The sequence below is a fragment of the Schistocerca gregaria genome, chromosome 5 (genome assembly GCF_023897955.1).
Source record: "Schistocerca gregaria isolate iqSchGreg1 chromosome 5, iqSchGreg1.2, whole genome shotgun sequence".
NCBI classification, from domain to species: Eukaryota; Metazoa; Arthropoda; class Insecta; order Orthoptera; family Acrididae; genus Schistocerca; species Schistocerca gregaria.
In genome coordinates, this window is record NC_064924.1 from 173998387 (window position 1) to 174068254 (window position 69868).

A 69868-nucleotide genomic window follows, 5' to 3' on the forward strand; every position below is an offset into this window, starting at 1 on the left:
CTACGCCATTTGCACTTCTTGATTACGTTTCGGCTCAATGTGGAGATATATTATGGGCAGCCCCTTCTTTCTGCAAAAATGGCGCTCTTTATGTGCCTCAGACGCCGACTGTGGCACATAGTATGAGTCGGATCTGATTCTCCACCGTCTGCGCCATGTAACAACTTTAAAAAATTTTATATGCACCCTGGAGTGGGATCTGCTGTGCAACATATTAATAGCTCTACCGGATATTGTGAGTGACGTTTTCTATTACTGTGATTATCGTTGTAAGGCATTTGCTTTTCGTTTTAACGAGAATACTATGCATTAACCAGTACTAGGAACTAGTGAAAAGGCGCTGATGATCACATTGTTTAGCGTCCAACAAATTCATCCACCGATTTTGGCTGCGGTTGCATCAAAAATATAGAGAATTTTATGTCTTTGGTTGGCTACCCTTGTTTCCAAACTGTCTCTGTGTATATTCTTTCGGTGTGGAATCACTTTCAGTATTGTTTTGTTTATGTTATTGTTTTGCTGTTGTTTATAGTTCAGCTTCTTTAGCTGAGTCGTAATGAGCTTATGTGAGGTATGTAGATTTTAAAACAAAATCTATGTGTATGTGCTTGTGTGCTGTAGTTTTGTGTCTATGCTTGGAGTACATTAATTAATGAAATGGCCGGCAGAAATGTTTTTCAAGGGCAGACGGACAGCGTATTGCACAAATACCCAAGAGTAGAATGTCGAGTCAGGTTTAAATCAGTCCAGCCCCCCAATTTCTCTGTCTTGTTTGTAGTGACGGATTCATTTGTAGCACAGCTAGAGGTATCAGTTTCCTCGTGAGTTGAGGAAACGACCAGAAGTATGAATTTCACTCTTCCGTAACATATTGACGACAGCCCAGGCAAAAATCTAAAATCGTTGATTGCAACATGCGCTCTATGACCACATGCGTTGAGGAAAATTGTTACTATAATGTACCATCTCTCTCTCACACACTCTGTCTCTGATTTCATAGGACTATTCACTTGTTTTGGGACCGTCTGTTTACATGTTTGTTGTTGAGTATAACGCTTTTGTTTGAACCGGTAAATAGTTCTTTATTTAATTTGTCATGTCTGAGCACAACAGCTCGTGAACGTAAATACGTTATGTATAAGACGAACATGACCACAGTGGTCATAACGTCTGCATCTATACTCCGCAAGCCACATTATGCAGTGTTTGTCACTGGCAACCCCTCCATCTTTTTTAAGTTAATCCACGATATATGTAAATACATAATATGCATCAAAGAACTCTTCTGAGACATGTTCATTATCTATTTTGCAATTTCTCAATTTGCGTTCTAGTTGTGATGATAAGTGCTCTAAATTCAGTAAAGTATGTTTAAATACAGCCCAGACATAAACAATAGGCAATGCAACAGGTCTGTCTGACACTCACATTCATTGGTTTCTTCAACTTTAAACCAAATTATCACCTTTCATCCTAATGTAGACCTCAAGCAATGCTACAGTTCAATTTGTCGCCATGGTCATGATTTTAGATGGGGGGGGGGGGGGGTGTCTAATATCATACCCTAGCCCCCTTTTTGCCTCACATTTGAGTGTGTGCGTCAGTCATTGGTGTGTCCTACACAAGCTTAGAGGCTCGTGGAGGTCACTTCAAAAACCCCATCAAGCAGTTGTGTCATCACAGCATGTCATAAACTGCATTGCACTGTATAGACATGATGAATTAATAAATACTCTGTGGTATAGACATCATGCATTTCCGTCCATGTGACCTGTTTGATCCTTATCTTCTGTGGGATCATTTCCTGCTGCTTGTCCCCACTTAACGAAACTACCATGTATAAACAAGAAACATGAAACCTAGCACTAAAAATCTGCTCCAGAAAGTTCTCTCTCTACAATAAAAACCACAAAATCCACAGCCTCGTAAAAGAGAAATAAAGAATCCTGTTGTAGACATGTATAAGCTGTTAATTTTCACTAGAAAGTCAAGTCACACAAATGCTATTGCATGAAAAAATATGCAGTCACTTATAAAATGTAATTAATGCTAGTTAACTCAGATTAACACACAGATATTATTCATTTCTTTGACAGAAGCTTGTGATAAAAACACTGAAATAAACCCTGTGTAGAAACAGAAACTGCTGCTATCGGCCACTCTTGGCTTAGATACTGGAGCACTGAAGGCTTTGTGTGGAAATGTCATGTGTATAATTTAAATTCAAGAAACCACATGTCCCATGTTAGCACTTTGTCTCCAACCACCTTTCAAATCGTGGAAAAGTTTTACCTACTGTACCCTAATACACTGTCTAGTCACATTTATCTTACCACCTGACAAGAAGTCTGAATAACCACCTTCTACAGCACAGACCACTGCGAGGTGGAAGAGAGTTAATGGAATTCTGAAGGGTACTGACAGGGGTGTGAAGCCGCGCTGACTCCAGTGCTGGCCAGCTTTGCTAGGTTTCTCGGTTGAGGATCCATGGTGTGTACAGCCATATCAAGTTGGTTCCACAGATTCTGGATTGGGCTTAAACTTGTGAAATTTGATGGCCAGGGGAGTGCAATAAACTCAGTCTGATACTGTCCAGACCATGCATGTACACTGCAAGGTGTGTGACATGTTGCATTGTCCTGTTGCTAGACTCCATTGTGCCGAGGAAAAACCTGCTGCGTGTAGGGGTGGACATGGTCCCCAGGGATAGATGCCCACTTGTGTTGATCCACTGTACCTTCCAGAATGATGGTAGAACCCAGAGAATGACACAAAAACATCCGTCAGACCATAATACTCGCTCCTCCGGCATGGATCCTTCCAACGACTGTTACAGGTGTTTGCTTTCAGACATTTCACACTGTACATGCCAACTTTCGTACGTCCAATGGAGCATAAAACGTGGTTCATCTGAAAAGGTCACCTGTTGCCTCTCAGTAGGCCTCCAGTTGTGGTATTGGCATGTAAATGCCAGCGTTTGTCGCCGATGAACAGTAGTCAGCATGGATGCGGAAACCAGGTGCCTGTTTCGGAGGCTCATACTCCGCCGATTGTGTCCTTTTGGAAGTCAGATAAATCACTCTGTTTCTGCATTTGACAGTGACTGCACTGCTTTCTGCATCCCCTAACACATTTTATATCTCCTCTGCTGCTAGTGCAAGTGGTGTGAGTGATTATTGCACATTGACATCGAACAAAGTCTGTGGTCACATTAACATGCCTAGACCTTGTATATTTGACCTTTTCTTCCCTGAAGGCCTGTCTGCTTGGAAGCAGTTTGAGTTTTTTGTGATCATTTTACAACTTTGTGAAACACTTCATGCATACTGCTTTTAGGCCTGTATTGTCATCACTTAAAACTATGCTTCCTTTTATCATTTGCACCTTTGTATTACTCTCAACATCCATCCAATTCAAGTTACAGCTTCGTTATATAAATTACTTTGGAATGCACTTACTGAGAAATAAATGATGAATTCTGGAAATAGAGACCGTTCACTTTTCTCATAATGCATTGTTGAAAACTTTTAACTTCCATAAGGTGTGATGTATCTATTTCATATCCATCAGTTCAGAATTCTAGTAATGATGCAAAATATTTGAGAAGTATTGTTATCTATGACAATTCTTAAATGAAGAACTTGCATGCCATGTTAGCTACTTCTTCCATAAAGTATTTAGATTGTGAGATTTCAGACCATAAATACAAACACATCCAGAATTAGGTTTTTCATAAATCCCCTAATTTTCGTATTACAGATGCTGGTATAGTTTTGTTGAAAAGGCAGGGCTGAAGTCATTTTCCAATCCAGTCAATACTCCGTCCTTAATGACCATACTATTGATAGAAAGTTAAATCATATCTGTCAGCAACCATGTAAACGGAATGGCTTTTTTCAGTTATCCGCAAAGGCTGTGGACCTAGCCTTCATCAGAATTTTTAGTGTAATCAGAATAAAGTAAATGCCAATGATTGGTATCACATGAATGAGAACTGTCAACAGTGCAGATTAGTAATTGGTGTAGCGCACAGAAGGGATTTGTAGTAGATGCTTTATTTATTTATTTTTATTGTTTACTAACCGACAAACCTGACATTGCCCAGGAATCCATTCCGCCAATTTTCTATTAGAAATGAAAAAAAACATTTTACCGTGTTTGTGATGTACTACATAAAAAATTTCATTTCCATGTATTCATGAAAACATCTTTGAAATTATGCCATAGACGCAGTGTGAAATGATGCCGGACAGTTTTTGTATGCTGAGAGCAGCTGCTTCATGTGTCTCTATAGACAGCTGTTATTTTCGCCTACACACATTTGTGCTTCACAATTACAAGCTGTCAAAAGTGGTGCCAGGCGTCAAAGATTTCCTTAAGTTGTTTCAACTGTAGGAATGTCTTCGAAGTAAAGAATAAATGTATTAAAAGTTTAAACATAATGCTACAGTTTTTCATACATTTCAGTGTTTATGACATAATATGTCTCGAACTATGTGTCATAGAATGATATGTTTGTGTAGATACATTCAGTGTCATATGTGGATACTATGTTTCAAATAGAATAAGTAGCAAAGAAGTAATAACTTTAAATTTCATGGCAGTTTTCACGCATCTCATTCTTTGTGATGTCATATCTCAAGAACTGTGATAGGTTGGCGGTTCTTACCCCCACTTTGATAGTTGCTTGGATACATGCCCCAAGTTTGGTTGAAATTGGTCCATTGGTTTAGGAGGAGATGCGGAACATACAGGGTGTTTCAAAAATGACGGGTTTATTTGAAACGGCAATAAAAACTAAACGACCAGCGATAGAAATGCACCGTTTGTTGCAATATGCTTGGGACAACAGTACATTTTCAGGTGGACAAACTTTTGAAATTACAGTAGTTACAATTTTCAACAACTGATGGCGCTGCAAGTGATGTGAAAGATATAGAAGACAACGCAGTCTGTGGGTGCGCCATTCTGTACGTCGTCATTCTGCTGTAAGCATGTGCTGTTCACAACGTGCAAGTGTGCTGTGGACAACATGGTTTATTCCTTAGAACAGAGGATTTTTCTGGTGTTAGAATTCCACCGCCTAGAACACAGTGTTGTTGCAACAAGATGAAGTTTTGAACGGAGGTTTAATGTAACCAAAGGACTGAAAAGCGATACAATAAAGGATCTGTTTGAAAAATTTCAACGGACTGGGAACGTGACGGATGAACGTGCTGGAAAGGCAGGGCGACTGCGTACGGCAACCACAGAGGGCAACGCGCAGCTAGTGCAGCAGGTGATCCAACAGCGGCCTCGGGTTTCCGTTCGCCATGTTGCAGCTGCTGTCCAAATGGCGCCAATGTCCACGTATCGTCTCATGCGCCAGAGTTTACACCTCTATCCATACAAAATTCAAACGCGGCAACCCCTCAGCGCCACTACCATTGCTGCACGAGAGACATTCGCTAACGATATAGTGCACAGGATTGATGACGGCGGTATGCATGTGGGCAGCATTTGGTTTACTGACGAAGCTTATTTTTACCTGGACGGCTTCGTCAATAAACAGAACTGGCGCATATGGGGAACCGAAAAGCCCCATGTTGCAGTCCCATCGTCCCTGCATCCTCAAAAAGTACTGGTCTGGCCATTTCTTCCAAAGGAATCATTGGCCCATTTTTCAGATCCGAAATGATTACTGCATCACGCTATCTGGACATTCTTTGTGAATTTGTGGCGGTACAAACTGCCTTAGACGACACTGCGAACACCTCGTGGTTTATGCAAGATGGTGCCCGGCCACATCGCACGGCCGAAGTCTTTAATTTTCTGAATGAATATTTCGATGATTGTGTGATTGCTTTGGGCTATCCGCAACATACAGGAGGCGGTGTGGATTGGCCTCCCTATTCGCCAGACATGAACCCCTTGACTTCTTTCTGTAGGGACACTTGAAAGACCAGGTGTACCGCCAGAATCCAGAAACAATTGAACAGCTGAAGCGGTACATCTCATCTGCATGTGAAGCCATTCCGCCAGACACGTTGTCAAAGGTTTCGGGTAATTTCATTCAGAGACTACGCCATATTATTGCTACACATGGTGGATATGTGGAAAATATCGTACTGTAGAGTTTCCCAGAACGCAGCGCCATCTGTTGTTGATAATTGTAACTACTGTAATTTCGAAAGTTTGTCTGCCTGAAAATGTACTGTTGTCCCAAGCATCTTGCAACAAACGGTGTATTTCTATCGCTGCTCGTTTAGTTTTTATTCCCGTTTCGAATATACCGTTCATTTTTGAAACACCCTGTACCTACGCATGTACATACATCCATTTTTGTAATATGTATGGATTTGGCCAGGGGTCATCTGATAATAATATATAATGTGTTCTGACATGTTCTTTAAGGTATTTCATCTCCTTTCATTTCAGAATCTATGCACATATAATGTATTGAATTTGTGTATGTCACGTTCAAATGGTAACCAAAAGCAGAACAAAGATATTTTGGCTGCTTTTATCAGTAAAAAGCTATGATTTCTTATTGACAGTCAAAATGGCAATGATCACTGCATATCACTCTTTTTTTTACAAAAAAAAGCATTGTATCTAGTTTAGAACTGACATACTCACATTCAGTTTTTCGTTTACATAATTCTGACCACATAATGTTGGTCATTTGCAACCATGATGGAAGTTTCTTCATGTAGTGGTGCCTTATACCAAGGACTGATATCAGCAAAAGAGGGTTCTCTTATTTTTAGTATTTAATGGATCTAATTTTTGCTGTTCGTGCTTTCAGGAAGGGTCCACCAGTATTTTCACATGTCCCCATTGCGTCAATTTTTGAAAAAATAACAGAACAAGACTATTTCTTCCTGTAATCCGTTTTATTATATTTCTTGAGGTTCTAAAGTTTGTTGCAGATAAGGAATAGGCATGCAACATATTCTACATAATTGTGAAATAATGGTATAATTGCTCATATTATAAGGGCCACTGATCATTTGTAGCACACATTTATTTTGTGCTGTGCTTTTCTGATATTTCATATGCTCTGATAAAGTATAAACTAGTGAATGTAGTTATAACTGTTGCATCTACACTACTGGCCATTAAAATTGCTACACCACAAAAATGACGTGCTACAGACGCGAAATTTAACCAACAGGAAGAAGATGCTGTGTTATGCAAATGATTAGCTTTTCAGAGCATTCACACAAGGTTGGGGCTGGTGGCGACACCTACAACATGCTGACATGTGGAAAGTTTCCAACCGATTTCTCATACACAATAAGCAGTTGACCAGCGTTGCCTGGTGAAACGTTGTTGTGCGCCTCGTGTAAGAAGGAGAAATGCGTACCATCACATTTTTAACTTTGATAAAGGTCGGATTGTAGCCTATCACGATTGCGGTTTATCGTGTCGCAACATTGCTGCTCGTGTTGGTTGAGATCCAATGACTCTTAGCAGAATACGGAATTGGTGGGTTCAGGAGGGTAATACGGAACGCCGTGGTGGATCCCAACAGCCTCGTATCACTAGCAGTCGAGATGACAGGCATCTTATCCGCATGGCTGTAACGGATCGTGCAGCCACATCTCGATCCCTGAGTCAACAGATGGGGATGTTTGCAAGACAACAACCATCTGCATGAACAGTTTGACGACGATTGCAGCAGCATGGACTATCAGCTTGGAGACCATGGCTGTAGTTACTCTTGACACTGCATCACAGGCAGGAGTGCCTGCAATGGTGTACTCAACGACAAACCTGGGTACACGAATGGCAAAACATCATTTTTTCGGATGAATCCAGGTTCTGTTTGCAGCTTCATGATGGTCGCATCCATGTTTGCAACATCACGGAGAACGCACATTGGAAGTGTGTATTCGTCATCGCCATACTGGCATATCACCTGACGTGATGGTATGGAGTGCCATTGGTTACACGTCTCAGTCACCTCTTGTTCACATTGACGGCACTTTGAACAGTGGATGTTACATTTCAGATGTGTTACGACCCATGGCTCTACCCTTCATTCGATCCCTGCGAAACCGTACATTTCAGCAGGATAACGCACGACCACATGTTGCAGGTCCTGTACGGGCCTTTCTGGTTACAGAAAATGTTCAACTGCTGCCCTGGCCAGCACATTCTCCAGATCTCTCACCAATTGAAAATGTCTGGTCAATGGTGGCCAAACAACTGGCTCGTCACAATACGCCAGTCACTACTCTTGATGAACTGTGGTATCGTGTTGAAGCTTCATGGGCAGCTGAATCTGTACACGCTATTCAAGCTCTGTTTGACTCAATGCCCAGGTGTATCAAGGCCGTTATTATGGCCAGAGGTGGTTGTTCTGGGTACTGATTTCTCAGGATCTATGCACCCAAATTGTGTGAAAGTGGAAAATCATGTAAGTTCTAGTATAATATATTTGTCCAATGAATACTCATTTATCATCTGCATTTCTTCTTGGAGTAGCAATTTTAATAGCCAGTAGTGTAGCTTTTTGATTAGTTCCTTAGTCATTTTATAACTATCGGATGTTTGCATTTTTTTCCAGACTATAACAAATCCACTACCACTAGACCCACTACCAGAAAATAAGTTAGAAGACAGAAGATTATGGATAGGAAATCTTGATCCAAGGATCACTGAGTGAGTCTCAAAATGAAATAACTTTATTTGATACATGTTCTTGATTCTGAAAGTATGAAGTTCCCACTGTGCTGCAGAGAAGATTGACAAAAGTGTTCCATTGCTTTACCTGGTCCTACTCAACCCAACAAGCCATCTTCGTTGATGTTAACCTCCACCTCACAGATGGCTACATCAGTACCTCCATCCATATCAAACCTAGTAACCACCAGCAATACCTCCACTTTGACAGCTGCCAGGCGTTCCATACCAGTAAGTCCCTTCCATACAGCCTAACCACCCGTGGTCATTGCATCTACAGTAACGAGCAGTCCCTCTTGAAACGTACTGAGGGTCTCACTGAAGCCTTCACAGATTGTAATTATCCGTCCGACCTTGTACAAAAACAAATCTCTCGTGCCTTATCTTTCTAGGCTCCCATCACTTCCCAATTTCTCACCATCCAGCCACAAAGGAGCATTCCTCTCGTAACTCAGTAACACCCAGGACTGGAATATCTAAATTACTTTCTCCGCCATAATTTTGACTACCTCTCATTGTGCCCTGCAATAAGAAATGTACTGCCCACTATCCTTCCCACCCCTCCCACAGTGGTATTCACCTGTCCACTGAACCTACACAAAATACTCGTCCATCCCTACACAACCCCTGCTCCCAACCTCTTACCTCATGGCTCATACCCCTGTAATAGACCTAGATGCGAGATCTGTTCCATGCATCTATTCCAGTTTGGTCACAAACACCATCTATCCCATCAAAGGCAGGGCTACCTGTGAAACCAGCCATGTGATCTACGAGCTAAGCTGCATTCATTGTGCTACATTCTATGTGGGCAGGAAAACCAACAAGCTGTCTGTCCGCATCAATGGCCATTGACAAATTGTGGCCAAAAAACAAGTGGACCACCTTGCTACTGAGCATGCTGCCAAACATGACATCCTTCATTTCAATGACTGCTTCACAGCCTGTGCCATATGGATCCTTCCTACCAACCCAGCTTTTCTGAATTATGCAGGTGGGAACTTTCCTTGCAATATATCCTACATTTCCGTATCATTCCTGGCCTCAACCTTTGTTAGCCTTTGTCCGCTCCCATCCAGCCCCGTCTCTGTTCGCATTCCAGCACTAAACAGCCCTCATTCCACCATTGCACCCAGTCTTTTCACTTCTCCTTTTCCATTACTCCCTCCCCCCTCCCACTACCAACCCCTTTCTCCCCACCTCTCCGCTGCCTTCCACCCCAACCTTGCGAATGCACATAGCTGCCCTACCCTGTCTCCATCTCATCCCTGCCCACTCTCCAGCAGCATGGCACTGTCCACCACCCCTACTTTACCATACCTCTCCCTCCCCAACCCAGCCTCCTCCTTACCCCGACCCACTCACCATTTCTATCATGCACTGGTGTTGCTGTTTGCGGTGTGGCCTCGGCTGCCTGAAACTGCAGCCATGTGTGTGTGAGATGCATTTGGGTGAGTGTGTATTTGTGTGTCTGTCATCTACTTTTGATGAAGGCCTTACTGGCCGAAAGCTTTATTTGTGACAGTCTTTTTGTTGTGCCTATCTGCAACACAGCATCTCCGCTATATGCTGAGTAACAACTTTCCTTTTCATAATATTGTGTTCCATGTTAATAAATTTAATAAAAAAACATTTTTGTAAATGTAATTATCAGCTGTCCTGTTTTCAGGCAATTACATTGTCTGAAGGTGTAATAAAATTCCCTCATACAGTGTTCTACAGTACTTACAACTCTGCTGTAGAAATCTTAATTAGAGTGTCTGTGGAAGAATAGGAACCAATTCCTCATGGAAAGCAAAGTCAATGTACTTTGTAATGAGGGCAAAATTCGTATTCCTGCATAAGTAGTTGACTAGTACCAATATCAAGGTGATCTGATTTTGTAGGAATTGAAATCCAGGTACTCCTATTTGACTGGTTAGCAAGCACAGAAAAAATACCTGATACATTCAAGTATCTGTCCCATTAAGCATTCCACATCCTGTGAAGTACTTTCTTCAATGGCCCTTTTTAATTTTATTGTCACTGTGTCTCAACATCTGTTTCACAGTCACACTACTTGTGAAGTGTTGTGTTTCTGGTATCATAACAACCTACAAATAGTAATTTCCAAACTAAAACAATAACCATAAGGTATAAAACAGTAAGGTATAAAACAGTAAGGTATAAAACATCTTCTACCTGCAATGTGGGAGAAGGCATAAGTAAAACCAAAGGCGATAGAAAATCTTGGCATTCAAAGTAGAAGTAGAGGTTATTTTGTTTGACAGAAGAGAAAAAAAAAAAAAAAAAAAAAAAAAACATTGCAAGAGAGAAAAGCAACATTAAAAATTACACAACTACTAACTAGTCTGTGCTAGATTTGTGAGCACCCTTGATCTAATCACTATACTTGCACACTACCAACTGTGACTGGGAGAACAGTTTTTGCTTTTATACAAGTGAATGGGGTTGTAACACCAGACGCACATTTGGTGATCTATTCAGATAGTTTGGTCAGGTAGTGTAATACTTCTTTGGCTGCAAGTGCTTCATTTAAATCAGTGACTGTGTTGTATGCATAGCCAAACCGAATTTGATTACACATTTGTGTGGATATTATTATTCTGTCCATAGAGCTAACATTTTATTTGTCTCACTTTTTTCATTACTGGTACCACCTCCTCAAAATCCTGCAAAAATATGGAGACTTCGAGAGGTTTGATCTGCTATTCCATCGTTCGGGGCCGTTAGCAGGACAACCACGTGGATATGCCTTTGTTACCTACAAAGAGTGTGTCGATGCCAAAAAGGCCAAAGAAAGTCTTGATGGAAAGATGTTGGGCTGCAAAAGAGTTGCAGTGCGATGGGCAAATAGTGTTAGCAAGGTAAGCTATTTCACCAAGTTTGTAGTTAATTTCTTTTAGGTTGCTGGACTGAATTAATTGTAAGATCTCACGTAAGACAACATATTTCACCTATAATAATAATAAAAAAAACTGTAAAAATGTCATATCTGTCTGTCTGAAAATGCTTCTCCAAAATTACCAGACAATTTTCAATGGGCTTTTCACAGGTAACATGAGCATAGCGTGGGGCGCTGTATAGGATTTAGTTCATCTAAATTGGATTGTGGGAAAAAAGACATCATAAATTAGATTAGATTAGATTCCGTTTTTGTTCCATAGACCCAAAAATAAGATGATTCTCATGGATGTTGAATAAGTCAGAGAGTATAGCATAAAAAACATAAAACATTTGAATATAATACTTACTACCCTGATCATTTGCCAGGAGAGTGTCAAAATAGGTGAATACATTACAGTAAACTGGAACTATTATCATTTACAGAATTAATACACTGTCAGAATGAAACATAGTTATGTCCTTTTAATAAATTTATCGTATACAAAGTAGGCCTACCTAATCTTGACTATTGTGACCAAGTACTGTCAAAACTGAAGTCTGACAGACATTTTTTCTAAAGCTAGTCTAACAGTCCCTGTTAAGATATTCATTTAAGTGTAGAAGGAGTTGCCTATCAAAAAATCTTTCAGACTCTGTTTATTCTGTGCTTTATCTAAAACAAAGTTTTTAATGGTTGCTGGCTATTTATTGAAAATGTGTGTTCCTGAATTTTGAACCAAGGTAAGTGATTTTAGGTCTTTAAGTGTATTATTCTTATTCCTAGTATCGATACTACGTATTGAGCTGTTGGTAGATATACTGGCAACAGCTTATATTAAGGAATAAATATACTGAGAAGCAGTGGTCAGACTGCAAAGTTCCTTGAACAGGTTTTTACTTGATGTTCTTGAACTTTCATCACAAATGAGTCTTGTTACATGCTTTTGCTCGGTTTGACGAGTTACCCCAGAATATGGTCCTGTTAATAGAATGAAACTAAGCAAAATATGCAAGTTTTTTTAATATTTATTTCTTCTATGTCTAACACCTTTCTCATTGCAAATACAGACTTGTTTAGGCACTTCAGCAATTCTGTATGCTCTTCCCAATTGAATTTATTATCGAGTTGTAATCCCAGAAATTTAACAATGTCATCCTCTTTGATCTGTATGTCTTACATGTTATACACATGCTGGAAGAAAATCTCTTACTGGCTCTGAACTGCATAATGGGTCTTTTCAAGGTTTGTGTTGTTGTTGTGGTCTTCAGTACTGCGAATGGTTTGATGCAACTCTTCATGCTACTCTATTCTGTGCAAGCCTCTTCATCTCCCAGTACCTACTGCAGCCTACATCCGTCTGAATCTACTTAGTGTATTCATCTCTTGGTCTCCCTCTAGATTTTTACCCTCCATGCTGCCCTCCAGTACTAAACTGGTGATCTCTTGATGCCTCAGAACATATCCTACCAACCGATCTCTTCTTCTAGTCAAGTTGTGCCACAAACTCCTCTTCTCCCCAATTCTATTCAATACCTCCTCATTAGTCATATGATTTACCCGTCTTATCTTCAGCATTCTTCTGTAGCACCACATTTCGAAAGCTTTTATTCTCTTCTTGTCCAAACTATTTATCGTCCATGTTTCACTTCCATACATGGCTACACTCCATACAAACACTTTCAGAAATGACTACCTGACACTTAAATCTATACTCGATGTTAACAAATTTCTATTCTTCAGAAACGCTTTTCTTCCATTGCCAGTCTACGTTTTATATCAGCTCTACTTTGACCATCATCAGCTATTTTGCTCCCCAAATAGCAAAACTCATTGACTACTTTAAGTGTCTCATTTCCGAATCCAATTCCCTCGCCATCACCTGACTTAATTTGATTACATTCCATTATCCTTGTTTTGCTTTTGTTGATGTTCATCTTATATCCTACTTTCAAGACACTGTCCATTCTGTTCAACTGCTCTTCCAGGTTCCTTGCAGTCTCTGACAGAATTACAATATCATCAGCGAACCTCAAAGTTTTTATTTCTTCTCCATGGATTTGAATACCCAGTCCGAACTTTTCTTTTGTTTCCTTTACTGCTCGTTCAATATACAGATTGAATAGCATCAGGGAGAGGCTACAACCCTGTCTCACTCCCTTCCCAACCACTGCTTCCCTTTCATGTCCCTCGACTCTTATAACTGCCATCTGCTTTCTGTACAAATTGTAAATAGCCTTTCACTACCTATATTTTACCCCTGCCACCTTCAGAATTTGAAAGAGAGTATTCCAGTCAACATTGTCAAAAGCTTTCTCTAAGTCTACGAATGCTAGAAACATAGGTTTGCCTTTCCTTAATCTTTCTTCTAAGATAAGTCATAGTGTCAGTATTGCCTCACGTGTTCCAACATTTCTGTGGAATCCAAACTGATCTTCACAAAGGTCGGTTTTTCCATTCGTCTGTAAAGAATTTGCGTTAGTATTTTGCAGCTATTACTTATTAAACTGATAGTTTGGTAATTTTCAGATCTGTCAACACCTGCTTTCTTTGGAATTGGAATTATTATACTCTTCTTGAAGTCTGAGGGTATTTCGTATGCCTCATACATCTTGCTCACCAGATGGTAGAGTTTTGTCAGGACTGGCTCTCCCACGGCTGTCAGTAGTTCTAATGGAATGCTGTCTACTCCCGGGGCCTTGTTTTGACTTAGGTATTTCAGTGCTCTGTCAAACTCGTCACACAGAGTCATATCTCCCATTTCATCTTCATCCTCTTCCATTTCCATAATATTGTCTTCAAGAACATTGCCCCTGTATAGACCCTTCTGGTTTCCCTTCTTTGCTTAGAACTGGGTTTCCATCTGAGCTCTTGATATTCATACAAGTGGCTCTCTTTTCTCCAAAGATCTCTTTAATTTTCCTGTAGGCAGTATCTTTCTTACCCCTAGTGAGATAATCCTCTACATCCTTACATTTGTCCTCTAGCTATCCCTGCTTTGCCATTTTGCACTTCCTGTCGATCTCATTTTTATCCCTGCTTTGCCATTTTGCACTTCCTGTCGATCTCATTTTTGAGACGTTTGTATTCCTTTTTGCCTGCTTCATTTACTGCATTTTTATATTTTCTCCTTTCATCAATTAAATTCAATATTTCTTCTGTTACCCAAGGATTTCTACTAGCCCTTGTCTTTTTACCTACTTGTTCCTCTGCTGTCTTCACCATTTCATCCCTCAAAGCTACCCATTCTTCTTCTACTGTATTTCTTTCCCCCATTCTTGTCAGTTGTTCCCTTATGCTCTCTCTGAAACCTGCACAACCTCTGGTTCTTTCAAGGTTTCATGACAGTGAATTACCTTTAAACCATTTATTAATGTCAGTAAAATTTGATTAGCAGCTATTTCTAAGTCTGTACTTGACTTGGTAGGGTATTGCAATGTTTGTATCGTCTGCAAGCAAAATGTAGTTAGCATCTGGCAATGTAACAGAGGAGAGTGTATATAAGAAAAAGCAACGGATCCAAGATGGAAGCTTGAGGAACACCAGATGTAATTAATTCCCGATCAGATGAAGATTGACTGCTTACTGCACATGTATTTTGGAACAACGCCCTTTGTTTCTTGTTTGTTCAGTAAGACTCAAACCGTTGTGCAGCACTGCCGGTGGCACCATAATATTCAAATTTGCTTAAGAGAGTGCTGTGATTCACACAGTCAAAGGATTTTGACAGGTCACAGAAAATCCCAGTAGCCTCTGATTTGTTATCTAGTAAATTAAGTACATTCTCACTGTCCGTGTAAATAACTTTCTCTATATCGGAACCCTTACGGAACCCAAACTGTGACTTGGACATATTATTATTTTCAGTCAGATGCTTAAGTAGATGGTTGAACACAATCTTTTCAAATATTTTTGAGAAAGCTGGCATAAGTTAAATTGGTCAATAGTTTGGTGGTATCTTTTTATTGCCCATCTTGTAAAGAGGCTTAACTTCAGCATATTTTAGCCAGTCTCAAAATGTTCCACTGATAAGAGATTGGTTACACAAATAACTTAAGCCAGAACTCAACTTGCATGAGCACTCTTCGATTATCTTTGCTGATATGTTGTCGTAACCACCAGAATACTTATGTAGATTTTAAGGATTTTATGATGGCACTATTTGTTTGAGAAACATGAGTCTCATTTTCATTTTACTTAAGTTGTTTGTAAAGACTGGTCTCATATACCCATTGCACTGTTTACCGAAGTTGATGACCCCAAGATGTCCATAACAGAAACAAAGTATTTCTTTGAGAGGTTTTCAACACTACATACACTTGTTACCAATGTCTCCCTTATTTCTAGAGCTATCTGTTCCTCTTCATTCTTGGCCCGACCTGCCTCTGTCTTCACAGTACTCCATGTAATTTTTATTTTGTTGCCAGGTGTAAATATCTTTTTCTTGTAATAAAACTGCTTAGATTTATGTATTGCTTGCTTCAATATTTTGCAATATTCTTTTTAATGCATTATAATGCTAACAGCAGACCTTTTCCTAGATAGTAGATACAGCCTCCTTTATTTTCCCACACAATATCTTTATTCCTTGTGCAATCCATGATGTATGAGACTTCTGTGTGATTTGAGTTACCTTTAGGGGAAAACAGTTTTCAAAGGAGGAAGAAATTTTATTAATGAATACTTTGTATCTTCCATTTGAGTCAGAAGTGTTGTAAACATCTATCCAGTTCATGTCTTTGAGCAGTCATCAAATCTCTATTTTTGATTGATTTATTATCCTCCTGTACTGAGATTTAATAGAGATTTTATCTTTACAAGTTTCAGCACCTAACACAAGATGTAACTGAAAAGGCACGTTTTCACAACCAACCCACACAACTGATTTTCATCCTATTTGATGTGGAGATAGCTTGAACACTCAGGAAAAACATAGGCTACCTTAGAAAGTGTGATGTGCAATATCCTTATTGATTTGAAGAATATGACATGAATTTGGGGAAAATATTTGCTGTCCGAAAAAGCTATTTACTCTTTGATTTTTGAACTTTACCACATTTGTGAAAATGCTTTTATTGGTTGATAAGTGCTATGTGATATGATTAAAAGTAATGAATACAATTCTTATACTGTCTTGAATGTGTTTATTCCATACTTCCACACTATTTGTTGCATAATGTACACATTATATAACGTAAAGCTACTCCAGTTCCACAATGCATAGATGCACGCTCCTGTCCATGCCTCTCTATATGCACTGCTCAGCAGCGCAGCTGTGCATGCTGATGTATCATGCATTGGGACAGCTCAGGAGTGTGGAGAGCAGGGTGCACATTATATACTACGCTTACCTGAACATGCATGCACATGAGGGTAGCTGATGATATTGCATGTACAGTAGCTTATTTACTATCACTCGTCATAACAAAACTGCTGATGTGCGAGTGCAGCCATGGATAATGGCTAGTGTGGGGGTATGGCTGTTAGTAAAAAGGGCACATGGAAAGTTTTGAACACATTTTCAAAATAATTTTCAATGCATTTAGTAATTTTTTAGAATCATTATTTTTTAGTGTTGTCAATTAACCAAGCACATTCAGTGCCCTGTATCCACAGAAGTTTTTTCTTCACAGAAAGCTCAAGATATAGAGAGCATGCTATATAAATTTGTTACCAACTGCAATTAAATGTTCAGTAAAATGTTTTGAGTGATTTGCTGGAACATTGCAGTGATGAAGGAACTAGTTTTAGGGTCTTTAAGCTTTTCTGTGGCAGAATTTGTTTGTTATGCCACTTCACAGTGTCCTATCTCTCATATTGACAAGCTGAAATATTCAGACTGTGTCACTTGCGTCCTCTCTTTCAAACACTTGTTTACTGTCTTGCATTGTAGTCAAAACATGCACCAATAATGCTAGGTTTTTGTTAACTGTAAAAGGAATACTAATCAAACCAGAACATTTCTTTTCATCAGTATGTATGGCATGCTATCTATTTGTCCATCAGAATCATGAAGAATGCGCTTGCGCACAGGCCCAAGGATTAATACATGTGATGGTATGTCAGAATGTCAGACATTAGTCTTCACTGATTGCTTTTTGTACTTCATTACACACTTTCCAATGATCTCCAAAGAAGAAGATGAATAGTGTTCTCAAGTTGAAGTTACTCTTCTTAAATACTCCAATCCAGTCTTTCCTGCAGCCATAGATTGTATAAGCCTGTTTTGTCAATGTCCGAGGGCTTCTCCATGGTCATTACTGCTGTGGTTCTCCTCTTGCTACGTGCAGTGGTCATGTCAGCACAGGAATCCAGCATTAATCTATCCTGAGACTTTCATCTTTCTTGTTGTAGCTATTGTCATGTTTGTGGATTTATATTGATTCCATGAACAAATGAGCATGATAGCTCCTCTCCACAGCAAGAACCTCGATGTTGGTGTATTTTATGATGTTGTTGGTCTCGTATCATGCACAACCCATCGCAGCCGAGTTCTCCACCGTCCCAACCTGCAATACCATTCATGTTTGATTTTTGGTTGAACATCCAGTTGTTCCACATATACAGTGTGTGTGGAACAATCCTGACAAAGCAAATCTCTTCCTCTTGTACTTTGCCAATGTGAGACACTTTGATTTTCTTTGTCAGTGTGTAAATAGCCTTTAAGTCATTTTTTCACAGTATACAGCTGATTGTTTCCATCACCATGGGGATGTATGACAGAAAGGTTGTATCCCACTATTTCTTCTTCCAGTGTGTTATTGTGGTGAATGTTAGATTTCATGACACTTCTAATGTAGCTGGCAGAGCACCCATTGCCCCTCAGAACTCTTTCCAGGTAGTGCACCTCACGTCTGAGGTGCTGTGTCTCTCATATTCATCTTGTGTGTGCTATGAGTATATTAATCATCCCTCTTTTCATGCTAGGGTGACGATCTGACAGTTTGTACTGGTCGTGGTCTGTATGTGTTTGTTTTCAATACATGCTGTGGTCCAAGTTCTCACCATTCCTTGTAAGCAACACATCTGGAAAGTGTAGCTGTTGGTCCTTTTGTACCTCCATAGTAAATTTTATGTTGGCATGGAGACCATTCAGGTTTCTTAGGAAGTGACCAAGCTGTTCCTCACCATGGCTCCACACAACAAAAGTGTTGTCAGCATACTTGTATCCCACTTTAGGTTTACAACATGTCAACACAATGCCTGTCTTTTGAAATGTACCATGAAGAAGTTGGCTACCACTGGACTAAGTGATTACCCATGGTGACACCTTCCAGCTGTTTGCAGAAGTCACCATTCCACTTGAAACAGCTCATGGTAAGACATGCATGAAAGATCTTGGTGATTTCATGTGCAAAAAGGAATTGATATACTCCAGAGGGTTACTCCTTAGGGTCATTAAGTGTCACCTGAACAGACAAAGAAACACTATCAAATTTGACCAGAATGTTGTTTCATCCAGGTTTTAGTTTCTTCAGCTCTTCAGTGCAATGTCCTGCATTCTTGATGTATTTTTGCATCTTTCCCACATGCAGCTGAAGCAGAGAGGGCGAGTGTTTTGCCATCTTATACATCATTAAGGCAGGAGCCCTTGCAATTGATTTTAGTGGAACATTGCCTTCATGGAATTTTTGGTAATCCATAATCCAAAGTGTAGTGGTTTTACATTGTGCAGGTTCCTCTGTTTGTCTGCCAAGAGAGGAAATTCCTTGATTACCCAATTTGTGATCTGCTGTGTCAGATTGGCGCTTAGCCTTTAGTACTTTGTCGCATCTAATACGTCCCAAATCTTCTGCTCAAAAATAGCAGTCTTCATTGCAACGGTCACATTCCCCTTGTTGATAGGCACTACCAGTAGACTCATGTTGTCGTTGAGGCTCTTTATATCTTGTAACTTGTCCTTCTTCAGGCTGCAAGCTGGTGGTTTTGCTTAGTGCAACAGTATCTTGGCAGTTTCACTGCATATTTCCTCAGCTCTGTAACAAAGAAGGTTTCAAATTGCATTTTTGATGTTAACAATGATTCCTCCAGAGTTGCAGTTCTAGCGATAGTGTAAACCTCCCTTTTTGAAGGACTGGGATCATTCACTGAGGTTGACTACTGTGTGTGACATGTCAGAAATCAAGTTGTTGATCTGCCTCCTGCATCTTGCATCATCTGTCATTCATTCCCGTGCTAGAGCTCATTCTGCATGTTCCTGTGAATAATGCTATGGATCTTATCATGGTGATCTTGTTGCATGCTGACGTTTAGGTGATAGAAATTTCCAAAAGTTGCTTATCCATGCTTGCCAAGTCTCTCCATGCACCACGAATTCGCTTACAAAGAAAGGCTCATGCTATTCTGTAGTATATGTGATGTGCTCGGACGGTAGTGATTAGGCACTTACGTTTTTCAGGAACTTTGGTGTAGCCCTTTCATCCCAGCACTGTGACAGGGAGGCGAGACCAGACAGAACATGGGCCTTCTTCTTCCATCGTTGGTCTGCCAAAACACTCGGTCTCTCTGTGTCATTCATATGTAGGAGGTTTGACATATACAAAAATGACTCGGAGCAATTCACTGAGAACCTGAAGAAACTAAAATTTGAGCAAAATGGCATCTTGATCAGATTTGATGTTGTTTCTTTATTCACCTAAAGCCTCTCAATGGAGTATATCGGTTCCATTTTCCATAAGACATCACCAAGCTCTTTCATCTGCGTCTTACATGAACTATTTCATGCGGTATGTTGACTTCTACAAATAGCTGGAAGGCATTGCCATGGGTAGAGTAATGGTGACAACCTTCATGGAACATTTTGAAACATACACACTTTAATTGGCACTTTGTAAAGCTAAGGTGTGCTACAGAACATCACCTTTGTTGTACAGAGCCATGGTGTGGAATAGCTCAGTAATGTACTGAGACATCTTAACAGTCTCCATGCCAACATAAAACTAACTAAGTGGTTAAAAAGGGCAACAGCTACACTTTTTAGGTGTACTGGATATGAGATATGGTGGGAACCTGAAACACAAAAATGGTTCAAATGGCTCTGAGCACTAACTTCTGAGGTCATCAGTCGCCTAGAACTTAGAACTAATTAAACCTAACTAACCTAAGGGCATCACACACGTCCATGCCCAAGGCAGGATTCAAACCTGCAACCGTAGTGGTCTCTCGGCTCCAGACTGTAGCGCCTAGAACCGCACAGCCACCCTGAAACACAACATGTATCAAAAACCAACAATCTTAGACCAGTACTTGGATAAATTGCCAAATCAAGACAAATATGTGAGCTGTAGAACCACAGACATGAAAAGGAACAACTGGAAAACATTCTGAAGAGCAATGTTTACTCCACCAGTCACATAAGAAGTGTCACAAAATCTAACACTCGGCAAAGTGACATTTAAGGAGAAGAAATATTAGGTATGGCCTTTCAGACATGCATCCCCCGGGTGATGGACAGAATCAGCCATATATTGTGGAAACATGGCATACAGACTAATTACAAACCAGAAAAGATGATCATTGAGTATTTCACATCAGCAAAGCACAAAAGGGACCCATTTACAATGTTGGGAATGTTCCACATGTGCCTTTACATGTGGAAAAGTCTATGTTGAAGTGACTGGACTATCAGTCAACACCAGGATCACCAAACATACATGGTATTGCAGGTTGGGGTGGTGCAGAAATCAACCTTGGCAGAGTAGGCACTGTGCGAGACTAACAAGCTCATAAAATTTGCCGACATATAAGTTCTTCCTATAGAGAAGAGCTACTATACCCGCCTGTTCAGGGAAACCACAAAAATCCACAAACTTGACAATAGCTTCAGCAAGAAAAAGGATAGCCTCAAGTTGAACAGGTCCTAAATTCCAGTGCTGCAGCAAATGACCGTTGCAGGTAGCAAAGGGAGAAAAAAAAGCCCTCAGACAAAGACGCTACAAGTAAATGTAATCTACAGCTATGAGGTTGATTCCAGTTTGCCATCAGCAATGGAGGGTGAATCTTTGACAATACCAGCCATTGATGCTAGTGAAATGTAAATAAATAAAATAAAATAAAAAATAAAATTGCTAAACAAACATCGGCCAAAGAACCTGAGATGGAAGCCAACAATCAGTTTATTGACAAGCCTTAACAGTTTTGTCACATTGACTTTTCTTCAAGTGCTTATAGTCTACATGGATCAACAAAGCCTTTATAGCTGTTTAAAATATCACCCAGACCCCTTCTATCCCATTTCCTGTCTTCATATTTGTGAATGTGGGCAAAGGCAGGTGTTGAAATAGATCAGAAGTGTGATTTTTTTTAATAGTATTAATAGAATTACAGTTCCATAAAATAAAAATTAAGGACATGTTTCCAGCACCCCCTTTTTTCCCAAGCAATGAATAAGTTTCCACTCTTAGCAGTAACACCTAACACTTAAAAACTTTTCGTCAAATAGAGACTATACTTAGTGGCACAAATAAATATGTTGTACATTTTAGATTGCCATGTACCCAGTGTTTGCCCCAAGGGGTCAGCAATTTCTTATACGCTAAAGCATCACGGAGTTGCATATGTACAAAGTGTTACCTCCTTGGACTGTGTCAATCACAACAAGGATGACAGACAGCAAGACAAGTGCCACCAGAGGTCATCCGTGCCAGAGATCTATTTCCTCTGCTGTGTCAAATGTGGAATTGGATTGGCACGAATTTCTCTGTGCCCCATCTATGCAGGGTGGCGCAAGTTAAGACATCAGCAGTTCACTCCACCGAAGCTCTGAACCAGTTCATGCTCTGGCTCTTAGCAGCCTATAGTCAGAGCCTGGTCACAAGCCACTGCAGCAGGACTTTCCAGAAGTATCCAAAGACATACCTGTCGGCCAAGTATGCCGAACACTCAACTCCAGTCATTAGGGATTATCAGCGGCACAGTCTTCACATCCCCTAACATTTATTCACTGTTTGTCCCTGGTGTATGCCTGTTAGTGTCTGAGAAGTTGTAGTATTTGTTATTGAGGAGAGGATTTCCATTGTTATTAAATCTCTCTATTGTGGTCATAATAAACCCTTGTTTGTATTTACCCATGTCTTGTTATTGCCTATCAAGCATCTCATGTGGGAGGTACAGTACAGATTATATTGGTTATGTAAATATTGAAGTCAGAAATAATTTGTTGGTTTTAGACACATTGCAGGAAATACTGGTATTAAATGGAGTTTGCTTTATGTGAAGTATGAAGCCTATGAATTCAGTAATTATGGAAAAGAAAACTTTATTGTCAATTATTTGAAACTGGAATGTGGTTGCCATAACTTCAAAATTGCCAAAGCTGGTGAATCCTGCACATTTGATAGTAGTGTTTCAAACTTTTGTCATTGAAATAAGTTGGGTGCAAAAATGGTGATATCTGAAAGTAGTGGTCGTAACTAGAGATGGGCAAAACTGTTCTTTTCAGTGAACTAGATCTTTTTCATGACTCACCACTTACCATTCACTCACAAAAGTAAGTAAAAGGAAGGTACATTGCCCTTTTAATTCAGCTCACTAAACCTGTATTTTTATCTGATTTGGTCCTGTTTTGAAAGGCCATGTGGAGAGTAGCAATAATTTTGTGTTATGTCCCCAGTAATTTTCAGATAAAAAAGTTTTAAATGTTGTCTGCCGCAAAATTTATAAAAATTACAACAAAATCCTAAATATTTTTTATCAATTGGAAAAATTTTAAGAATGAAGACTGATTCTTGTTATGTTTTGATATCTCTATTGTAAAAAAACAGAATATAAGAATTATAACAACTATAATTGAAGTGTATCTGCAGTCATAATTTATAGTCAGTATTACCATATTTTCCCATAAAAGAAAAATTAATCAGTACTGTAATTTATGAATAAAATTTGACCCATTTTAGTCGATGTGAATTTCTTTCTTCTCTCAGTGCATATTTGTCCTGCTTTTGAAAATATTCATTCACAAGCCACGGATGTTGATGTGATGCATAATACTTTTAGAACCAATTGATACAGCACTGGCCACAGAAATATCCCTTCAATAAACATTTGTCAAATTTGACAGTTGCTACATTTTCCAGGTTGTCACTTGCTTGAAGTTGACTAATAGTTTCATTGAACTGCCAGAATGAAGAAGTCTCATGGATAATGGTGTGGTAACTGGTTGAGACATGAGCTCTGTTTTTCCCCCCTTGTTGAACAACCAATGCTTTTACTTCTGCAACAGCCTTCATGTAGCAGTCCTGAAATGTTTTGTCATCTGAAAATCCTTGCCTCTGAATCAAGCATCCAGTGCTGTTGCCTGACTAATCATTTCGTTGGTGGAGATAACATCAAACCACTCTAAAAAACCTTAAAGCAAATTATCAACCAGTGACTTTGTTTCTTGAGAATATTCATTATTTGTCTTTAAAAGGTTTTAATTGCCATTCCATTAATCTTGGCAAGATTTTCATTATTGAAACTGAGACTGTTTTCTGTCAGGGCATCTCTTCAGTTACCTCTCAAAAAAGTTTCAAAATATATAAGGCATGTTGCATTATCACCCAGTCTGGATCCTTTAAGGTGATTGATTTTCCACCTAAAATAGCAAGGTAATAAATTATGGTATCTTTATTTAAAGTAAATATTTTCAACATTTTGTAAGTAGTTCCATCTGGTTGGGACATCTTGTTTCAATTTCAGTCGGTCTTTTTTTTTTCATCAAGCTTGCTTAAAGCAAAGGGTTTCTCCTAAGAAACACAACTTATTTGAACTCATCAGCGGTTTTCTGTATGGACTTTTGAATTGCGTGTTGTGCAGTGTGGTTTAAAGAATGTGCAAAGTATGGGATGTTCAAGTTTCAAAAGCATGGCTCTTAATTTCAGCGTTTTCTGTTATTATGCAAGTTATTTTAAAATTGATATTGTTTTTGGGATAACAGACTTTACCCAGTTTGAGATGTTTTCTGCAATCTGTCTGTCTTCAAATGGCGAGCACTCTAAAAGATATGACTTTAGTTCACTCTTCTCAAACTAATGTTACTTACACTCAACCAAGCATTAGATGTATGGCAGACTGTCTTTTCTGTGGCCGAAATTTTTAAAATTTTTACTGCAAATCATTTTTAAAAGCTGTACATCTATAGCATACATTTACATTATGTGAACTGCTGTATAGTATTAAAAAGATTGCTTATTGGATGTTGTAAATGAAAAGCAGCTGAGGGCACCACAAAGGAGATAAATCAGGACCTGGTCCAGAACCAGATGACACTGGTGGGCTGTATAATGCTTGAGACTCAATTTACCTTTTTTAGAGGATACCTTCACCTGAGGTAGAAGCAGATGTCTATGAGGACAGTTCACGAGAAATGTGATTTCTATTTCTCAAATTTCTTCATCAATTGATGTCAATCTTGATCAGCATCCTGGCCTATATTGTTCCAGAGATACTGTAGGATGCTTCGATTTTAGATGTCTCTTCAGGTTTCATGATGAGCCAGAAGCCATGAGGATTATCTACTGACAGTAGCAACATTTTCCTTTTTCTTCCATTTTGGTAAAAGGATACCAAACGTCAGTTGTAATTCTTCTAGGCGAAGGCAGTGTGGATAACATATTGTTGTGCAGCACTGAAAGTATACTGGTAAAATTAAAACATTTGCTATTAACATAGCCATTTTACATTGTAAAAGCTTAAAGTGAGAACAGATGTACTTGCAGCACATTCCATAGACAGTAGTTATAGAGTAGAATGTAGGAAGTTGTGATCTGTGAAATCTAGAGCCACAATCATGAAGTTTGTATCATATACGAAAAGGTATGAAACATTCATAGTGATTAAGAAACTCACGAAGACAAGCCTGACAATATGCGAGGATTCCACTTCTGAAAGATAAAAATTTTGAATGAATGTGACATCTTCATTTGGGCTAGATAGCGTGTGAACAAGAGACTACAGGATAGTGGTGCAGAAAAATGCTGGGAAAAAGCAGTGCAAATGAACTCTAAAGGCTGTGCTTTAGGAGCTACGAACTTGTCTACTCATGCAGCCACTATTTCTACGAGCATGTTTGCGATAGAACATAGTTGACCATCATGTTCAACTCATTTCAACAAACACCGACATATATTTCAGAATATCGACATCCATGTCTTTCTTCTAACAAACATGGACACTATGCTCAAGCCAAGCATGCTCTCCATTTCCCTAAATATAGGCTCCACTGTCCTACGGTGTCACTGAAATAGTAGATGAGGAGGTGGAGTAGTGGCAAAACAAACACTTTGAGTTGTTACCGACCATGCTACTTACATCCAGTACTAATGAAGACCAATACGTGTTCATAAACATAAAATCCCTTAAAAAATATTGCCTAATTTGCATCCTCTACAGACCTCCGAAAGTAGACAGGATAGCCTATTTCAAAACTGACCTTTTAAAATTTGATTTGACTTAGGATCATACATATAATGCTAGCCCCTTCACTGTGAAATTCAAGTGTGTAGTTCCTTCTTCAAATGCAACAGTATTTCAGCTTGCACCTATCCATAATGTAGCCTATAGTCAGGCCCCCATACATATATTTGTCACGAAATCCACAAGCAAAAAAATTCGTACCTGGAATATCAGCTCACATCATCACTACCATACTAACTCTGTTACATAATAAATATGCTCCCCCAAAGACTGGAAACCTGAAGGGAAGAACTGCACCTTGGCTAACGGAAGAGCTAAAACAGTCAGTGAATGTCGCAGACATTGCACAGCAGGCTCACAGACGACATCCTGCCCTTGAAAATAAAACTGATTACATACATAAAGCAAACAGAATTAATCAAACTGAGAGAAATGGTAACAAAGACATAAAGACCAGATGCTCTATGGAAAAGATTGTGTGATCTAGGGAAAAGTAGGCAAAGTAAAAGCTGCATCTTATCCCATTGTTGAAACCAAGGAACTAAACCAGTATTTGACTTTAACAATAACCTTCATTGAACTGTAAACAAAACCTAGACTTACTGAATACTTTGCAGAGGTAAATGACAGTAGTTATGAAAAATTCTTTCTTGAGCTGACAACACTTTTGAAAAATCCTTCAGCTCAGCATTTACTGTACAGGATGACATCACAGTTCAAATAGTCAAGCTTATTGTTGATCCACTACTGCTCATAATAACTACTGCTCCCTACACCTTGAATATCTTTCCTGGACAACACAGTAGAAACACTCATTCCCATCAGAGTACAAGCACTAGAGATCTGATTGCTAAGAAGAGTAGTTGGGTACAATCTGTCTGAGGGGAGAGTGAACCTAGACATCAGGAAAGAATTGAGAGTGAAAAACATAAATGAGCAGATTAAAGAATACAGAAACAACTGGATGGATTATGTCAGAAGAATGGAAGATGACAGATTACCAAAATTGGTGATAATTATTACCCAGTGGGGAGAAGATATTTAGGAAGCCTGAGGAAAATTAACAGTTTCAGCCAAGAGGGCGTAACAGGCAAATGCCTATTCCATGCAGAGAGAAGAAGAGATATCATATTAAAAATAATATGTTTTTCTAAGTAACCGTGATTTTAATAAGTTTTGTAATTACATATAAAACTCTGGTCTGATGTAAGAGGACTCCTGAGGGTATTCATCTGTTCATGTTAATGTATACATAAAAAATGAAACATTATATATATATACAGGTCGTCCCAGGATGAATGGTCAATATTCAGGGATATGACAGGAACGATCATTTGAATCAGAAAACTTCATGTGGACATATCCACTCGTCTGAATGGTTTTCAAAATAGAACGTATTCAATCTAGGCCTACATTGTTACTTATTTTCTTTATTATTCAGTACATTGTCATTGTTTACAATGTACCACAGTAGTGTAGACGAATTCGAGATGAATAATTTGTTATAGGACACATGGTCTATCAAGTTGAGAAACTACCTCAAACTGACACACCCACACCTCAATGCATGCACGTTGTGCAAGAATTTCCATATTCTCTCTCTCTCTCTCTCTTCATACAATTTAAAAGTACTTGAGAAAAAATGAGTAGGATCCTTTTAAAGGAAATTTAATGTAGTTTAATTTTGTACTGCAACAAGTTTTCACTAGAGACCGCAGATATCGTGTTATTCAAGAAAAACATACAATAGTAACTTTAAATATGTTTCGTCTCAGAAGCCATTGGGAATAGGGCACATGTCCATATTTAGCTGATGCTTCAAATGATCATTCCTGTCATATCACGGAATATTGACCATTCCTCCTCAGACAATCTGTATACATGGACTATCATGTATGTTAAAATAACCATTCCATTTAGTATCCTATCTGCTTAAAGTAATTAAAACTTGCATAAAGGCTGCCGACACACCAACAAAAGCAACTATAAATGGAACAACCATAGAAGAAGGCATAATAGTACACCTATCAAGAACACTCACACAACATGAAAACAGTAGAGCAACGACACAAGAAGATGAAAATTAGAAAAGATCAACTAAGGATACAAAGAATAAAGAGCTGAACTCAAATGGAGATGTGCTCAGTCATGAAACCGAGATGCAAGCTGTTTCGCTGTGCCAAGAGCACAGAGAACAGAGTGTCACCTCAAGTCGGCATGTGGTCTGCTCTATGTGATTTCGTGCACGAGAGCTAGTTGCCTTCATGGGGATTAGTGAGTTAGTTTGCAATCCAATCCTTAAGAAAATCCTTTCAGACAAATGCCGGGATGGTTCCTTTGAAAGGGCACGGCCGATTTCCTTCCCCGTCCTTCCCTAACCCGAGCTTGCGCTCAGTCTCTAATGACCTCGTTGTCGACGGGACGTTAAACACTAATCTCCTCCTTCTCCTCAATCCTTAAGAGTGGTGGGGAACAGTGAGATAGTGAGAGCCTGTGGTCCATTCAGTGAGAGTGGTGGGGAGTACTGAGCTATTGGGGGAATGATGCCTGGATCACATTTCCATGTGCTCCGACATGTGGTAGCCCAAGGCTGCAGCCTTTATGATAGCTGGCAACACATTACAAATGTGATGCTAAGTCAAAGGATAAGTTGTAACTACTCGCTCAAAAGCATGTAAACATTTATCAGCTTCTGAAATTTGGGATATTCTTTTGAAATCAAGAACGGAAACATGCCGGAAGTGTTTTCTGCTTTAATGTATCATTCTGAAGATGTTGACTTTCGTTTGTCTCGGTAGCTGCATGGTCAGCACAGCAGATTGCAAAGTGAGGGTTCCCAGGTTCGATTCCCAGCAAAGTCGTTTTTTTTTAAGTCACAGACTGTGTGCTGTGTTGTACTTACTTTCATGTGTCATAATTAGCATCACTATTGAAATGGCTGAATGGATACTGCCTGACAGTCAATAAACTGGAAAGAAATGGATGAGAAAAGCTTCATATACTAATAAGGTTTACAAATCCACATGTGCACGTGGTCTGTAACACATTTTTTGTAGTTTAGGAAATGTTTCTTAAGGGTGTGACTTGGGGCGCCATTGCAGGAGTCTAACACAGAATTTTCTTCCCACTCATTACAGCCACCAGAAACGCATTTTGAAATCAAATGAGCTACCATTCATTTTTTCTGAATCATCCATTATCCACTCATTCGAAAGATTTGGTTCTTTGAATCCGTTCAGGAGCATAGTGCCCATCTCCAGTAGTAACAGAATTAGGGAAAACTATTGCTGTGACTCTAGTGATGTCTGGTTATATGCTAATGTGCTACAACACACTGTAAATATCACACTAAAATTATACCATTTCTCTTTGAATGCGAGCCAGAAGTTGCACTAAAATTACGTTATTTCTCTTCGAATACGAGCCAAAAATCACATCATTTATCTTTGAATGTGTTTGCTGGTATGCAAGTAAAACAGACTAAAATGTGTTTTGTAGCACACTCACCACAATAACTAGAAACCAGTGTCGAGTGTTAAAATGATGCTGACCCGAGCTAGATTACCTCAAAGAAGAGGTACAGCTGTCTGTTTACGAGTGCACATGCTCTGATATGACATCACTGCTTCTAGCACTACGAGTGCTACATTGCTAATGTGTGAACGTAGTGTGCAAGCATAGACCATGAGCAGTTGACATAATGGTTCTGTGGCCCAGTGATCAAGTGCACTGACTGGCAATTGATCGGCTCAGGTTCGATTCCTGCTGCTATTTTCCCCCCCATGCCATCAAAATGTTAAACTATTATAAACAGATCAATTTATGTATGTAACATTAATATATTCAATTTAGTTATGATTACTACTCTTGTAAGTCAAAAGGCTGTAAGCCAGCACATTGTAGCATATTTGTAAAATTTTGTATGAGCTGCCACTGTACGATTCACATGCCAAGTGAGATTTACAATGAACTGCAGCTGATCAGTTGGTCAGCTACAAGTCCTAAAACCAAGAGCACAGCTGTAATCCACAATATATAAGCAGAAATAAAAATAAAGGAATAAATTAACAAGCACAGGAAGGGATTAGAGGAAGGTAGATTATAACTCCACATCTTGTCAACATAAAGGTCATTAGAGTAGGAATACTAACTCAGTTGCGCAGGTACGTGGAAGGAAATTAAGTGCAGTTTGTTCAAAAGAGCATCCCAGCATTCATCTGAAGTAATTTAAGGAATTACAGAAACATAAATCATGATAGTTTTTCAGATATTGCAGCCTGGCGAAAAGACAGATAAAGATTTCAATAAATAAAAAAACAAATAAATCAAGGAAGCATCTAAATAGAAGAGAAAAGCAAAAGCTTGTAAGGAATGAGACTCAAATAGAAAAGGGAAGCAGTAGTGAAATAGGATGAAAATGGAATAAGACATGAAATTTGGCTTTGCATGGCTGTGATTTTTGACTACTGCCGAAGTTTACTGTGTATAGTGATTATTCTATGATGTTTCAAGATTGCAGTTGGAGTGTGTCACTGTCTTGCATTAATAGCACAGCTGGCACCTGATCAGCCGTCCTTAGTTGAGCTTTGTGACTGGTGTTATTAGTATTTGTAACCATTGGCACTTAACTGTACAATAATGCGGTTCAATAGCAGTCACCTCTGAATGCACGGTACACCATGATTGGTGTGAAATTTGACACAATCTTAGATATGTATGTATACACCATTTTTCACTATAAATATGATGACATACAGTGTTCTGTAATGTTACTGGTTGGTGATGTAAAGTTTGCTCAGGAGCTACAATTCCCTGTCATTGATTTGCTTACATTGTTATTCCTTCACACTCGCCAATATTTTTTGCCTGGATTTAATTTCTCAAAGTGCTGTAGTTATTATTGGAAGTCAAGAGTACTATCCATTCTCCGTTTACAATGACCATCCATAACAGATTCCATTACTTAGAAGACAAGTGTCAAAAACTAGCAGTTCTTAATAACAAAATGAGTTTTAATTAGACATATAACAGTTTCTCTCATGTTACCATGATGCCACTGTGATTGTTATGGCTTTTCTACTGTGGAATGCACCATATGTCCAAGAAATATGCTGATGACACGGAATAAACCACCCAAATAGCAGGTACCACAAAACATTGTGAGAGTGCTGTCATTATCCCAGCACGGAAATACACTTCATACATCCACTCCAGAATACTTGCTCTTAAGCAAAATAACTTCTGGACAACATACTGCACTAGCTCATTACTTAAAAAAGATTTTATAATGGCCACCAATATTTGTCTGTTCTGAAGGTGCCATGCAACATATCACTTCACAAAAATATTGTACCGCTAAATGTAGTTGCATGTGTAGAACTAAAAATTTCAGTAATATCAGTATTAGCACTATTCACGTGTGTATATATATCTTGTAATCTGACTTGTTCCACATCATATTGATAAAATAATCGTAAAAATGATCTATGGAACAGGACTCAACTAAACTAAACCAAACCAAACCAAATGCCTGCAACATCAGTCCTATAATTCACGTCCAGATTGCTACATGGTTACCAGCCAAAATATTAGCTGCACTGATGTCGCTTCATTTAGTACTTGACTGCAGAAGAGTTGTACTTCTTAAAAATGAATAAGAGCTTGCATAAATCCTCTTATTTGTTGAAAAAAGAAGACATTTAAATACATCAAATTTAAACTAACAGTATAACCTGAAAACTTTAATATAGTGGGTTCTGGGTGAGAATCACTGCTAGTGGGCAGTGGGAGCCATCTTCTCATTAGGTAGGATGGGCTCAACCCCTGTGGTGTCTTGGGTCCTTTTCATGGCTTGAGAGATGGGAGTGGAGATGTGTGCAGCTGTAGAGAATCAAATGGTGGCCATAAACAGTTCTTTATTAATTCACTAAACTTGGACAGCCATTCGAGTGCACCCTTGTCTCCACTGTGGTTTGGAGTAGGCGCGTAATATTTCCGTTGGGCTCGGCTGATGAGGCAGTGCAGTGTGCGATGTGCATGCAAGGCTGAGGAGGAGGTATATTGAGTTGACATAGCCTACATTTGGGGAGCTAAGTCAGCAGAGCAACTAAGCACTAGGTGTGGCCCTGCTGTAGCATTAGGAAAAGCCAGTGGCGTCTTCTCACTTGCGGCAGATCCAACTCTGGAACAAAGCATGAAGAGCAGTAGTAGGCAGCTGATGGACTCCAGAGACAGATGTGATACCGAATGTTCCTGTATAGGTGATTGCAGTGTGTTGGCTGTCAGGGCTTGGGCAGTCAGGCAGTGGTCCATGGATTGCGGCCCAGCGATGGTAAATGCCAATGCTGTTTCAGTAGAATTCACAGCAAAAACTGATACGCGGAAAGCACCAGGAATGGCCCTGCTGCACTGGTTGTGCCATAATTGGTTGGGCTGGGGTTTGAATGCAGCTGCTCAGCACTGACTTCCCAGAAGGGACTGTATTTTTGTGTCACCACAAAAATATCTGGGACAGGATTGGTGAGCAGTATTCTTCTATTGTCACATGGCAGTGTGTTGAACTGCAGACTCTCCCCGACATCCCAGGCTGTTGACATGCAGAAGTCTGGTGACACAGAAACAGCTGCTTCTGCTGAGCTGTTGTACTGGCAGGAACATTGACCTGCAGCAGCCAATGCTGGGGTCCTACTGCTTTTTCCGTGGCTCTGTATATGTCAGTTCCCTTATATTGCTGTACTAGAAAAACATAAGCATTCACAGCTGGAGTCAGTGTCAAAAAAATCCTTTGCGAGTCTATATGATCACATAATTTTCTAAATAAATACTGCCAATGTTTTGAATATTGTTACAGGCAGTTCTTATCATTGTGACCACTTGTAAGGTGTTATTGAAGCTGTACTGTGGCACTAATTGAGCATTTAATTTATATCAGATCTTTGATTTCAATATTAAATGTACAGAAAGTGTCTGCATTATACAGTTTTCATGTACCATTGATCACTTTCAGTGGAATAGTTTTAGCCATTAAATATGCAGTTGACAACACAGGTATTTTTGTAGAAAAGTTCGTACAGTTTAATTCCACTTCTTTATCGACATTCTTAAAAATAATGTTAATACTGTTTCCTTCGGAAGGCTATGTTATCTTGTTGAATGAGCATGTCAGCAATCAATCATAAATTGTAACTTGAAAAATATGTAGGGCAAGGAATGAGTACATTTTCAAAGTTTATTGCAAAAAATTAAAGATGTTATTTTGTGTGAGTTTCTGGTCTTTCCCAGTTTATGTATCAATACCTCGAAGTCCAGTTTGCTTGTAGATTTGTGGTGGTTATGGTCTCTCTAATGCCAAATTCACTAAAGTTGCTTTTAATACAAAGTAATGATATGTAGATATACACTGATCAGTCAGAAAAATTATGATCGCTGACCTACTATTGATATAAACCAGTCCAGGCAGTAGCAGTGTCACCTGGCAAGGAATGACTACTATTCAGACACACACACACGATGCTAGCAGTATCAGTGAGCATGCTGTCTGTGTGTAGAATGGGGCAGGTGTGTGATCTCCCTTAGTATGACCGAGGACAGATTGTGATTGCCCTGAGACTTGGCATGAGTATTTCAGTAACTGCACAACTCGTCCGGTGTTCGAGCAGTGGTGTGGTGAGGTGGTGAGTGTCTTCAACACATCGTGAAACCACATCCAGATGTCGTGGGGTGGGGCAGCCACTGCTCATTACAGATGTCAGATGTTGTAGGCTGGGCAGACAGACAAAACAGGAAAGCCGGGAACTGTGGCAAATCTAACACCAGACTTTAGTGCTGGGAAGGTTACAAGTGTGTCTGAATGCACAGTGCACTGAACACTCCTAAGCATGGGCCTTTGCAGCTGATGAAACATGTGCCATGACTTCGGCAACTACAACTGAAATGTGTAAATGAGCAGAACATTGCATGGTCTTTTGAATCCTTATACTTGCTTCATAATGCCACTGGGACGGCACGAACCCATCGAGTTCCAAGGGAAGAGCTCCTTGACCCTGTACTATGGGACGGAGACAAGCTGCTGGCAGCTCCATTATGCTCTGGGGAACATTCACAAGAAAATCCATGGGTCCAGTGGAGCTCATGCAAGACACCAGGATAGCCAAGGAATATCATACTCTGGTTGCAGACTATGTAACCCCTTAATGACGATCATGTTTCCCAATGGCAATGGCATTTTTTAGCAAGAAAATGTGCCTTGTCACAAGGCCAGGAGTGTGATGGAGGGGTTTGAGGAACACAGTAGCAAGTTCCAATTAATGTGCTGGCCCCTCCAACTCACCAGATCTGAACTTGATCAAATACTTCCCGAAATCCCGGAATGTACGTTAGTTAGTTGACTTGTGTGTGCAGATGTGATGCCAGCTCCATCCAGTAGCCTACCAAGGCCTCATTGCTTCCATGTAACGATACATAACCACTGTTGTCTGTGCTAAAGGTGGACATACCAGCTATTAGGTTGGTGGTTACAATGTTCTGGCTGATCAGTGTATTTGAGGAGATTTGCAGCAGTCATTATCTTTCAGCTTGATAAGGTAGGGACATCAGTGTTCCTAAGGCTTCCCTTTGCTCATTACACTGCTTACTTGTTTTAATTTTCCAGTTCCACAGATACAGCAGGCATGTCCCCATATCTGCATGCTGTAGGAGCTATGTAACTGGAGAAGTCCATGGTCTGCCATCTTCAGATACTCATTAGTGATCGCATTTGTCAGATTCTACATAAGCTAACTCATTCAAGTTGTTTGCTAGCAGACATGGCTATTATGTTCTTCCCATTTATTGTGAAACCTACCTCAGTGCCTCAAAGCCTACAGCACACCAGTCCAAACTTCCTTCTCTGAAGAGCATCTATTTTTAATTGAGACAAATTTTCTCCATTTACTTAGACAGGACTTGATTACAGCTAAATACAGATTGTTTATGCTACAAAATTTCAGGTTTGAAAGAAAGGTGTTACAGGGTTTACAATCAAAAGCTTTGTAGTGATCACAAAGTATAACAGATATCAACTATATTGACAGCAGTAGCTTTTTTTTATCTTGTAGGAATCCATACTGTCTGTCGGATAGGAGATCATACTTCTTGAAATAGTTTTTTTAGCTGGTTATACACAAGACAGTCTAAAAATTAGGATAAACTGAAATAGTAGAAAATGGTTGGTAGTTTTGGGGCAGTTACTTATCCTGCTTTCTGAAGATCAGTATAGTTTTAGCACCTTTGAGCACATCAGAGAAAGCTCAAGGTCCTTATCATGTGTTATACGTGAAATTAAATCGTTGTCAGATAATTTTTTTTAATTACACAATTTGATAACCATTAACAGTTCATGCTTCTGGAGTTAGAAAACTTCAACACAGTTCTTATAATATCCTTGGAGGTGATAATATCCAGCACAAAGCATCCATCCTCGTAGCTCAGCACCTGGCGAGTCTGATGCAAATGGTCAGTTTTATTTGATTTTCTTTTTCAGCTCACTCACTGAGGTTAAAAAGTAATCATTCACTTCTATTAGGTCCAGAATTATGCCTTGTATGTGGGTGTGGGGATTTTCTTATTTCATAGTATTCCATGATACTTTGCATTTTTTGGGAGCCCTGTTGTGTACTTATCACAGGCAAGTTTAATGAATAATGTCAGTTTGCCTTTTTGTAGATTTTTCTAAATTTTCAGTAAGCTCTATACATAGTGTCATTCAGTTTGGGCTCTTGTCTACAAGATTTTTTATGTATGCTTTAGGGCCTGAGAGTTTTCTCCCTGCTGTGAACCAAATTATCAGTGTACCCTTTTAATCTTCCTGTTTTCATGTGGTGTCTAGCAGTTCTAAGTGGAATTGGCCAAATACTCAGTAGTTTGTATTATTTTTTATCACATACTAATTGCTTTTCCTTCTGCAGTTTGTGTATTGCTTATAAATTCCAACCATGTGTTTTGTAGGAAGATATGGATAAACCAAAGCCTAAACTGGAAATACCAGCACTCGCAGGAGCCAAGAGTGAGAAAAAATTGAGGTAACTCTATTCTCTCTTCAATGCCTATATAGTAGTGGTAACAAGATTAGTATAATTGATGTGTACTGGTGCATTGGGATAAATAATATCATTTTTGCTTTCGTTTTAGCCGTGAAATAACAATACAGGCCATTGAAGCAAAGCTGAAGATGATGGAACATAATAATTCTGATGAATTTAAGATTAACAACAGTCCTTGTGGCAGTGCACCTACAACACGGGCATCACTCTTGCAGCAAAATAACACGCACAACAAGGGCAGAGGACGACATGACACAAGACCATATAAGAGATTAAGTAACAGGAGATGATTTTGTGTGTGCTATTAATTGGCATTCATCGAAGTTGAGCGTAGGGGAAAGATTCGCACAATTCAAAGCAATACACTATTGTCTTCAGATAATGTAATAGTGATCATTTAAATTTATTGATTATTCAGATTAATTCTGAAACGATACCTTTCTTAAATAAATGATCATAAGTATGTTGAGTTGATCTGTATTGAAGAATGAACTAGAGTTTTGTGATTGTGAGAAATTTTGCTGTCAAGAAAGAACATTTGTGAGGTATACAGTAGTACATTAGTGCTGGACTGATCTTAGATCTTCGTACTGGCTTTCATTTCATTTAGTAATAAGTGCTGCAGGTGACTCTTCAGCCACAGATACAAATAATAGACATACTGCTGCTGCAGCTTTAGACTTAAGTCCTTGGAAGAAAAGTGAGATAATGGTGGTGTTTTCCCCTTGTGCCATCACAGTAGTTCATACTGTTTGAAATCTGTCATTGGCTGACTGACAGTAAACCATGCTGGTACACACCTTCTTCTTGTGCTGTGACTACAAGTAATTACTTTTGCTAAGACTGCATAGCACACCTTACTATCTAGACCTCTTTATGAAACAATATGGCAGGACAACCATGCTTCAGTAATCAAAGTAATGGAAACTGAATGTTTTCAGGGTGACAGCTGTTTCAAAAATAAATAAAACTGTAAAATTTAGCACCACAAACTCTTTCTGCCTTATTCTTGTCGTACATCAGTTGAAATGCCTGCTTGACACAGGAAACATATGTCACATAAATTGAGGAAGTATTTGGACACCAGATGGAATACTAGCTCAAAATTTAAGCTTAATGCTTACTTTTCTGTATATACTGTTGATTTTTGGAGAGATTATATATCTTTTGGTATTAGAACTCCTGTTTGTAGCCTTTCCATGAGACTAATCATTGATTACTTTTATTTAATCAAATTACATTTCAAGAACTGGACCTTATAGCTTAGTTGTTATTAACTTACAATTAATGTCTTTGTTTTTTCAAAACATATAACATGTCAAAATTTAAACAACAAAGTCATTACAAATGCTAGTTATAAAACACATTATAAATTAAGTTTCATATTTTTACTAATGTGTAAAATGATCCTATAGTGTCAGAAAACATTTATTCTAGTTTATTCCCTAAAGGAAGGCAATGTTCTTAAATTTATTACTGTCATAAAATATTTTTATCAGCAGTAGAATTCGATCTTCTGATGCATCAGTCAGATTTTCACATTTATAGAAAGGAAGCTGTAACATTGTTTGTGTTAAATATTTAGTACTTATCACGAGTGGAATGATTAAATTTTTATCTTATTAACTTTGCATCAGGAAATAATTTTGTGGTAAATCAATTACAAAATAAAATAATTAGTTGAAATAGAACTTTCTTGAATACAAGAATAAAAAACTGCAGTAGTACCAAGTAGTAAATGTCATAATAATGTTTGATTTTCATGATATACAAAGCTTAAGCGACAAATATGGCAAATTAATAGATGCAAGTTACTATAAAACATCGCTGTTGACCTTATTTTATTTCTGATCGTGCTGTGTTTTATTGTTACTTGAAACCTGTGTAGTCTCATGCTGATTAGTGCAGAAAGCCATCTGCAATGCAAATTTAGTTTCTTGAATTTAATTGAAATACTTTTGTTGCTGTATTTTTTTAAATTTTACTGTGGTGCAGTTTGAAATGTATTACTCCCCTTACAGTCTGGATACAGTACCTGCTCACTGAAAAAAAGAAGAATAGCAAAGTAGTGTTGCATAACGACTGAAGTCTGACAGAGCAGACATTTTAACATAAGTGGCTCTAGAGCTTGTTATTTATTGTTGTTTGTCTAAGTTATAAGGAAGATTGTAAAAAACATCTTGTACTATAGGTAGTTGCAAATATGTGTATGTTCTGTACCTGAGCTTGTGTGTATTTAACTATTATGTGAATATTCTCATAAAGAGTTAATACACGTGTTGCTAAACCAAGTGTGTTCAAGAAGTTTTTATTTTGTATTTAAATGTTAAAGAATTCACTGCTTAGCTTATACCTGACAATGTTAAGTTTAGATATTCTTTCTCTATCTTAAGCTTCGTTGAATTACAAGAGTAATCACCTATTAATTTTACAGGCATTGTTAGAATAGTTTTGGTATAAAGTGTGACATGAAACAATTTCAAGCAGGTTTGAGAGACTTTCACATAGTAGACAGGAGGACCATTAATGGTTGATGCCCATAATTAACAATACAGAGTTATCATGTGACTGAAAAAAATGGAGTGAATTTACTCCAGCCTCCTTGGATTGCTTCTTTAAAGTTGTGTGTGTTATAAATAGTGATTTAGCTTACACCCACTAGAGTCAGTTTCAGTTATACACAGAATAGCGGGTTAAAGTCATCCAATTATTCTAGAAAGATAACCAGATTAAGTCCAACCCCTTTAATACAATATTTCCTCTAAAGCCCAGGTATGCTTACATATTGTAAGGAAACCTGAAATAAAGATATATTTACAGCATGATAAATTTTTAGGATCAACAAAGCAGAAAGAGTCACTCAAGAAATAGTAGACCTTATATGGATGTAGATCAGGGTGACACTCAATTTTGGAACCAATACTTTTTTTAAGTACGATATTTTCACCCAAATGATTCTAGATGACATTGATGAAAGGCCTTTGTGAAGTGCTGGGGCAGTTGTTGGGAGCTCTGAACACCACAGTTTCAACTTAGAACAAAATTTCAAAAACTGGATTGCAACTGATGATATTGTCTAACAATATTTAAAAAAAAGGAAAATGGTTTTTGACAACATGGCGGTACTCTGAAATAAAAGTCAATTTTTTTACAAAAAACTCATTATAGTAGAATAAATGCTGACTCACAAGTTACAAAAGATATAGCGTAATTGGATGCATATCTAATGAGGTGTAGCCCTCACAAACTTGAAAAATTGTTGTTTTGAAGCGGAAAAAATCGTTTAAAGTTTTAACTTGTGTTTTTCGACATTGAAATTGAACAAATCTTTACTCAGCAAAGTCGGCACCATACAGTTGGCCTTTTTCTCGCTCATTTTGACAAAATTATATTGATTAACTGGCTTCTGCTTACCATTCAAAGTGTTTTTTTGCATAACTAGGATTGCTTTTTGAACTTTTTCTGCGCCTATAAATATGTTTGTCATTTTCAAGCACTCAGGTTTTACTCCATACAAAAACTAGTGAAATGACATGTTAGGCAGACACGAACCTGCTTTCAAACTGTTTATCATAAACAAATCATGTTATGGAGAGGAATCTTGTTGAGAATAGTATTTTAATTGGTACTAATGCCCTCTGTGATAGTATCCAAAACTAACAGGACCCCTATTCAATTAGTAACTATCATAGTATTTGAATGGTTACAATCGAGTGTCTGGATGCACCAGACCCCCTGCAGTAAACCGCAATTTGAACATTTATGGCACTCTTTAAGGAACATTTTAAGCCAATAAAAAATTAGGCTCATTAAAAATTTCTGCTTTAGTCTACCCCATTAAAAAGTAAAATAATTTTTTCTGTGGCTTTATACATTACAACTGGAATTGAAAAAAAATGGATGGCTGAAGTACATGTCACTCTAGTCGTGTAGGTTTTTTTTTGTATAGTATTAGCCGGAAATGTTAATTTCTAAGCTTGTCAGATAAACATGAATATATTTCCTCATCCAAGGGGTAATGAAATTCTGCATGTTATATTATGAAGTAGGAGAGAATAGAGCTATTTTGAACTTTTCAAATTGATCCATGTTATTTATTTATTTATTGTTTAACTCATCATTCTGGTTACATGGGGCTACTGGAATCAACTGCACTCAGAAAATTTACAGAAATTTGATGATACAGCAGTACTACTACTTTGTCCAATTAATAACTCTTTAATTTTAAAAAGGCTATACATATCAGACATACATTACAGTGAAGGGAAGTACATGGATGTGAGGACTCTGCACCTTATAGGAACTTACCACAAAAATATTTTCAGCCTATATGAAGCAGTTCATGATACATACTGTTCTTATGACACATTTTTCAGTTACAAATATCCCAGTTTGTGGCAAATGTCAGAAGTCACATGTGGAAGGTACAGTGTTCATCACCAGGCAACTGTGTGAACTGGCCAAGTTGAATGCTTCCTTGGACCTTATTTTCCTAATAGGGTGTTAGGAACACGCTGTTGAAACAGTCCAGTAGTCAATTCATAACTTTTACATCTTGCTAGGTTTCTTGCTTCTCTTACTTTTTCTCACAGTTGTCATACAGTATCAATGCTGCAAGTGTCCTGTTATTCATACCCTTGAACCGTGACACAGCTTCTCCCCCCTTAACTTCAATCCATTGCATTGGAGATGCTGAAAAATACTTTTCTTGTTCCAGTGGAATAACACACACAGAGATGAAAGTTGTCACTCCCATAAACTTAATTCTAAAAGTTTTCAAATAATTGTGTCATTTTATAAGTTTACAAAATACTAAGATTGTATGCAGTTCATTTCCCTCTGGGACTTTGCATAACGTTTCCCTCATCTCAGGTCATAATCTGTGATTACTTCCTGTGAGAACTGTACCCAACACCAAGCTATGTTCAGATCCAGTTCCTATTGGTGTCGCATACAGTTTCCTTCTTTGTTGCAGTTTTTGTTTGTTGCAGTATAATTTCACCTGCATTCCATCTCTTGGACATTTTAATCTTGCGATTAACTTTAGAATTCTTCTTTCATCCTTATTACCTGAGCTACATGATCTCTGCTCCCCTTAGCTACACATATTCTGACATGGACAAACGTTTCTGTAGGTTTCTCAAGATATTACACATAACTAATCATTTTGCTTTCTTTTCTGTAGTTTACTGTCATGTTCTCTAACCTCCAGGTCTTGCCAGAGGTATTTATGTAATGCTTATTCACAGTTTCAAATTACTTCATTTAATCCATTCATTTCTCCAAAGAGTTACATCCTCAATTGAAATCAACAATCCGTTTAACTGTTGCTAACCTCAGGTACTTGCTTCCTTAAACTGTGGTAGAAATGTACTCAGATTTATGAAGTTTGGTCAACTTGGTCCCTACTGCATTACATTTGCCTGGAGTAATACATCTATTATGTCAGCATTCTCCCCGGTGCACAATACTTCTCAATTATCTTTCCATTTGAGATGCCAGTGCCCTTTACAACTCTCCCTCCACAAAAGCAATATGGGTCCTTCCTTTTTTGGATCCATGTTACCTACGGCATAAGCCATTATTTCCTCCTAGTGTACTGCCTTCAAGCACACCACAGCATCACTTTTCAATTCCTGAATGAAGTATCCTACCCATCTTATTCTCTCATAAGTAGAAGACTATTCCTGCTTTGTTTGGCTCTAGTGATCATTACCTTGTGTCATTCTCACCCTCCTCAGGTCTTACCTTACATTAATACTTACATCTCTTAACAGTTTTATGCTGATATATTACCTTAATTGTTACCTTTTCATCCTTGTCGTATCCTTCTCCTCATGCAATACCTTCTGCCAGTAACTCTGTTCCACCTGCTTATCTTGGTCTGTGGTCACTGTAATTGAACTTCTTTTTCACCCGTTCCTTATTTGTAATCTCACATGTTATAGGTAATTATTGGGATAAATACTAAGTGGTACATGTAAATATCTGCTCTTTTTTATAATACTTATATTATAAAATATATTTACTTGATTACCCATCAACTGTCAAGTGAATTAATTTTTTAAATTTTTTTCTTTACTAAATGTCGTTCAGTTATCCACATTTGTGACATTATTTCCACATCAGAACACTCCCTTTATACCATGAGAATTCTGTTGCAATTCTTCCATTATTATCATAATTGATGTGTTTGTCCATCTCCTTCCCCACCAGTTCGCTATGCACATCATTTCTCTCACGGCATGTGATGCGACTAGCAAGTGACACATAATTATTAGTCATAATATTTTGTCGAAGTGTTGTCATCATAGTGTCCCATGTGTGCCGTTTTCCTCAGCTGCCATGTGAAGACAAGCTGTACTACGACAATCTGTAAGAAGGAAGGGTTTCAGTAATAGAAACTCATGAATATGAAATAGCAGGAAAGACAGAGTTAGCCCTCTTTTTGAAGATTAAGAAAGGAAAAGAAAGATGAGTTCTTTAAGATTGTGAAAAAAAGAAGATAGCCCCAAAACGTTGTGTCCAATACCATGCCACACCCCATGGAAACCCCTTCTGCTAAAGTCCTTCATTGTAAGGTTGGTTGACATTCCCTTCAGAATGGTCTTGTCACAACTTCACTGTTGCAGACTTTAAAAAATGATCTCAACAAACCCCAGTTGTAAGGATATAGAGAAAAAATGAACACCACATAGTGAAAAAATGTATATCGTCGATGTCCTGTGTCCACACTGATACCTCCCCTAGAAAATCTTCATAAACACAACCATTGTCTAAGATTTTATTAGCAAATGTTAACAAAAATCGTCCCTATAAAATCTTAAACAGAAATTCATCATTGACACTTATCCATGTGTCTATATCCCCCCCCCCCAATCTTGTGTTCATTACAATCACTCCTATTTGTGCATTGCGTTACCAACACACTATCAGCAATACTCCATAATGTTAGTAAACTGAACTGCTAATTGGTAAATCTGAAGGTGCTTAGCACACTACTGTTCATACATTTCACTGTTAGCTAATATACCCTCTCAATATACTTAAGTTACTACAACATGTAAGTAAAACAAACACACACACACACACACACACACACACACAGAGTATTCATGCAAAATATGTAAAAAAAAAAAAAAAGATTGATTTGCAAGTTTTAACAAGCGTAAATGTTATTCCTATATGTATGATATAACATTTTAGGAGTGATTATGTGTACTCTCATACACCACACATATACTCTGGTCTGATATACAGATTTAGGGTGTGTTATACTCGCATTCTTGTAGGATCCACAGTACATTAGGAAAAATTTACTATTTTCGTTCTTTATATGGGAACTGTGGCAATGATCTTGAACAAGCCCAAATTCATCAACAACGAAAATTGAAGTCTATGCTTCCCTACTAAACTTGTGCAACCTCCTATCTGCATGTATATGTAATCTGTGTTGTATGTATGTCTCCCAAATTTTCTGTGGGTGTAGATGGCCGCTTAAATAATTTCTGTACCCGTTCTCCCACAAAGGTTTAATCCACGATTTCTACTGGAGATTCAGTAGCCATGTGTCGTAAGTCATTTATTATCACCTGAAGCTCAGGAATCAATTGTGCTTACTTAGCATGTTTTTCTGAACAGTATGTTCTACATAATAGTCTCATTCTTTCATTTCTCTGTCATAAGGGTTGGTTTGCAAGTGGTACCTTGAGAAAGTGACATGTCTCACTCCTTCCCAAGCAAAACACTCTTCAAAATTAGTACTAATAAATTGTGGACCACTCTCGTTTAATAATTGTCACTGTTCCCCTACATCCTTAAAATATTCCTGTATACATTGTATCATAGTGGGTGTAATAGCATGCTTAATTGTATAAAGCTTAACATATTTTGACCGACACACTGTAAGCACAAAGATATGTATGACTCCACCAGGACTACGAGGTAGTTGACCAAAAAAATCAGTGGCAGTTAAGTCGTGTACTGCTTTAGGCGTTATGGGATACAATTTCTTAAGAAATATCTATTTCCTTCGCCCTCTGACACAATTCACAGCATTGTAAGACCTCCCTAATTTTTCTATTGTATTCTTCAAACGACGTGTGTTGTATACATTTTCATATGCCATAACGACCATAGCAATTATGGATAAACCATATTCTATGAGGTTTCGGGGTTGCAACCATATCATGTTGACTTCTTGCCGCAATATTCGGGTGGCAACCGTCCAGTTGAAATATTGTGGCAAGATGTCCAACGTCATCTGGTTGTAATCCCGAAACCTCATAGAATGTGGATAAATTGTATTAGATCTCTTTCTACTGTTTGTAAGATACATAGCCTTCACAGTGACTTACCTCGTTTTGTCTTCCAGATCTTGTGTAACTCTTGCTTACTTGCCATTATAAGTAGGTGTAAAAAAGAAATCAGTTATTTCCTGTAAATTTTTTTCTGCAAACTCTTGCAGTTGTATCTACAAGGCAGATAAGGTGGTATGATGACTCAAAATTACATTGAATGCCAATACCATGCTCCAGTGTGTCTACCCTTTCTTTTGTATTACAGATTTCCTTTTTTACTGGACACACATTTTTATGCATACCTTTAAAATGTTCATCAACTTCATTGTGAACTAAATTGCAGTGATCATTTATTTCTTTCATAACACCTGGGATAAATTAATGGTTATATTTTCCAAGGCAGGAATTATATTTCCTATGTTAATATGACATGTAGTACTTCTTCTTGTTTCATATTTATTCTATTCCCTTCAGTTTGAAGAGCTTCCTCTAGTTCAATATTAACATTAACTAGTTCTGCCTCAAGAGTTTCCTCTTGTTCAGTATTAATATTAGCTCCTTCTGCCATATCATCATCCATTGATCTTTAAAAGCTTCCTGGAATTTTTTTTAAATATATTCTCTTGAAATTTGGCCAATAAAGCCTGTGCCTCAGTTGTCACCACAGGAGTGGTTGCAGGCATGGGATGTTACTAAAATTATAATTCAGAGTTTGCCACAACTCTGCAGTTCATCTGTGTCACTGTTTAACAGTGTCCACCATGAACATACAAATCAGAGAGTTTTGTCGCAAATTTGTAACTCCCACAGCTCCTCATATGTCTTTACTGCATGCTGCAGTGAACTGGGATTGGACTGCTGGCTCACTGTGGACATGTTGCATCATTCAGCTGTAGCAGGCTGCCGCAGGAACTGCTATGTTGTGGTCAGTAATGCATAACTGCATGACACTTTAAACCTCTTGTTGAGTTGAATTACTCTCGTAACTTCCGTCAACTGCTATGCCATCATTAACCTTCTTCTCTGAGACCAATGTAAACTCTTCCATGTTGCAAGTTGAATTATATGTGTGTGACTTGTGTCCAACTTTCATAAACAAGCACAATAATTACTGGTTGATCCCATTAATAAAGATAGTCACAATTTATTTTCTCCAAAATGTTCTTCCTTTTTCTCCCTCAGGCACACATAGATATCTTCTTCTTTAATAGCTGGATAATTCAAATGCAGCTATAAAACACGTTTACTGTTAGATGTTCCTTTGTTGACTCCCATTGTCCTGACAGCGCCATGTATTCGTGGGTATTTTCATGACCTTTTTTTTCCACCTTCTCTTCACGTCCTTCATCAGTGTAGCCAAATGGAATGTTTCCTTGGTCTTCATTTTGTTAATGGTGTGTTAGGAATAGGCCATTGAAACAGTCCAGTAATCGATCTGTTACTTCCGTATCTTGCTGGGTTTCTTGTGGTCACTGTATAGTACCAATGCTGCAATGGTCCTGTTATTCAGTATCCCTAAACCATGACATGCATTGCCTTCCAACTAGATGTTGTCATGCATCCATCTCCCCACAAGACTTGGAACAATAGTATAATAAAATTGGAACATCAATGCCATGACGATTTCTTTGATATCATGGAGGTCACATGTGCTTCATGCCTTTCCCCCACAGTCCTGTGGAGCAAACAACTCCACCTACCAGGTAGAAGTGCCATTTCATGGTCTGCATTGCCAATAGCACAGGATTGGTACAATTCTGATCTGCACAAGCCATAGAAAAACCTTCCAAAAGATGGGTGTTCCCTGCTTATTGACTAACTTAACCCATTAACATCTTTCATCTGCCAGTGGATATCAAGGATATGGAACATCTCATTCTATGAATGACATGTTACACGTCAAAAGTTCCACATTTATTTAGAAGCATTTAAAATACAGGAATTAAAGATGATTCCCGTGTGTTTAAGCCTTCAAAGTAAAACAGCTGTTGACTGTCACAATGTCTTTCACTGTGCGTGAAGAAAAACTAACTTCAAAAGAAACACATGCAAATGAGGCTGACACGAGCACCAGTAGTTATATATGTACATGCAAATGAAAAATGCTTAAAAACTGGTCATCTTCAATGGATCACCAGTGGTAAAGCACTACACTCACATTTGGAAGGGCAGCAGTTCAAGTTCCAGTCCGGCCATCCTTATTTAGGTTTTCCACGATTTTACTTAAAGCATTTAAGGTGAGATGGTTCCTTTGAAAGGGACATGGTCAGTATCCTCTCCTAAACTTATCTCAGTCCCTAATGACCTTGTCATCACTGGGACATCTACATTGCTAAATGAGCATTGTTGTTCTTGGTGAACTGTTCCACATGCAGGATGTCTAACTAACAGCATCCAGGGACAAGAAAGATTTGATATTCAGTATTTTGTATAATTATTGGCCAATTTAAATTGCTTTCAGGATCTACTCATTAAGAGACATAATCTTATGTTAATGGTTTAACACAATAAGACTACCATTACAGTTATACACTGTGTATTCATTGTTCTTGCAATAAAATTTCAGCAGCAGGCATGATATTTTAATTTATTACTTCTTTACCACTAACTCTGTTTGCAACTCATTTTGCAAATAGAATTCACATACACCAATGAATATAACTGCAAAATTATTTTCATTGTGTGTGACACACTTCAGGAGACACAATGTCATAAACATTGAGATGTATTAAAAACTAGTTTTCACTTAAAACAAAGCACAAATATTCAGACCATACTCTCACATTAACTCATCTGTAAAGTAATCAAATGAAAGTATCGGTCAGAATGTTGTAAAACATAATGTACTATTTACAGAGTTGATCAAAGAAAACGTAAGTAGTTCACACTGCACTGTAATTAATCCTACATCTCCCCCTAAATGTGAACTTCAGACAAAAATCAATAAAACAAAAAATACCCAAAAACCATCAGAGCAAAACACATTGTTTACTTATCTTTATTCCCAAAATTTATCTCTTAACACAGCAATTTCAGGGTCACTAAATTCCATCATCAGTAAATCAAATCACATTTGAATATAAGATAGTCAAGAATACAGAAATAAATTTGCGGAATAAGGAGAAGTGAATAATATTAAAACTGAGCAGTTCCATCCATCCTTTAGTAGAGTCCCATATCATGTTAAATTGATTCTTCCAGAGGGATCAGGTGATAACCATCCATTTCATCTATGGAAATTTAGTATCTGCAGAAGGCGTGACAAGATCGCTACACAACACAGTTGGTGCGGGTACTTCACAGGCCAATGATGGCTCACTAACAACCATGGGACAGAGCCCCATTCACTTAGATACACGCACTACAGTACACGCAGCAGGTGGCTAACAGCTGAGTGCACAACTCGGCACAAAGTGCATAGCTATGTCTGAGGTGGTTTAACTCTGCAGGAGCACTGATGTGCTCCACTTACTGCCCCTCTCACGTAAACTTCTGTCAGCAGGTCTGCCCATATGACTTGATCCATGTACCCTCCATGTCAAGTTTCTGAACTAATCTGCTGTCCTACTCAAGCTAGCTCATCAGCTCCCATCATGACATCCGCTGGTGGTGATACTAAATTCCTCCCTGTGGAAAGGCCATGTAGGGCCAAAAATGACCAGGCTTGGACTGTGACCCCTAGCATAGAACCGGAGAGAGTGCTGGAGAACCTGGCAGTAGACTGCCTATCAAAAGAGGCAACAGTTATGCTGTGAGCTCCACCAGAAGAGTGGAAGGACACAGAGGCTGCAGCAACAGCAGGTCCACGGGTGGCAGTGGGGACAAGACTACCCCATCAATGAAGGTGGAGAAGAGATGGAAAGGGAGGGGGCAGCTCAAAATCCACGGGGTCCACCGTGGCAGGCGGAGGCACGAGCTGCACTGGGGCCTGAGGCTGCAGGCAATGGGAGGACAGTGTAAAGTGTGTCAGTGTAAAGGCACGCTGCTGCAAGTAGAAGCCTACTCTGGGAACAACATCATAATGAATCCTGCCACTCAGCTGACTGTAAGGCTGCAGTGGCAACACTCCAGCAGGGCATGAGGCTTGTGAGTCGGTGCAGCAAAATTAAGAGAACTCGTGGCTGGTGCCCATGCAAACATTTTACTGGACTGCACATGTTGACTGGCATCGCCTGCTACTGCTACCTAGCCAGAAAAATCGACAATGTGTCATCGCAGAAAGGGGCAGATATGAACTTCTTCATACGGGTCTTGAATGTAAGAACAAAGCGCTACACCACCGAGCTAGAAGCTAGGTGAAAGGGGCAACAGTCACATGCTGAATACCATTGCAGATGGAAAAGTCTTCAAATTCCTGTGACATAAAATGCCTACCATTATCAGACATTAGGGTTCTAGAGGATCTCTCAATATATAAAAAAAAACCAACAACATGCAAACAATGGTTGTTGATGACATTAACAACAGCTTGGCTATGTACAGGAAATTCAGTAACACACCGACCACCAACAACCATTTGCTGCCCTAAAATGGACCCACAAAATCGACGTGCACTCTGTCCTAAGGGTACACTGGGACTGGCCAAGGAGAGAACTGGCATGATTCTCTGCACCAGATGCCTGATGTCACAATCAATCTCCAGCTAGTGGACATGGTGTCACACCTTTGCCTTCATCCGATTCATACGCCAGTGCAATGCATGCAGCAACTGGATAATGCTGGGACGCAACACCGGGGGGGACAACCACTTGACAACAATGCTCCTCTGTACCAAACATGAAGACTACCAAGACAACAATGAGTTGAGCAAGTAGGAGAAAAAATGCATGCCATGCTGGATCTGCACCCGAAAAATCATGCTCTGGCAAAGAGAATGGAACAGAGGTGATAAAATTTCAGGAACCACTGACACCTTAAGAGAAACATTCCCCAAAATTTTCTCATCAGCCAAAGGTATTCTCAAACAGCAGGCTGTAGGACTGCAGTATGTGTCGAGCTCAAAGGTATTTTGCGCCAATGGCGAGTTGACCGCTATCAATGTAAATTGCCATTCCACATTCCATTGTAATGCATGAAGATGGAGAATTGACCTCACAAAATAATGCACTGTTTACTATAAGAGACAACTTGATGGAGTGCCATTGCAACTCAGGGCATCCCAAGATCCTGTATGCATCCAAATTCACGAGGCTGGCTGATTCTCCTGTGTCTTCTTAAAATTGGACTGACTACCCATCTGCAATCAGCGTCAGCAAAATATGCGTCTGTGGAAAAACACCGAGCCATCCAATGACAGACTCATGGCTCGACAATTGTCACAAACAGTTATCCTCTCTGACAGCATACCCCACAAATGGCCTCCATGTGTGAGCAGTCTTGGCAGACAATGCAACAAATGACAATCAGGGTAGGACTGCTGGCTTACTAAATGAGTGGAAGGAGAACAATCTCCAGGACTGAAAAATTGCCTTGTTGGGGATTACAATACTGTGAGTGATGTGAACCCCCGAGCTGGGTGCAGGCAAAGACGGACAGCGCCGAGATGCTGAGCACCAGAATCATAAATGGCAACAGCACACTATGACTCGGCAGGAGGCAAGGCTGCTTGGGCTACCCTGCAGGGCGCTGGAGGCTGTTGACCATGCACTCCTAATTGCGCCACATGGCAATTATCACAAAGGATGCCACATGCTGCCATAACCTCATATGACTCAGCAATTTAGGCAATATCTGCTAAAGAAGAGTTGGACAAGGTCAATGCCCTAGTCTCAACCCCAGGATGAAGACCTGACCAGACAATCACATCCAAAATTAGTCAGTCTTTATTAGCAGTATTACATTTGGGATACTTAAAATGACCCTTGCGCAAGAGGCCTTGCAAATTGGCAATCCAGGCTGCATATGACTGCCCAGGGCACTTGTGGTGCTAGTTAAACTGCAACTGGTGGTTGAAATACTGTGTAAGCAACAAACAAATCTCATCAAAGGGAAGCTTCTTGAGCTCAGTGGAGGGCTTCAAATTTTGGACAACTTCATATAAATCCATGCTGCTGGACAACAACACGATGGCCTTATCAACTGGGTCAATGATACGCCTTACCTGACAGTGCAGGGAGAACCTGAGCAGATAATTCTCCTATCTTTCTGTAGACTCATCAAAACTGGCAAAAAGCAGTGGAGGCAGAGAAGGAAACTGCCCCATGGGCAGATGGCCCCCTGCTGGTGAGCAAGATCATCAGCACCTGCATCTGCTCCTGTTGCTGCTGCTGCTGCTGTTGCAGCTGTTGGTGATGCTTCTATAGGCACAACTATTCATGCCAACACTGTGGAAATGAACACTGTGGAAATGCCAAGTCCATGGTAGGCTAAAGTGAAGACTAAGAAAATGGGAAAGGAAAAGGACACCACAGATGTAGGAACATCCCATCCTCGTCGCCACTTTAGTATCTGAAGATGGCATGATCATGCTGCTAGTCAACAGGATCAATGCAGGTACTTCACAGGCCGATGATTACTCAGTAACTACAAGACAACAGAATCCCATGAATGGAACAAACTTGCCATACAAGCTAAACTATGGGAAGTGGAGCATTTGAACACACATAGATACATGCACGACAATATAATTAGCAGAGAGATTAATATTTGATTAAGACAACAGAAAATTCCTTGTGCATGTACACTATGGAGGGCTATCCACTTTTGCCATTCCGAAAGGGGAATACACACAGGTAAACATGATTGCTGGTGTGAATCCTGTACAACAGAAGATTATTAATAGGTTCAGGATCATGAGGAGGAACCAGTGATCTTTCACTATGGCTTCAAAGATGGTACTAGGTGGGAAGTAATCAATAATTACCACACAGCTGATCTCTTTCGTATCTAGATGCACTTGACAGATTGGTTAGTATCCAAAAGGAATCCACAGTACTCAGTGGATTCAGAAGAGTTAATTGTCTTTTTTTAAGATTGTGACAGCATCTAAAAATGAATGGCTCACATTAAAATGTGGGTCACAACGTTGCTGACAATCTATTTCAAAGCCTTCATTCCACCTAATAAGACCAGCTGTTCTCTGGTGGAGTGAGAAGTGCTGCTTCTCAATCAGGAACAGGTGTGCAGTTTTGTAGTACTACAATGTTGACCAATTGCAAAGAACCACATAAGTGTTTGAATGGTAAAGGTCACATGTATAATAAGAGAGAGTGAAAGATCACAACTGAAGTTCCTGATATGGGAAACCATTATCAGAATTTTCAATATCCAAGGAAGTTTCCAACGTATATTTTTAATGGTAAACCCCCAACAACTTTTGGAGACATTGCTAGGGCCATGGCTGAGCATTACACTAGCACTGCTTCTTCAGCTAACTAAGACTCAATGTTTTGGCACCAAAGGGAGGAGCTGTAGAGATTTTGTTTTCAACAACAAAGAATAATAAATCTCCCTTTTCTAAATTTGGAAGTTTGAGTCTGTTTTATCACTGGCCTTAGAAATTTCCATTGGTAACAACCAGGTATAGTAAATGGTATTATTCCTTATTAACACAAACAGTCCTGTTGGAAGAACATCCACAACTGAGCATTATAGCAGAGTATGAAAATAATGCATTAGTTGTAAGTTACTTTATTTTCACACAACAGATTTCAGACTGTTGTAAGCCCATCCTCAGGTGTCATAGCTGTGCTGAGGTTCCCAAGCACCTCGTGTACTAGGTGCAGTGTGCTGCCTATGAGTGCAGAACCAAGCAGATTATAGTGGCCTTGAAGCTTTCCCTGATGCAAACATTTTGGCTTGGAGACATGGAGTATAGCAGAGAGTAAAGGCCTACTAGCTTAGGTTCCCCATGGTACATTGGTTCCAGACGAGCCATTTACATTGTCTACAAGAAGAAAGAAGAATCTGAATGCTGATGAATACCTCTTTGTTTGGACCAAAGCAGGGAATTAACAGATGGATAGAGGAAGCCTTTCTCAATTAATTTTATAAACTATGGTACAATGGACAATATTCCGATTCTTCACAAAGTCACATAGTGAACTATAGACTAACTGTTGTTCTTGAAACCAATACAATTGTTAGTCACATCCAGTGTGGGTGCAAGAGATACCATTCCATTGTTAACAGTGTGATCTAACTGGAAATTGCTACATAGAATGTTTCTCTGTGCAGATAACACCTAACAGTTGTTTTCTTTGACAAGGTAAAACCATATGATGCATATTGAAGAGTCATCATCCTAAGACACTTCTGCAAAGGGGACTTGTGATGATGAATTCTTATTTCCTTATAGTCTTTTCTGTACAAACATTTCTTTACAATACCAGTTTGGTTACTTTCTGACTAACCATTTTGAGCAAAATATCGGTTTTCCCAAACTGTATTAAGTGTAACTGCATCCACAGTAGCTATTGAGAGAATATCATTCACAGTGTGAAGTCCATTTCAATATTAGCTTTTTGTGGATGATTTCACCATGTTCTGCTCCTCCTCCAGCCTAATAATCCAAACTCCTCAGCTTCAGCTGATGAAAAGAGATTACAGGAACGAGGTGAACACTATCATTTAATTTCTTATCAGTAAAACTGTATGTATTAATTTTCAACATACTTTTGATGTTTCAGAATACTTTTCTGTGGATGAGGGTTGGTGCTCTGTACTACAAAATTTATATATAAATATATATAAACAAAGATGATGTGACTTACCAAACAAAAGTGCTGGCAGCTTGATAGACACACAAACAAACACAAACATATGCACAAAATTCAAGCTTTTGCAACCAACGGTTGCTTCATCAGGAAAGAGGGAAGGAGAGGGAAAGACGAAAGGATGTGGGTTTTAAGGGAGAGGGTAAGGAGTCATTCCAATCCCAGGAGCGGAAAGACTTACCTTAAGGGGAAAAAATGACAGGTATACACTCGCATTCACACACATATCCATCCACACATATACAGACACAATCAGACATTTGTAAAGGCAAAGAGTTTGGGCAGAGATGTCAGTCAAGGCGGAAGTACAGAGGCAAAGATGTTGTTGAAAGACAGGTGAGGTATGAGTGTCGGCAACTTGAAATTAGCAGAGGTTGAGGTCTGGTGGATAACAAGAAGAGAGGATACACTGAAGGGCAAGTTCCCATCTCCGGGGTTCTGACAGGTTAGTGTTAGTGGGAAGTATACAGATAACACGGACGGTGTAACACTGTGCCAAGATGTGCTGGCCGTACACCAAGGCATGCTTAGCCACAGCGTGATCCTCATTACCAACAAACACTGTCTGCGTGTGTCCATTCATGCGAATGGACAGTTTGTTGCTGGGCACTCCCACATAGAAAGTTTTACAGTGTAGGCAGGTCAGTTGGTAAATCACGTGGGTGCTTTCACACATGGCTCTGCCTTTGATCGTGTACAACTACCGGGTTACAGGACTGGAGTAGGTGGTGGTGGGATGGTGCATGGGACAGGTTTTACACAGGGGGCAGTTACAAGGGTAGGAGCCAGAGGGTAGGGAAGGTGGTTTGGGGATTTGATAGGGATGAACTAAGAGGTTACAAAGGTTAGGTGGATGGCGGAAAGACACTCTTGGTGGAGTGGGGAGGATTTCATGAAGGATGGATCTCATTTCAGGGCAGGATTTTAGGAAGTCGTATCCCTGCTGGAGGGCAACATTCAGAGTTTGATCCAGTCCCGGAAAGTATCCTGTCACAAGTGGGGCACTTTTGGGGTTCTTCTGTGAGAGGTTCTGGGTTTGAGGGGATGAGGAAGTGGCTCTGGTTATTTGCTTCTGTACCAGGTCGGGAGGGTAGTTGTGGGATACGAAAGCTGTTTTCAGGTTGTTGGTGTAATGGTTCAGGGATTCCGGACTGGAGCAGATTCGTTTGCCACGAAGACCTAGGCTGTAAGGAAGGGACCGTTTGATGTGGAATGGGTGGCAGCTGCCATAGTGGAGGTACTGTTGCTTGTAAGTGGGTTTGATGTGGACAGACATGTGAAGCTGGTCACTGGACAGATGGAGGTCAACGTCAAGGAAAGTGGCATGAGATTTGAAGTAGGACCAGGTGAATCTGATGGAACCAAAGGAGTTGAGGTTGGAGAGGAAATTCTGGAGTTGTTCTTCACTGTGAGTCCAGATCATGAAGATGTCATTGATAAATCTGTACCAAACTTTGGATTGGCAGGCTTGGGTAACCAAGAAGGCTTCCTCTAAGTGACCCATGAATAGGTTGGTGTACGAGGGGGCCATCCTGGTACCCATGGCTGTTCCCTTTAATTGTTGGTATGTCTGGCCTTCGAAAGTGAAGTAGTTGTGGGTCAAAATGAAGCTGGCTAAGGTAATGAGGAAAGAGGTTTTAGGTAGGGTGGCAGGTGATCGGCGTGAAAGGAAGTGCTCCATCGCAGCGAGGCCCTGGCGTGCGGAATATTTGTGTATAAGGAAGTGGCATCAACGGTTACAAGGATGGTTTCCGGGGGTAACAGATTGGGTAAGGATTCCAGGCATTCGAGAAAGTGGTTGGTGTCTTTGATGAAGGATGGGAGACTGCATGTAATGGGTTGAAGGTGTTGATCTACGTAGGCAGAGATACGTTCTATGGGGGCTTGGTAACCAGCTACAAAGGGGCGGCCGGGATGTTTGGGTTTGTAAATTTTAGGAAGTAGGTAGAAGGTAGGAGTGTGAGGTGTCGGTGGGGTCAGCTTTCAGACAACTCTACATACAAAGTTTGCCAAGGTAATCCCATTCCTGATGTCCAGGCGGAGCTTCAAGGAATCCTCAGAACCTTAGGCCCCCTATTTTAACCTGACTCCATCAAACTCCTGACCCCACTGACACCTCGACACCGACACCTCGACACCTCCACTGCAAATATGATTGTATCTACTGTTCCCTACTCTTGCCAGGTCCTCTTTCCTTCCTAGTATTAAATGATTGAAATAAATCTGTTCTTCGGTGTTACTTTTGAATATGAAAACTGAAACTGTCTTTTTCATCAAAAATAAAATATTTAGTGTTGTGGATCTTAATTACTGTCTTATTGGCTCAAAATAGTAAATTATTAATTTTGCAGTAATATGTGGTGTCTCCGGAGTGCATTCAAGCACACCCAAGGTTAAAGTTCTTCTTAGCAGCCAGCGTAAGAAACAGCTTTTCAAGATCTGCATTGTAATGTAGTTCTGAAAAATTCTTGATGCCTTTATTGAAGAGCAAGTCAGACAGATACGATTCTGAACAACTATGATAGTCTGTGTTGGTAGGGCAAGTTCCACAAATTTTTCACTTTTCATAAAAGAGAATCTGTTCATTCCTAAAGAGCTTGTTATTAAACAGGGATCGCACAGTACTACCTAACGTTCAGACTCCTAAGTCTTCTGTTTGCTTGCACTTTGTATCATAATTAATAGGAGAGAAAACATGAGCATAATATTCACTTCAACAATGAGAACAAATTTACCTTTGAATATAACAATTATTATTTCATAAAAACATTCGTCTCAGTGCTCAGCTATTACAGTATATATTCAGCTTCTTACAAGAGCATATATTGACAAAAATTAATATTTTCTGATCGTAGATTGTATTTTATTGGTCCTGTGGTATACATAGCAGCTTATGCATAAGGCATTGGACAAGTCAAGTTATAAATATACAGGCTGAAAGTAATTTCAAGGCATACATATTTAAGCTTACAATAATACGCTTTACACGTAAGTAAGTATTTATATAACACATTTCATAAATTTAAATATTCTTCAATGGAGTAAAAGCAGTGATGCTGTAAATATGACTTTAGAGATTTTCCAAATGTATTGACCTCAGTGATAGCTTTTATGTTTTCAGGAAGTTTGTTATAAAGCTTAACTCCCATGTGAAAAGTACCTTTTTGGCACAGTGCTGTGCTGATTTGAGTCATATGTAAGTTTCTGTTTTGTCTGGTAAAGTGCTCATGTATATCACAGTTTTTTTGTAGTCTCCGGTCCTTGCCTATTACATTTAATGATATCTCCTTTTAATGATATCTCACAGCAATGGTGGTTGTCCTTTCTTTTTTTAACAGTAGAAGTATACAGCCTTTGAAAAAACGCCATTCCTTACTCAAGTCTATAATCAGAAGAAAAAACTTATTAGTAAAGTCATGGAATACACAAGTTTGTTAAAAACCACGAAACACTAACAAGCAAGCAATGTTATTTACAATGTTATGCTCTCACAGGCAAAAGTGATAATTCAGGTTATTCGTAACTGAGAGTTTTTCCATTGCTCCTGTTTCATAATGTTCCACAAAACAATTAAAATATAGTCTTGCTCTACCAAATAGACCCTTTTACAGTATTTTACTAGTAAGCAAACAGAATATTATTATTGGAAAATGTCTTTCGAGCCCTTGCCCTTTACATTTATGTCATAGTTTTCATTAAACGTTATGATATGTTACTATATCATGGAAGAGTTACATTTCTGTAAGATTTGGCCTATGAATCTCAGTTTGGTATCTGCTTTTCCTACTATTCGTTTTATGTAGGCATTTCACTGAGTATCACTCTGGATATTTCACAGTAGATACTGTTTCCAGTAATTTGTCATCAATAATGTAGTTGTATGGTAGTGGATTTCTTTTCATATGTATTCGCAGTACATTACATTTATTTACACACCATTCATCATCAACCATCTGTAGATCATTCTGCAAACTGATACTGTCTTCTTGCATTGCTACTTTCTCATAGACAATTGCAAACAGTTTTAAAGAGCCTCTGACTATTCTACTAGATCATTTATATACATTGTAAACAGTAATGGGTCCTGTCACACTTTTTGGGGTACTCCAGAAATTGCCTTTACTTCTTTTGACTCTGTTCTGTTAACAGCAAAGTGGTAAGTTCCATCTGTAAGCAAGTCTTGAAACCACTCACAAATCTGGTCCAATACTTGGTAAGCTTGAATTTTTTTTTATTAAAAAGGAGTGTGGGCCAGTGTCAAATGGCTTCCTGAAGTTAAGGAACATGGTACCAACCTGAGTGCCATCACCTACAGTGCTATGGATCTTGTGAAGGAACGGAATGAAATGAGTTTTGTAGGATCTCTGTTTGCGGAATCCATATTGAGTTTTATCCTGATTATCAGATCTCTTTGTGTCTGCTTCTGCCCTTTCTACTAGGGTGTGCACTTTCTGTCATTTCAGGAGAGCTGATGTCTGTTGCTTCTGGCTTGTCAGGTTTCCTTGGTCACTTCTGCCTTTTGCCATAGTAGTACAGTTAGCAGCCCACATGAGTATTTTGCGTGCTAGCAGTGACAACTGGAGGGCAAGCGAACACAACCACCTCACTACATCTAACCACATCGGCCACCTGCTTCAAGCATGTCTGACTTACTCCAATGCTCAAATTCTCAAGGCTTATATTTATAACAGGAGTGGATCACTTGTGAAATACTTATTGATTTTTACACTTGCACAGAGTTTGTAACAGTGAATAATTCACCTGATGAAGCATTAAATTGCTTTCCACAACCCAATATGGGCATCTACCAACTTACTGAATTTTTTCTTGAAAGGAGATCACTTGCTCTCTGTTCAGTGCAAAGCTTATCTTCCTATCCATAAAACAGTGCCCATAGTAATTTTTCTAAGTGACACAATTTTGTTTCTACAATTTTCAGAGGACCCTTTAAAAATTCAAGACTCCAGCATTAACAGTATGAAGGACCTCAAACTTGGCGCATATTCCTCCATTGAACTGCCTTACGTAATGCTAATAACAATTTTCACTCACAACCAAAGCTGGTACTAGATAATTTTCAGTGATATGATCAAAACCAGAAAAAAACATGAATAACTCAAAAATTATTACTGCAATCACAAAAAGCACCTAACCCCACAAATGTAATGTCTACCTAGACTCTCATATGAAATTTGACATTCAGAACTGTTCTCAATTTCAATATAACACTAACTACTGAACTATTATTCAAACAAGCTTGAAATTTTAGCTCTTGGAGTGTTTAGACACCCTTATACCAACTTGTAATCAAAATGGTAGGACATCATAGGACAGAATTTAAGTACCCGGAAAATGTTTTAACAAGAGTGATTTCACTGGTAACAGCTCAGTGCTCATCTGCAGCAGCAGTATGCTCCCTACTAATGGCTGAATACACCATGAAATCCCAAACTGGTGATTTTTACCATTTTCAAGTCCATCATGCAGTGAGCTGGCTTTTGAAAAGTTCTTGGAATCCCCAGGAGAGGTCAGCGCAAACACGAGTTGTTCACATGATATTCATTGGACTGTTGCCTGTAAACACATGCCACATCAGTGCTCTTGGAAGAGAGCTGTGGTGGTGACATGGCTCTGTTGTTGTTCCCGCATAGTGATTTGTGAAGATGGAAAAAATCAAGATTCGAGCAGTGATTAAGTACTTCGTAAAGAAAGATATGAAAGCAAAGGACAATCATGCCAATTTCCAGAATACACTGGGGGACTCTGCTCCTTCATATTCAACTGTTGCCAAGTGGACGTGGACGAATGAATTTAAATTTCATTAGGAGAGCTTAGATGATGATCCACGTAGTGGTTGGCTGAGATGTGTCACTACTCCAGAAATCATTGCAGAAGTGCACAAAATGGTCATGGAGAATCGCTGATTGAAAGTGCGTGAAATTCCTCACACTCGGCAGATGTCATCTGAAAGGGTATGCTACATTTTAACTGAAGAATTAGAAATGAAAAAAATTATCTGCAAGATGGGTGCCACGGCTCTTGACGCTGGATTTTCAGCCAAAGTTTCATCTACCTGATGAGCTGTTAGCTGCCTCTGTATCTCATTCACTACCTCATCTGTAGTGAGAGGGGGGGGGGGGGGGGGGGGAAGAAGAAGAAGAAGAAGAAGAAGAAGAAGAAGAAGTGGACCCTACCGGTCCAGTAGTCTTTCCAAACATCTGCATAAAGGTAACCACCTAGTACATACATGCTTCAGAATTGTAGTTACCTCTCTATTGTGCAAGTTGTGAAATTTCAGAAGGCATTCTTTGGTTTTGACACTCTTCTCTCAGAAATAAAATATATCAACAAGGATCTCATCCACTTCAAGTGAAAATTTTCCAGCACCTTTTTCAGCTGCTAGATTAATCAGGTAGCAAATGTAGCATATGATGGCAATACTTTCAGGTTTCCTACGTTTTTACCCATTGAGTTCCTGTCTAATGCTGGTATGGACAGCACAGTGCTCACCACCTTTTCCCACAGACTATCATGGAATGTAACAACAGGTTGTAACTTGACAACTATTTTGCAAGCCTGGAGGAAACTCATTTTCGATATGGGATCAAGGCACTGGAACATCATTGGACCAAATGCATTAATCTACAAGGAGACTACATTGAAAAATAAAAGAGTTTCAGTGATGTAAGTACTTTTTCTATTCCATTCCGAGAACTTTTCAAACCACTCTAGTACTGCCAGAGACACACACAATTTTCAAGGTGCAGGTTCAGATGATGGTAATTGATCAAACATGTGATTACAGTCACATGACTGTGGTAAATAGCTTGGTCACTGATATGAAGGGTGCACACTCCTCAGTAAACAAGTGCGTAGTATGGACTCACGGGGCATGGAGAGACAAAGGACTTGTGTCCAGCCAAATGTGCAAATTACCTCTCATCTTATGTGGTGCCATTTAATTTCTGGACATAACGGGATGGGGTGAACAATTGGCAGATTTCTGAATGCATTGATGGGGAACATGCACTGTACTCGATCTATGTACATAGCTGCCAACTTTTGAAAGGAGCACGACAAAAAATATAATGTTTTTCAACATACCCCAGCTTGACAAAAATAATAACACTTCTGGGCTACAAAATACAAAAATTCATGCTTTGAGAAGGTTGTTTCGATGAAATCACATCTACTTACATCAAAGGCCAATGATTTGTAGATGAACTTAACAATCAAGAAGAAATCCATGTTTTACAGCAGTAGGCATGGTGGATATTTGTTTGGAGCATACATAACATGACTTCCTTGATAAATTAAGCAGAAATGTGATAATTGGAAAAGGCTTTACACAATAAAACTTGTTTAACGTAACACAGGCAAGAAGTAATGTAATACACACTGCAAATCGCATGCTAGTTTGACTTTAAAGTTGTAGTTGTGGCCTTTTTAGCCTCCTGCAAAAAGTCTTGAGAAAATGTTTTGCTATAACAGGGACCAGAACTCCTGGTCTTCAAAATAGAAACACACTCCAGAGATTCATTGGGCATGGATGATCTGATCTGAACTCTGTTCTATTTTTCTTCACAATGCTGAAAATATGTTCATAATCTGCATTGCTATGGGGTACAGTGAGAATAGAGAGTATTACTATAAAAATCTGGTCATTGGCTCCACAAATTCTAATATTTGTGCCTAACTGGAATCCCTTGCAGTATCATTTTGTGGGTCCATTCTTATACCCACGGGCCATGTGTGTTGATTGGCAGGAAATTTACCATTCCATCTCTTCCAAACGTTGCCTCATCTGTAGACAAAACTGAAGAGACAAACAACAGATTAGTAGTTTGTGCAACAAAACATCAACAAACGTTCTCCCATGGTGAGTGACTGGCAGCTGTTAGGCCCTGCACATATTGAAGAAGATATGGATACAGGAGTTGCTTATCAAGTATCCTCCATACTGAAATTGGAGATGAACCACAAGCCAGGGCCAATTGTCATGTGCTAATACCTGGTTCTTCTTTGACAACACATACAATGTGCTCTTCCTGGTCAGGTGTGCAAGCAATGGGTGGTTTTCCTCAGTCAGTAGTCTTTGGTGCTATCAATTATGTCTAAGCAATGTGGTGATACACAGCACCAAAGGCTAGATAACACTACTGTCTTCGACCTGGAAATGCAGCCCTGTGTCCATAACCATTTGCAAGCCTGTATATAAAAGTCACATCTGCCTGCTCATAAAAATCGTGTGTGCCTGCTCATGAAATTAATATCTCACTATAAACTAATTTTTGGTGTCAGTTTTCCGTTTTACTTTCTTTCTGCTGCAACATATGCATTGGTAACTCATTTTCAGAATAAAAATATACTGTTGGAATCCTGTTATTGTTATCAATAAAAAAAAGTGTGGTGTTATGGATATTGCTGTAGCGATGTCATTTCATAGGTTGTTTTCATGCTTTCTTGTATTGGTTCCGTGGAGCCTCTAATTTTCTTTGATTTACAGATCACATTGTACTTTTTACCTGTATTGCCAATAAAATTCAACAATGAATGGGTGAACTTAATGCAGTAACTCTGAAAATAAACTGAAACTCAATTACGATAAAACTAAATCAATGTATAATTAACACATAGAAAAGAAAGTACTACAAATTAACAATGAAATCATAGTGCCAGTTTTTTGAGTTTACTGTATTTAGGGCAGTTTATGAGAGCTGAATGAATAGAAAAATAACCCCGAGAGCATAAGTGGCCTCACGTAGTTTCGGTAAACCACTTTCATGGCTATTAAAATTGCATCTCCAACAAGGATAATAAGTTATAAAAATTTATTTATTGTGGATATTCAATACACTAAGAAGAAAATTTTTTGAGTCATTGGCCTTCTGACGGGTTTGATGCAGCCGGCCACAGTTTCCTCTCCTGTGTCAAACTCTTCATTTTAGAGCAACACCTGCACCAAACTTTCTTAATTATTTGTTGAATATATTCCAATCTCTGTCTTCCCCTACAGATCTTACACTCTGCAAGTCCCTCTAGTACCATGAGAGTTATTCCCTGCAGTCTTAAAAAAATGTCCTATCATCCTGTCTTGTCAATTTTCTCCACATGTCCCATTCCTTGTTAATTATGTGGAGAACCTCCTCATTCCTTATTGTATCAATCCAATTAATTTTCATTATGGTTCTGGAGTACAACATCTCAAATGATTCAATCTCCTTCTTTCCCAGCTCTCCCACTATCCAAGATTAGCTTCCATACAGTACTATATAGCACGCCATCTTCAGGCCACAAGTGGCCCATTGGGACCATCCGACCACTGTGTCATCCTCAGATGAGGGTGTGGATAGGAGGGGCGTGTGGTCAGCACACTGCTTTCCCAGTCGTTATGATGGTTTTCTTTGACCAGAGCCGCTACTATTTGGTCGAGTGGCTCCTCAGTTAGCATCATGAGACTGAGTGCACCCCAAAAAATGGCAACAGTGCATGGCAGCCCAGATGGTCACCCACCCAAGTGCTCGCCACACCCGACAGTGCTTAACTTTGGTGATCTGAGGGGAACCAGTGTATCCACTGTGGCAAGGCTGTTGCCATACAATACTATTCTCCCAAACATACATTATCACAAATTTCTTCCTCAAATTAAGAGCAACATTAGAAACTAGTGGACTTCTTTGAAACAGGAATGCTGACTATGACTAGTCTGTTTTATATGCCCTCCTTGCTTCATTCATCATTTATTTTGCTTCGAGGGTAGTAGAATTCTTTCTCTTCATCTACTTCATGGTCACCCGTTTTGATATTAACTCATTTCTTCCCAGTGTTATGTACAAGCAACACAGAGTTTGGAGTGTTTATTAATGAATGATGACTGCTGTATTTAGCTGGTGTGGTGATGTTTTGACTGCTTGAGCAACATCTGTTCTAGACCTGTTACTCCATGCAGCTACACCTAACACCACCGCCTTAACACTCCCTTATTAGATTGGTGTAGAGAATCAACCTTGCAACTCTTGTGATTTGTCTCAGGGTCTAGCTATGCTCTGCCCTGTTCTTCCTCGGCATATAATTCCTTGCTTCCACACAGGTGTCTATAAGTGAAATGGCTACAAAACAAAACACTGCATCTCCACTTAAATGAAGTGTAGATTGATTCCAATTTATTCTGTATATCGTCACAAGCTTTCATAAACAGTTACACATTACTTCGGGAGTTACCACTTCCAGAATGAACTAATACTATTGTCTCAAAAGAACTCTCATTAACATGTCTGTCCATAGTATATAACAACAATCACTTATATACATCAACCAAGCGGGATGGCGCAGTGGTTACCACACTGGACTCGCATTCGGGATGACCATTCAATCCCGTGTCCGACCATCCTAATTTAGGTTTTCCATGATTTCCCTGAATCGGTCCAGGTAAATGCCGGGATGGTTCCTTTGAAAGGGCGCCAACTTCCTTCCCCATACTTTGCTAATCCGATGAGACTGGTGACCTCGCTGTCTGGTCTCCTCCTCCAAAACAACCCAACTTATATACATCATATTCATCTTCCTGGGTGCTAGAGGTCCTCCATGGTGCCAGAGCTCCTTCATTCCTCCTTGCTCCATGGAAATTACAAATGCTCTCCAGTAGGTAGATTCCCACAGTATGTGGCCTGATGTTTAGAAACTAATTGCGATCATTCACATATTTTCTCTGAGTTCTATATTTGTTGTAGTGATACATACCCTTCCAAGAATGGCTTGGATCACTACAAGTTTTCAGAAATTTATTTCTTCGTAAAGTTTTTGACTAATTCTGAAACATAAAAATCTGTAATAAAGAGCTTATTAAGGCCTTTTTAACACATGCATGAGGAGTTTTGTGTAATAAGTTCGTTTTGTGAAGTTAAACTTCATGTTGTATGTACATAGCACTGGGAAGAAATGAGTTAAGTTTATAGAGATTCTCATTTCTGCTACTCTTCCTCACTTTCATCTCTCGTTGGTTTATTCTATGTCTACATTCCATACACGCTAGTCTATTCATTGAATTCAATAGGTCCTGTAAGGAAGAATGCATAATTAATTTTGTAGGTGATGTGGGGATATATAGAGAGCGAAATGTAGACAGACTTGCCACCTCTGACAGCAACTATGCCTCTAATCTAGCGGGTATTGAGCTGAACTGAGCTTGAATTACAGATATGGGAATGTCATTCTATGCTACTTCAATTCTAAGCAAGATATTTACTGTGTTGGCTGACAAGTGGTGATGACCCACCTCTTGAAAACCCATGACCACATACGTTTTCAGTGGGTGAGAAATCTTTAGGGCAACAGAATACTGTCTGTCTCGAGGTAAGTCAGGACAGCATAAGCAATACAAAATCTTGCATTCCAGTCTGCTGCCCAGAGTTTTTGTTATGCGAAACAGAGGTTATCTGGTTTTGTACCGAATGGCATCACACACTATCACCCAGTGTGCTGGACCCATATGACAAAGATGAATGCAATTTGGCAGTGATTGTTATCCTCAGAGCCTCCACACATGGACACATTCTGTACCAAAAACTGAAACTCAACTGAAAAAAACATGGTGTGGCTCGTGCAACCAGTGTACTTGTTGGGTGCCCCTGTCTATTTCCATATTAAGGAAACCACAAAATTGATTACCGTGCTGATAGTATATGGTGATCCAGAAATCAAAGTACATTTCTTCAAGTGATGCAAATGATGTGGTTGTACACTCCTGGATGGCTGATCAAACGATATATGCATACTCTTGGGCGATGATCGCATGGAGCCATTGAGATAATAAAAAAAATGTGTGTGTGAAATCTTATGGGACTTAACTGCTAAGGTCATCAGTCCCTAAGCTTACACACTACTTAATCTAAATTATCCTAAGGACGAACACACACACCCATGCCCGAGGGAGGATTCGAACCTCCGCCAGGACCATGACTGCAGCGCCTTAGACCGCTCAGCTAAACCCGCGAGGCATACAACATTCATGGCACCCTGAACAATGCAAGCAGCAATATTGCAAAAAAGATAAGTCACAGTCTTGAGAGGCCAGTATCCTGCCACTGTTGACTTCCTACACATGCTGGTAAATGTTTCTTCTTCACACAAGAGATACATCATCCTACAAACAATGTTCCAATTTGATTTCTGAATGAGAAGACCATTCTCTCTCATATACACTATCTACATGGCACTGTTTGTACCTACTTTGTGTGGTTGCATAAAATATTAATTGTTTGCTTATTCAAGTGTATAGTACACTTCCAACCACTTTCAAGGTGTTAGAATCTTAACAGATACCAGAGTAAATATAGTTTTGAAAATGAAGGTTAAAATCTGCAATCAATGCATATATTACATGATGGACAGATATTGCACTTTGGGGATTCACTTGGATAGGGAAATGCAGTAATGGGTAAGGGAACTTACTGGAGTGAAAGGCACAATTATGACTAATGGAAATTAATGGAGGTGTGTGGGACATGTAGTCAGTGAACGGATGATAGCTGGATCTAGGAAGTATTTTGCTGGATTATGTGAGATAAGAAAAGAATGAGACACCCTAATGCAAGGTGGGTGGATAACATTAGAAAATTCACAGAGTAAAATAACATCTGTAGCTGAAGGCCAAATAATGATTAGATAAGTCTATAGTCACATTGCTGGAAGGAAGTCCCTGACACTTCGTGCACATGGAGTGGATTGTGTGCATGTGACACACTGCTGCTGACATGAGTTCTGGAATTTGTAAACGTTGCCATCCCTACAACTCAAGGTTGAATGTTAGATTAGATTAGATTCAGTTCTCATTCCATAAACCCAATAATGAGATGATTCTCGTGGGTATAAAATAAAAAACACACCTCATTTAAATATAATTCTCATTTCTCTGATCATTTGTCAGATTGCCAAAGAATGTGAATATGTTACAGTAAACTGGAACTGATGATATTTTCAGAATCAATACACTGTCAGAATGAAACACAGTTATGCACTTTTAATAAATTTATCATACACAAAGTACCTAATCTTGACTGTTGTGACTAAGTAGCGTCAAAACTGAAATGTAACAGACACATTTACTTATGCTGGAATGTCAGTCTCTGTTAAGATATTCATCTGTAGTGTAGAAGGAGTTGCCTGCCAAAACGTCTTTCAGAGTCTAAGCTGTGAATGATCTGAAACCAAGTTTTTAATGGTTCCTAGCAATTTATTGAAAATGTGTGTTCCTGAATATTGGACCCCTTTTTGGGCCAAGGTAAGAGATTTTATGTCTTTATGTACATTTTTTATCTTTAGTATTGATGCTATGTATTGACATATTGTCTGGAAGAAGAAACATATTATTTGCAACAAATGTCATTAAGGAATAAATACAGTATACTGAGAAGCAATGGTTAGAATACCCAGTTTCTTCAACAGGCTTCTACATGATGTTCTTGAATTTACAGCATAAATGAGCCTTATTACACACTTTTGCACTCAAAATACTTTTGTTCAGTTTGACAAGTTACCCCAAAATATGACCCCATATGATACAATAGAATGAAAGTAAGCAAAATCTACAACTTTTTTATATTTATGTTTCCTGCATCTGACATCATTTGCATTGCAACTACAGACTTTTTAGGGACTTCAGCAGTTCTGTGGTATACCCTTCCTAATTAATTTTTTATCAAGTTGTAATCCCAGAAATTTAACACTGTCAGTGTCTTCTATCAGCATGTCTTCATATGTTATACACTTGCTGGAAGTAAATCTCTCACAAATTCCTAACTGAATATAGTGGATCTTTTCAAAGTTTAATGACAATGAATTTGCTTTGAACCATTTATTAATATCAGTGAAAATTTGATTAGCAGCTATTTTTAAATCTGTACTTGATTTGCTATTTATTACAATGTTTGTATCATTTGCAAACAAAACAAATTTGGAATCTGACAATGTAACAGACTAGAGATCGTTAGTGTATACAAGGAAAGCAGTGGACCCAAGATAATACCTTGAGAAACACCACAGTAATTCACTCCCAGTCAGATGAAGAATGAGTGCTTATTCCACAGGTATTCCAGGACTACACCCATTTTTTCATATTCGTTAGATATGATTCGAACCATTTTGCAGCACTGCCAGTGACACCATAAAATTCTAATTTACTTAAAAGAATGCTGTGATTTACGCAATCAAAGGCTTTTGGCGGGTCACAGATAATGTCACTAGTCTCTAAGTTGTTATCTAATCAATTAAGTACATTCTTACTGTACATGTAAATAGTTTCCTCTATATCGGAACCCTTAAGGAACCCAAACTGTAACTTTAAGAATATATTGTTTGGTCAGATGCTTAAGAAGACACTTAAACACAACATTTTAAAATATTTTTTAACAAGCTGGCAAAACTGAAATTGGTCAACAGCTTGACAGTATGTCTTTATCCTCCTCCTTGTGAAGAGGATTAACTTCAGGATATTTTAGCCGGTTTGGAAATGTTATGCTGATAAAAGATTGATTATGCATGTAACTTAAGATAGAACTCAAGTCACATGAACACTCTTCTCCATTTACATATGCAATCATCCATCGCCTGGTGACTGCTCTCATTCTGTTCTGACTCTGTATGCTATTTGCTGTGTTACTGAACTGTCTAGTATTTGCCTGCTATGTGGCACTTCTAACAATAACTGGTTTCACATTGTGCTTTATGAATGTTACATACATTGTTCTTGAAGTGGAATTTTGTGTTCAACTGGAGACAAGGATCAAATATTTTTCATGTTCATTTTGTAACCATGGATCCTGCACCACAGGCTACCTTACCTTTCTGTCTGTTAGAATGCAGAGGGATGGTGTGGTCATTGTGTCAGACCTGGAAGAGGGATCAACTCTGACAACGTGTCCAAGGCAACAACAGTAGTGTGCAAACAGTGTCGCCCTCCGATTCTTGTTGTGTAAACAAGGAAAGAAACCTCGGCCCCTGATTGCATTCATTTCTGTCATGCACAGACTGTTTTTGAACATGTCAGAGAAGACTGGCTGACAGTTGGACACAGTGCAAGGCATACTGGAAGGTCAGGCATCTTGCATCTGTCTGCTGTGCTCTGGATAAGAAACACTCACCTCAACAGGACATAATGGGCATTAATGTACTCTCACCTGAATCTCAAGCCCCGGTGGAGTCCCCTCAAAAACTGTTTATCACGCTGAACAGGTTAACACTGGTGCCTCTGTTTCCCTTTTCAATTTTCACACAGATTTCCAGTTGGGGGCACCATTCCTTCCCTCCACAGCTTGCTGCATAGTGGCATAAAAAAAGCATTGTCATCAAAGGACAAATCCTGATTATGGTGAGTACAAAACTCATATGACAACTCCACTTTCTTGCAGTTCACAATATGGATACAGAGAATCTCTTCACCCTTGATGCCTTTCCAGCTTTCAGGTTTGCCATCGATGATTCAGCCCACATAATCTTTGAGCAAATACCATTTTGGGAATTGGAAATCTTTAGTGAGGAGTAGGCTGACATTTACTCTGGAGTGGAGAGAGGGGGGAGGGGGGGGGGCTGCACAAGTCAAAACACTTTACAACGTAGATCACCTTATAGGCATTGGCACGTCCTCACTTTTTCCATGGATGGCCTGTGCTCTTGCACTGTGGGATGCTGTCAAGGCTTAATTAGATAGTGAACATTAGCATTAGATGTTACTGAAATGATGTCTGCTGGGGAATGGACAGCACTCTTGGTTATGGTTAAAAAAAAAAAAAAGACGACATTGAGAAAGTAGCACCTGTGTGTAGGCGTGTAGTATTTATAGTTGTAGTCAATTCCCGCTCTTATGATCAACATGTATCCCATTCTGAAACCAGATGGGCTTTTCTCTGCATTTGCCAACATTTTTTGAAGGTGGATCTTTTGGAAGCTGTAATGTAACATGGGATTCTTCAGAATAACGTTCCATTCTTATCCTCTTAGGCTGACAAAAGATGTTTGTGAGAGCCAAAACTGTAGGTTAGGTAGTTGGTAAGGATAAAATGTCCCACTCTGTGCTCTATCATTTTATGTCTGTGCAGATAAAGTGTATGTCACTTCAGCTCTGAACAACATCGGTAAGATGCAACTGCAACTAAACTTCTTCACCTGCTATGGTGGAGCTTTTATTCTTTGGATGTCACAGCTTGGCTGTGCCTTGGTTGTCAAGGAACAGTCACCCACACTCAAGAATGTAAATGAGCAGAAATAAATGAAATATTTTTTTCATGAACAGTCACTTACTTTCAATCACTAAGGTCATAGTAAGATACATGTTGTTTTAAATAGTCTATCATGAGCTATGAGATATATTCATCCATCACTGTAATTGAAGCTGTATATGAAAACCAGTGGGCATAAAATATGGAAGAATTACTGCTAAGTTGTTTATGTCATTCAGTAGCTTGGCCAGATTACAACTATCTTCCTGCACCTACTGATTGCAACAAAGTATAGAAGACCAAGAGAACTGTCATGTGGCACTGCATTGCAGGACAAAGCAGGTAATTAACTTTGAGAACAGTGATGGACAAATTCTGAGTGACAGATTGTGCCTCAAGTGCACAGCGTGAGATAATACCACAAAACACCTCATTGGCATTGGCCTGCAACAAGACTAGTCGCCACATCTTATTTGGCTCGCTGGTGCAGAATGCCAATTGGAGATGTGAAAAGCATTTGGGATTTTACAAGAAATTTTGAAGAGGATAAGACAAAAAGATGCTATGTTACCCTCAGCAACACAAATCAGCAACAGCGAAGATATAGGATTGTACA

The 69868-nt window shown here is 39.1% G+C and overlaps 1 protein-coding gene and 1 pseudogene across 1 annotated transcript; one reads left to right on the forward strand and one right to left on the reverse strand.

Annotated features, from left to right (window-relative positions):
• Positions 1–474: 474 nt before the first annotated feature.
• LOC126272001 (probable RNA-binding protein 18) lies at positions 475–38318 on the forward strand. Its single transcript, XM_049974488.1, has 5 exons — positions 475–571; positions 8555–8649; positions 11324–11537; positions 35933–36006; positions 36116–38318. The coding sequence occupies exons 1-5, from the start codon at positions 557–559 to the stop codon at positions 36315–36317; spliced, it is 600 nt and encodes a 199-aa protein (XP_049830445.1). The 5' UTR covers positions 475–556; the 3' UTR covers positions 36318–38318.
• A 24200-nt stretch (positions 38319–62518) lies between these two features.
• On the reverse strand, positions 62519–62636 carry LOC126274377 (5S ribosomal RNA; annotated as a pseudogene).
• Positions 62637–69868: the final 7232 nt, after the last annotated feature.

Bases quoted from the DNA above. Each gene is read 5' to 3' on its own strand.
- LOC126272001 (XM_049974488.1), top strand. The intron at 8,650-11,323 runs GTGAGTCTCAAA...TTTTCATTACTG, and splicing joins CTTGATCCAAGGATCACTGA to GTACCACCTCCTCAAAATCC. The intron at 36,007-36,115 runs GTAACTCTATTC...CTTTCGTTTTAG, and splicing joins AAGAGTGAGAAAAAATTGAG to CCGTGAAATAACAATACAGG.